The 69883-nt window shown below is 49.5% G+C and overlaps 2 protein-coding genes across 7 annotated transcripts; one reads left to right on the forward strand and one right to left on the reverse strand.

Annotated features, from left to right (window-relative positions):
- Window positions 1-14550: 14550 nt before the first annotated feature.
- Window positions 14551-36940, reverse strand: AP4M1 (adaptor related protein complex 4 subunit mu 1). Of its 5 annotated transcripts, none has more exons than XM_061583816.1 (15): window positions 36628-36940; window positions 36176-36261; window positions 35959-36068; window positions 35752-35863; window positions 28338-28448; window positions 25199-25279; window positions 24157-24219; window positions 23993-24059; window positions 20792-20845; window positions 20594-20700; window positions 20402-20493; window positions 20254-20298; window positions 20104-20154; window positions 19877-19994; window positions 14551-17838 (listed from the first exon to the last, which is right to left on the reverse strand). In XM_061583816.1, exons 1-15 carry the CDS (start codon window positions 36683-36685, stop codon window positions 17710-17712), a joined length of 1284 nt encoding a protein of 427 aa, XP_061439800.1. In that variant the 5' UTR covers window positions 36686-36940; the 3' UTR covers window positions 14551-17709. The 5 variants fall into 5 exon arrangements, with proteins under 5 accessions (XP_061439800.1, XP_061439797.1, XP_061439799.1 ...); XM_061583813.1 differs by having other exon boundaries at window positions 17743-19613; window positions 35959-36065; XM_061583815.1 differs by having other exon boundaries at window positions 17743-19613; window positions 35767-35863; window positions 35959-36065; window positions 36628-36939.
- A 41-nt stretch (window positions 36941-36981) lies between these two features.
- Window positions 36982-50656, forward strand: MCM7 (minichromosome maintenance complex component 7). 2 transcript variants are annotated; one of them, XM_061583810.1, is made up of 15 exons: window positions 36983-37172; window positions 37262-37353; window positions 37658-37822; window positions 37944-38068; window positions 38792-38972; window positions 39076-39213; window positions 40501-40650; window positions 40729-40843; window positions 42144-42275; window positions 42530-42613; window positions 43201-43594; window positions 43696-43779; window positions 43977-44145; window positions 47967-48076; window positions 50322-50656. In XM_061583810.1, the coding sequence occupies exons 1-15, from the start codon at window positions 37127-37129 to the stop codon at window positions 50527-50529; spliced, it is 2193 nt and encodes a 730-aa protein (XP_061439794.1). In that variant the 5' UTR covers window positions 36983-37126; the 3' UTR covers window positions 50530-50656. The 2 variants fall into 2 exon arrangements, with proteins under 2 accessions (XP_061439795.1, XP_061439794.1); XM_061583811.1 differs by lacking the exon at window positions 42144-42275 and having other exon boundaries at window positions 36982-37172.
- Window positions 50657-69883: the final 19227 nt, after the last annotated feature.

Genomic DNA, 69883 nt, shown 5'->3' on the forward strand with positions numbered 1-69883 from the left:
TAAATCCAGTAATTTCTAGAAGATATATACTCACTGGCTGAGAAAACAGAGGAGTCTTTGCAGACACACCGGAGGGGAAGCCTCATGGCTGCTTTAGTATGTATGACTTTACCTGTTTGTAGTAATAAACCTTACATTTCTTTATTCTTTCAAGTATCAGTCTTAACAGACCAGTCATTTCTGCACTCGGCTGCAGTATGTATATACCAAAAGTTCTAACAAAAATAGGATTCAGTAGTCATTATGATAGACTCATACTACCCCTAGTCAGGGCCGGTTCCAAAGGGCGGCCAGGTTGGGCACTGGCCAGAGGGCCCCGCAGCTCTAGGAGCCCCTGGGGGGGGCCCTGAGAGGCCCTCCGCTCCCCTTCCACGATCCCGTGGATCGCAAGACGAGCTTCCAAGCCGCCCGCCATCCCCCGCGCTTCACCTACCTTTCTCTGCTGTTCACGCAGGGTTGCCATCAACCAAGATGGCGGCAAAGGCTTCAGTCCCTTACGGAAACCTCATCCGCCATCTTTATTGATGGCAACCCTGTGTGAACAGCAGAGGAAGGTAGGTGAAGCGCTGGGGATGGGGGGGGGATGGCAGGCGGTTCGGAAGCTTGTCTTGCAATCCGCGGAATTGCGGAAGGGAAGCAGAGGGGCCCGGGGCAGGCTAATGCCCAAGGGCCCTCGCATTCCTGGAGCCGGCCCTGCCTATGCCGAAAGCGTCGCACTAGGCACGTGCTCAACATTCTCATAATGCATTTCCGCAAACTGCACCAGGTACTACAAGTCGGGCTGATGGAACCTCCCTGCGCAGCTTGCGTCTGCCTCTCTTCCCCCATCCCCACGAACGACTGATTGACTGACCGGCCAACGAAGTTCTCGAGGATGGAGCTCTTGCCTGCGCTCTGCCCGCCCACCACTGCGATTTGCGGCAGGCTGAGGTGGCAACTCTGTCCCATAGAGCTGAATGCATCCCATAGCAACGACCTAAGGGGGGCAGACCCCTCCGCTTCCTCTCACAGCCTGGGGCAACAAACTTCCCCCTCGGATTGTCCTCATCAGGCGTCAGCAACGCCCTGCCCCGCTTTTCGCCCTGCCCTTACGGGTCAATCGCTATCATTATTGCTCGACACAACTGCCATTTGCTGGTCAAGAGCAATAGAAAAAAAGAATCTGACGGACAATCGAACTTGTAGGACAGTATTTGCCTACTACACCCATTTCCGGTCGGCATTTTAATTGGATGACCTGCTCTGTCATTCGACAGCCCGTCTGCTCTGAATCACTTCAGTAAAGTTAAAATTTTTAAAGGGACGTTCTCGCATGGTCAAACTCCTGCGGCACACCTGCGAACCATTCACGGCACACCAATGTGCCGCGGCACAGCGGTTGAAAATCGCTGCCCTGGTATAACTAATAACCGGTTATATGCCATCTATTTTAAGACGTATAAAAAGTGTAGGATCATAGATTTGGAGGCGGAGTTGGAAGCCATCTAATCGTACCATCTTTTTGATGCAGGAAATCCGGAGCTAGGGTATCTCCAACAGGTGGGGGATTGTAGACCTATTACTTTTTGGTGGGCGGGGTCCCAGCCAGGTCCCTATGTATAAGTCAATCCTCATGAAAGCCTGAAGTGTGTTAGCCACTGAGAAGAGTCCTTGTCCTTTTGTGCTGACTGGAGCCAATCAGAGTGAAAGGAAGTGAGTCAGCCTCTGAGAAGACTCTTCTCAGTAGCTAACACAGACTCACCTTTCGTGGAAAAAAGGTTTGAAATTTACATTATGCTATAATCTTAAAGAAATTTTTTATAAAATGATGTATCGTTGGTATATGACTCCAGAAAAGTTGTCAAAAATGTATAGTAATGTTTCTAATGTATGTTGGAAATGTAAACAACAAGAAGGATCTTTTTATCATATGTGGTGGTTGTGTAAACAGGCAAAATTATTTTGGGCACAGATAGGTAGGATGATGCAAAAAATCTTAAAGATAAATATTCAGTCAAAACCAGAATTTTTTTTATTGGGTTTTATGGATAAACAAAAGGAAAAGAAATATGGAAGAATAATATTATATATGATCACGGCAGCAAGATTACTATATGCACAAAAGTGGAAAATGGAATCGATACCAACAATGGAAGAATGGCTATTGAAATTAATGGATTTAGTTGAGATGGACAAATTGACATGTCTTATTAGAGAAAAATGGACAGACACATTTCTTAAGGAATGGAAGCCTCTTTTGGACTTTTTGTTGAAAGAAAAAAATGAAATGATGATAATGGGATTTGACGATTAATTAAGATAGACTTTGGAAAAAAGTGAATTTCGTATGTTCTAGGAGACAGGTTTGATATATATTATATACTTATAGCTGATCTGTAACAAATCGGAAGTCAAGTTTTTCTTTTTCTTTTATTTTTTTTCTGTTGTATTGTTTTTGTTGCATTTGTATTTGTTTTTATAAAAATTTGAATAATATAAAAAATTATTATAAAAAAACACAGACTCACCTTTCATGCTGATTGGCTCTTAGGGACATGTGTTGTAGTAGAGTGTGGACTCACGAGACGACAGGGGAGAGAAAGGGAGACAAGGAAAAGTGGAAAAGGCGGCTTGGCTATGTGGTAGTGTGGTGTGACTATCATAAAGGGACCCTGCACTTCTGAATTTGTCGCTACACTACTGCCAGCCTCTGAAGACCTTCAGTGAGGGAAGAGCCCATTGCCCTTCTATGCCACTGATTCCACTATCAAACTCCTCTTACAAGGAAGCCAGATTTCAGCTGAACATCAGGAAAAACTTCCTAACTGTTAGAGTGGTACTACGAGGGAGCCAATGACCTATAGAGGTGATGAGCTCTCCAACATGGGAGGCATTCAAGAGGTAGCTGGACAGCCACCTGTCGGGGATGCTTTAACTTGGATTCCTGCACTGAGCAGGGGGTTGGACTAAATGGCCTTAGAAGCCCCTTCCAACTCTACTATTCTATGATTCCATATTCTAAGAAATAAGAAACGCAGACTCAGAACTGTTTATAAATTTTATTAGATAAAATGTGGTATACATGATAAAGTGACAACAAACAACAAAACTTCAATAAAACCTACACACACATAAAACCCACACTATGGTCCCTCCATTATTGCTGCCCACAAAATCTGGGTCCGAGAAGAGGAACTCATCTCTGGGAACTCGTCTCTGGGTATGGACATGATCGTATTCCAATTCTTCTATCTGGAGTTCCTCTGGATGGGCACATTTATCAGGGCGGCCCTCTGGTGCTCCTCAAATGAGGGGTTCATGAAGCTGAGAGGATGGAGGGGAAAGTATGAGAGGGGTTTTCCCAAAGTCCTGTAGACAGTTGCAAGGGATGGTGGGAGCCCCAACCTCCTCTCAGGCCCCTCTTAGCCCCCCATCCCTCATCCCCAGCCAGGGACCCATTAAGCTGTAGCTTCCATGCCAGAGTCCTGCCCGTTTAAGGGCTTCCCCTCCACAAGGAAGGGGCAGAGACCGGGAGGAGTCAGCTGGGGATTGAGCCAGGACCTTTTGCAGGCACAGCAGATGCTCTGCCCCCCTGAGCCTCCTGCTGGTGGGGGGAGTGGACCAGAATCCCTGGGGCATGAAGATTCGGGGTAAGGCCCGTGGCTAGCTGGGCGCAGCTGCTCTCCCCACAGCCTGCGTCGCTGCTCCTAGGGGCATCTTCTCCTCCCCCCTCCCTTAGCTTCAGTCTCTGCTCTGATGTCTTTTCCGCCAAACTCTGCATGATCTCAGAGATGAGTCAGCCCTGCTATGCCTCCAAACTGTGGGGCGATGAGTTTCCCACTGGGTATCAAAGGAGGCTGGGGGGACCATCTCCCTTCAGAAAAGCTGTTTAATGGAGAACAACCCGATTCATTAGAGAAACAGACACATTTAGATGAAGAGGGATGCTGAGGCAAGCTGGCCGGCGGGACAGCAGGGCCTCCAAGTTCTGAAGACGCCTCCAAAAGACTCAGGAGGGGCCATTGCGCGGGGTCCAGGGAGGAGGGTTGCCAAGGCAACAGGCACCCACCCTCCTTTGTGACATCTCCGACTGCCGGCTTAAAAGCCACCAACTAGGGATGTCCCTTGTGGGTCAGTCAGGAGGAGCGGGAGGGGGTGGAGGAGAGAGAGAGAAGGAGTGCTTGGGGAGAGAGGAGTGGTTGGAGTGCAAGCAGAGGAGGTTTTGGTTTATTTATCTTTTGATTTATTTATCTTTTGGTTTATTTTTGTTTGTTGTTGTTACGTGCCTTCAAGTCGATTACGACTTATGGCGACCCTATGAATCAGCGACCTCCAAGAGCATCTGTCATGAACCACCCTGTTCAGATCTTGTAAGGTCAGGTCTGTGGCTTCCTTGATGGAATCAATCCATCTCTTGTTTGGCCTTCCTCTTTTTCTACTCCCTTCTGTTTTCCCCAGCATTATTGTCTTTTCTAGTGAATCATGTCTTCTCATGATGTGTCCAAAGTATGATAACTTCAGTTTCATCATTTTAGCTTCTATTTATCTTCTGTTGTCGTTACTTTAGTCTTTTTGACATTCAGCTGTAGTCCTGCTTTTGAGCTTTCCTCTTTAACTTTCATCAGCATTCGTTTCAAATCATTACTGGTTTCTGCTAAGAGTATGGTATCGTCTGCATATCTTAAATTATTGATGTTTCTCCCTCCAATTTTAAGAGCAGCTTTCACCTCACATTCTAAAATTTCTGGTTCTTCATCATACGGTTCCTCTGTGAATGAATCTGTCATCCTGGCATCTCTTTTATAGAGTTCTTCAGTGTATTGCTTCCATCTTCCTTTTAGAATCATAGAATCATAGAGTTGGAAGGGGCCTTGTAGGCCATCGAGTCCAACCCCCTGCTCACAGCAGGAAATCCACAGCTAGAGCATCTCCTGCAGATAGCTGTCCAGCCTCTGCTTGAAGACATCCAGCGAAAGGGATCCCACCACCTCCCTAGGCAGTCGGTTCCATTGCCGAACTGCCCTTACTGTCAAGAAGTTCCTTCTAATGTCCAATCTGACTCCATGCTCCTGCAACTTAAAACCATTAGACCTAGTCCTACCCTCTGGGGCAGCAGTGAACAAATCTGTACCCTCCTCTATGTGACAGCCCTTCAGGTACTTAAAGAGTGCAATCATGTCACCCTTCAGCCTTCTCTTCACCAGACTGAACATGCCAAGCTCCTTCAACCTTTCCTCATAAGACTTGTTCTCCATACCGGCTATCATCCTCGTCGCCCTCTTCTGAACCTGCTCTAACTTGTCTATATCTTTCTTAAAATGAGGCGCCCAGAACTGAACGCAGTATTCCAGATGAGGCCTGACTAATGCAGAATATAGTGGGACTATTACTTCCCTCGACCTGGAAACTATAGCTCTGTTTATGCAGCTCAAAACCGCGTTTGCCTTTTTTGCTGCAGCATCACACTGCTGGGTCATGTTCAACTTGCGATCCACTACAATTCCAAGGTCCTTCTCACACGCACTACTGCTAAGCCGGGTATTTCCCATCCTGTACCCATGCGTTTTGTTTTTGTGGCCTAAATGCAGAATCCTGCATTTGTCTTTATTGCAGAGCTTGGAAAAGTTACTTTTTTGAACTACAACTCCCATCAGCCCCAGCCAGTATGGCCACTGGATTGGGCTGATGGGAATTGTAGTTCAAAAAAGTAACTTTTCCAAGCTCTGCTTTATTGAATGTCATTTTATTCATTTCAGTCCAATTTTCTAGTCTATCCTTTGGATTTTATTCCTGTCTTCCATTGTGTTAGCTATCCCTCCCAGTTTCGTATCATCTGCAAACTTCATAAGGCTTCCCTCCACTCCATCATCTAAGTCATTGATAAAAATGTTGAAGAGTATCGGCCCCAGGACAGAACCCTGTGGCACTCCACTCGAGACCTCCTTCCAGTCCAAAGCAGAGCCACCGACAACCACTCTTTGAGTACGGTTTTCCAACCAGTTGTGAATCCACCTGACAGTATTTCCATGTAGTCCCCATTTGACTAGTTTGCTAATCAAAAGGTCGTGGGGGACTTTGTCAAACGCCTTGCTGAAATCTAGATAGATGACATCTACAGCATTTCCACCATCTACTAAGCTAGTGACCCGATCAAAAAAAGAGATGAGATTAGTTTGACAGGATTTTTTCTTGACAAACCCATGCTGGCTCCTTCTAATCACAGCATTGTCATCTAGATAGTTGCCAATGGACTCTTTTATTATCCGTTCTAATATCTTTCCCGGTATTGAAGTCAGACTGACCGGCTTGTAATTCCCCGGATCTTCTTTTTTACCCTTTTTAAAGAGCGGGATGACGTTTGCCCGTCTCCAATCCTCCGGCACCTCTCCCGTTCTCCATGATTTCTCAAAGATGATGGCGAGAGGTTCTGAGAGTACATCCGCAAGTTCCTTCAATACTCTGGGATGCAGTTCATCAGGCCCTGGAGATTTGAACTCATTTAGGTTAACTAGGTATTTCCTGACTATCTCCTTATCCTTATTTCATCTCGGTCAGTCAGTGTGTTCCCCTGTTGATTATTCAACATCCCTACTCGTGGTTTAAATTTCCCTTTAATTTCTCTAATCTTATTTTTGTTTACATTTCATTTTTGTTTACATTTCATTTTATCTTATTTTTGTTTATATTTTTGTTGATTTTTATTTTTATTTTGCTGCTTCTATTTTGTTTACCTTTCTGTTTATTTTTTTCTTTGCCATTTGAATATATTTGTGTATACTGCTTTTGTATATAGGGGTTGGGGCCGGGTTAGGGTTGGGGGCTGGGGGAGGGGCTTAGGGTAGAATTACGGCTTGGGTTGGTTTAGGTAGGTCTTTTAGAGTAGGTTTAGGTAGGTGCTTTACAAAGAGGCCTCAACATGTTCAAAATGTAAGTAAGATTTCTTCACGCTATTTCTGTTTTCGTGTTGATATCCTGGAGGGTCCCCTACGTGGCCTTGGTCCCTGGAGGGCACTTAGGCAAGTTGCCCCAGTTCCCTGCTGCTGAGCCCAGGGACTTCCCCCCGCAATCCACAGAGGCACCTGCCTCCACCCCCTCCTGAGACCAGCAGGATTCTCCCTCCACAAGACACTGGAACACCCAGAGAAGGGCGCAGCTAGATTAAAATAGAAAATGTGTGTTTATTTAAAGAAAATAATATTTGGAACTAGTTGTCCTCTTGCACGGAATGCTAAAACAAACATTTTGACACCCTGGCCAAATCACCCCTCCTCAGGAGCCCCCCTCCTCCCCCAAACTCTTCCCCCTCCTCCCCACTCTCCTTCCTTCTCCTTCCTCCATCTTCCATCTCTCCAACAGTCCCAGCAGACACCCTCTCCGCCTCCCTGTCAATCACTCTCCATCGCACTCCATCTGCTCCCAAAGTTCTCCCTCTGGCTCTTCTTGCACACCTGGAGGCTTGCAGGGCGCTCCTGAAGGCCTCCTTATCCTCACCACGGATCAAAGATTGCTGCCTCCGTGCTGCGGTTTGCAACATGGGGAGAGGAATCTTGGCTTCGCTGGGATCGTTGGGGAGCAGAAGGTTTAGCACACAGACATATGCACACACATGGAGTGATATTGATGGACCTGAAATGAGAAAGGCGATACCTGCCCTGAAGGAGGTTGAAACTTGGATGGGCGCCCCTATTTCTGTTTTGCCTGCTCTGATCCCTGGCCTCCCTCCCCTCCCCTCCCGTCCCCATAACCTTTCCAGCCATGGGCCTCATTCTGACCTCTTCCTCTTCTGTTCTAGGTTGAGGCTCCTGCGGAGGCTTCTGTGGCACAGTCCTGGCAGGCCAATAAAAAGCCCCCCTGGAGGTGCACCTGTTTCGGGAGAAAAAAGCCAGAAGCCAAGCCAGGTGAGGTTGCCAGGGAGGAGGTGGTGTCCAGTTTTGGGGGAAGGGAGATGGTTAGGATGGGAGCCCAGGAAGATGGCGGCTGGTGCTCATGAATCCCTCACAGGGGTGTACTTGTCAGGAGTCCCAAGAGGTTGTAGGCCACTAATTTGGGGGGAGCCAGATCCAAATCAGAGTCCCTATATCTCCTACGAGCCAATCAGTATGGAAGGGAAGCGTGTTAGCCAATGAAAAGAGTCCTAGTGAGTGTTAATTGCAAGCAAGCCACTATGAGTTCCTACTTCAAAAAGCCAAGACAAGGAGAGTGAGAATTCTGTCATGGCAGAAGAAGGGCGAGGGAATCCTGAGGATAGCATCCCATCTACATCCTCAAACAGCCTGGTAGCAGCAGGAGATAAATGTGTAGACACTGAACTCAGTAATTCCTTCAATATCTCTTGACAGTGAGAAAGGACAGTCAAATGGTGGCATTGCTAGAGAAGCACAAAGCAGCATTCAAGCCTGGCCAGATTATTCTATTATTTTAGAAGGTGGTATAATCTTAGTAAGGGGGCCTGAATCATGAAGGGACCCTGTGCTTCTGAATCTGCCACCACGCTACTGTGTTGTGGTGTAGAAGATATTGTGTATCTTCTCCCTCAAATGAAGAGCCCCGCTGGATCAGACCACAGGCCCATCTGGCCTTTTCCCAGAGTGGCCACCGGATGCTTCAGGGGGAAAGTCCACCAAAGGACACCTTGACGGTAGTCCTCTGCCACTCATGATCCCCAACAATATTTGGCGCTCCAGATGTTGCTGAAGTACAACTCCCATCAACCTAGGGTTGCCAGGTTCAATCGCTGAGACTGATCCTGTATCTTTAGGAGAAGAAAAAGTCAGCCAAGTGCAGGTGTTCTTGCAACACTGTAATGAGAAAAACCACAAGGTGGAATTCTCTCTTCCCCCTGCACAACTTTTAAAGATACAGAAGACCTCTTGGAGGCCGGGCCTGGGAATCTGAGGAATGGCCAGGAGATGGGGAGCAGGAAGGTCTGCAAGAGGATGGCTAAAGGGATCAGGGCAGGAAATACTAAGAGGTGCATGAACGTTCCTTCAAGGCCTTTCCTCCTGTTTCCGTTGCAGAACTGCAGGTGCCGCAGGGGAAGGAGTTCATCCCCTCGCCCGAGGTCAGTATCTGGGGAACGGAAGCGAAGAACGGATGCAAAGCCCCTCAACACAGGAGGTTCCCTTGCCTGAGCATGCACACAAAGACACAGAGACTCACATGCACACTCACCCCAAACCAAGAAAATGCCCATTCTAGGTGTTTGCACTTTGGGGTCTGAGAGCACCCAACGGGGTCAAGAAGGTGGGGCAGGGAAGTGCGTACCCCCCCCAGAAGTCTGAATGTAATGGTGGGTGGTTTGCCAATTCATGACCTGTAGTGTAATTCACAGACTTTACACCCCCTGAAATCTTTCTGCAGACACTCTTGGGACCACCCCTTTCTCCCCATTATTTTCATAGCTCTGCATTTTTGAAAACTAAAACGTCGTCCCCTGGTTAAACGTTTTACTGTTTCCCTTTTCAGCAACTCGTGAGGGATGAATTCTTCCTGTTCTCCCTGCGAGAAAACCTGTGGGAGGGACCAGGACACCCTCCCCTTTTATGCTGTGGCCCATGTGATTGGGGTGAGTGAGTTGCAGAAGGAGAAGCCCTGTGGGGAGGTGGGGGGGAGGAGGGAGCCCTGGGGATGGGGTTTGGGGGGGAGATCTGTGGGTCTGGAAGGGAGGAGGACTTTGCAGGTATCTGGAAAGACCAATGGCCAGGGAAGTCAAGCCCTGCATTTGGGGCTTGAGCAGCCGCCCTGATGTCCCTGCAGAAATGACTTTGTCTCTTCTGCTCTCTTCTCAGGACATCCTTAACAGATTCCAAAAATTCCCGGACCCCCCAAAATTTGTCAAAATGGCCCTAGAGGCAGTTTATGAAGTCAGGTATATTGCTGGGGGGTTGTTTGTTTTGGAATAGTAATTGGGGTTTTCTGCTATTGTGGGGAGGGGGGAGCTTTTGGGGGCCAGGGAAGGTCCAAGTCAGCAACTTGCTCTGGCCAAGTCTCCCAGGGGTCAGAGACTTTAATGCTCCCAGCGCCAGCTGACTCCTCCCAGTCTCCGCCCCTTCCTTGAGGAGGGGGAGCCCTTAAACGGGCAGGACTCTGGCTTGGAAGCTGCAGCTTAATGGGTCCCTGGCTGGATGGCTGGCATGGAGGGTGGCTGGATCCTCAGGGGGAAATGGAGGCTTTCAGGGTTCAGACTCTGGAAGTCCCAACTTGAGAGGTCTTTGCCTCAAGAGCCGCTGATATGTTGGCTTCAGGCTGTGGGTCAGGCGTGGTCCTGATTCTGGGGACTGGGCTGGTGTCTGCTAGCTCTGCCTCCAGTGCTAGAGTTCTGAGGGTCCCACTAGCTCCTCCCCAGCTCTGAGACTCTGCATGGGGATGGGGGGCTAAGAGGGGGCTAAGAGGGGCCTGAGAGGAGGTTGGGGCTCCCACCATCCCTCGCAACTGTCTACAGGACTTTGGGAAAAACCCTCTCATCCAAGTTAAAGCATCCCCGACAGGTGGCTGTCCAGCTACCTCTTGAATGCCTCCCATGTTGGAGAGCTCATCACCTCTATAGGTCATTGGCTCCCTCGTAGTACCACTTTAACAGTTAGGAAGTTTTTCCTGATGTTCAGCTGAAATCTGGCTTCCTTGTAAGAGGAGTTTGATAGTGGAATCAGTGGCATAGAAGGGCAATGGGCTCTTCCCTCACTGAAGGTCTTCGGAGGCTGGCAGTAGCGTAGTGACAAATTCAGAAGTGCAGGGTCCCTTTATGATAGTCACGCCACACTACCACATAGCCAAGCCGCCTTTTCCACTTTTCCTTGTCTCCCTTTCTCTCCCGTCGTCTCGCGAGTCCACACTCTACTACATGTCCCTAAGAGCCAATCAGCATGAAAGGTGAGTCTGTGTTAGCTACTGAGAAGAGTCTTCTCAGAGGCTGACTCATTTCCTTTCACTCTGATTGGCTCCAGTCAGCACAAAAGGACAAAGACTCTACTCAGTGGCTAACACACTTCAGGCTTTCATGAGGATAGACTTATACATAGGGACCTGGCTGGGACCCTGCCCACCAAAAAGTAATAGGTCTACAACCCCCCACCTGTTGGAGATACCCTAGCTCCGGATTTCCTGCATCAAAGAGATGGTACGATTAGATGGCTTCCAAGGCTGCCTCCAAATCTATGATCCTACACTTTTTATACCTCTAAAAATAGATGGCATATACTAGGGGTTAATATGAGTCTGTCATAATGACTATTGAATCCTATTTTTGTTAGAGCTTTTGGTATATACATACTGCAGCCGAGTGCAGAAGTGACTGGTCTGTTAAGACTGATACTTGAAAGAATAAAGAAATGTAAGGTTTATTACTACAAAGAGGTAAAATCATACATACAAAAGCAGCCATGAGGCTTCCCCTCTGGGAGCCATTACTAACTGAGAACAAAGTCAGGAAGAGAAGGGAGGAAGGGGAGGAGCAAAGCTTGCAAAAGCAACAAACACTTTAGACGAGGAATCAGCAGAGAGAACACTAGATTGCTTTTATGTCTACCTCACCCAGTTCAGGTCACTTGTAACATGTGTTTGTGCTTGTTAGGCACAAACCCAACACGCAAGCCGTCACTGTCTCCTCAGCTCATGTACACCCGGGAAGGTGCGGAGTTGAGTGCAATTATCCACTACCAGAGGCTAAGAACAACACAACACAAGATTTACCTTTGCAAAGGGGACCCAATACCTTCAAGCAAGATGCCTTTCAGAAGTGGGAACCCCGTTTATTGAAAAAACAAAGATTATATAGTTTCTTTAAGATAACAAGTAAGGGGGGTTACACGTCATAGAATTGCATAAAATATTGCCAGTCATAGTAACATCTAAGGAACAGAATTGGGGTGCTTTGAGATAAGAATGAGCCGGTACATTCAGCTTCTTGCTAGACAAAGTAACATAATAGATATGGAAAGAGGGGTACTTTAGTATAACAAAGTAAGGCACATCTTGGTTCCTGAGAAAGGGGCTCACACAGATATGCGACCTTGAGATAAGCGCTTCAGACTTTAGCAAAACAAAGGCAGAAAGTGTGGGAGAAAGAACAGACTCATGCAAGATCATTAAACTAGGAAGACATCCATTTTACATTTTACAAGGAGATACGTGTCAAGGCCTGCAAGCACATAATTCAAAGAAGGAATGTCTTTGTAATACAGGATGGCAACAGTATATGGGCCATTACAGCAACTATGCATAAAATATATGATCAGGAAGGCATAGTCCAGCTTGAATAGGCTTTTATTATCAGAGCCACTGGAAGGTGAGAAGTAGGTCATGAGGAAATAAACCGATATTACACTTATATCAAAACACCTTTTATTTCCAAATCTAACATGCTTTACTCCCAACAATTTTAGTATAACTTTAACCTTGAACTCCCTGGAACATAGGAAGCTGCCTTATACCAAAATCATACTGCTGGTCCTCCTAGCTCAGTATTGTCTGCACTGACCGGCAGCAGTTCTCCAGGGTTTCAGGCAGGAGTCTCTCCCAGCCCTACACTGAGATGACATTGGGGATTGAATCTGGGACCTTCTGCACTCAAAGCAGATGCTGTATCACTGAGCTATGGCCCCTCCTGAATCATTTTCTCCAGTTCATGAAATAATTTGCGTCCTTGTTTCCATCCACCCATGCATCTCTGCCTCTATCCACAGTTTCTTAATGCGATATATTTCTCGTGTTTTGATACTCTGTGGCCACCAGATGTCTCTTATGTTAATAAACAGCCCATCTGGTAACCAACCCCTAGGGCAGGGCAGGGCAGCACTGTGCTTCTGTTGCTTGAGGTGTTCCTGGTGGGTCACTAACTGCTCTCCAGCAGCCTGATCTCCCTGTGAAAAGCAAAATTTGGAATGCACAAATGATGACTGTTTGGTACAATGCTACATTTAGAATTCCACTTTCAACTGATAATGCCCTTCTTTACACGTGCATTCAGTTACATCACCAATCTATGTTACGTTTCACAACTACACACCTCTGGCCTTTGATACCCTGGCCTTTGATACCTGTGTCGCATATTTTTAGGACCCATCCTATTTTGCGATTTTAGATTGTTTTAATGCTCTACTTTAAAATTGTAACCCGCCCTGGGACCTTTGAGTGAAGGGCAGGTAATGTTAATAATAACAATGATCCTGATGATACAAAATTGGGGGGCACAGCTAATAACATGGAAGACAGAAAGAAAATTCAAAGGGATCTTGATAGGCTGGAGCATTGGGCTGAAAACAACAGAATGAAATTCAACAGGGATAAATGCAAAGTTCTACACTTAGGAAAAAGAAACCAAATGCACAGTTATAAGATGGGGGATACTTGGCTCAGCAATACGACATGTGAGAAGGATCTTGGAATTGTCGTTGATCACAAGCTGAATATGAGCCAACAGTGTGATGTGGCTGCAAAAAAGGCAAATGCTATATTAGGCTGCATTAACAGAAGTATAGTTTCTAAATCGCGTGAAGTACTAGTTCCCCTCTATTCAGCACTGGGTTAGGGTTAGGCCTCATCTTGAATACTGCATCCAGTTCTGGTCTCCGCACTTCAAGAAGGATGCAGACAAACTGGAACAGGTTCAGAGGAGGGCAACAAGGATGATTAGGGGAGTGGAAACAAAGCCCTATGAGGAGAGACTGAAAGAACTGGGCATGTTTAGTCTTGAGAAGAGAAGACTGAGGGGAGATAGGATAGCACTCTTCAAGTACATGAAAGGTTGCCACACAGAGGAGGGCTGGGATCTCTTCTCAATCATCCCAGAGTGCAGGACATGGAATAATGGGCTCAAGTTGCAGGAAGCCAGATTTCAACTGGACATCAGGAAAAACTTCGTAACTGTTAGAGCCATACGACAATAACCAATTATCTAGGGAGGTGGTGGGCTCTCTGACACTGGAGGCCTTCAAGAGGCAGCTGGACAGCCACCTGTCGGGAATGCTTCGATTTGGATTCCTGCATTGAGCAGGGGGTTGGACTTGATGGCCTTATAGGCCCCTTCCAACTCATTCTATGATTCTATGCTTGTCTCTGCCTTGAGCTGGGCCTGAAGCACTCCCCTTGCCACACACCCCTTCTTTTCTCTATCCCTGGGATGGAATAAAGTTTGCCTTCCAGGAGTCAGCATCCCCCGGCTCCAAATTGGGCCTTGTCAACTTGGTTTCCTCCATCTACCCTGGTCCTGGTTTTGCTGCTGTCGCATCTTCATCATTTCTCTCCCTCTTTCTCTCAATCCATCCTCCCTCCCTTCTGGCTGCTTTCATCAGTTGTACAATGACTATGGGGACATAATCAAGGAGATGCTGAATCGGGTCCGCCAGATTGACCGGACAGAATGGGCTCACACGTTGCTCAGTCTGCAGCAGGAATTGGGAGGTGGGGGAGGGATAGGGTGGGATGCAGGGAGGGAGATGCCCTTTGCACAGCTGGTGCTTGACGAAAGAACCATCCTTTTCCTTCCAGTTGCTTACTCAGCTGCTTCTGGAGCTGGGGCCAGCAGGTGTGGCCTCTGCTGCCTTCCTGGAGATCCGGGATTTGGCACGACGGTTCTCTCTGCTGTTTGGGCTGCACCAGCTGCAGAACCGCCCAGCCCTCATTGCCCTGCACAAGTGAGGGCACTGCTTCTCCTGTAATGTATGTGGGTGGAAGGCAGTGGGAGAAGGGCAGGACCTGGGGAGGAAATGCCTCTTGGGAGGAGGCCAGTTAACCCAATGAAATGGTGAGGAATGTAGGAAGCTGCCTGAAACCAGGATGGGCCATATGTCCATGTAGCTCAGCACTGACTGGCAGCATCTCTGCAGGGTTTCAGGCAGAGGGAGTCTTTCCCAGCCTTTCCAAGAGAGGCCTGGGACCTGTGTGCAAAGCGGATGTTCTCCCACTGAACTACAGTCCTTGCCCAGTTCCAGATGAGATGGACGGGCAGTTCATAGGCCACTAGGGAACACTCCCCTTGCCACACACCCCTTCTTTTCTCTATCCCTGGGATGGAATAAAGTTTGCCTTCCAGGAGTCAGCATCCCCCGGCTCCAAATTGGGCCTTGTCAACTTGCCCTTCTGGGAGCTGGTGAGTGAATTTTCCCCACGGCTGCTGCGTCCTGACAAAGCCTTGTTGTGAGTGACTCAGTAGGAAGGAGCGGGTGTGTGTGTGGTGGTTGGGAGGCCCTTTTGCCCCCCCTTTCTCGGCTTTTTGATGTAATGCATTCCCTCCCTCGCAGCTTGTCCTATCTGAAGACGACTTGCCAGGCTCACCTTTCCTCCAGGCACAGAGAGGAGCCGTGTTGGGCCTCATTGCTGGTGTATCAGTGCTCCCTGAGCCCCCAGCAGGATGCAGCTCCCCAGCTGGATTCATCTGCCAAGCGAAGACCTGGATCAGCTGCCAAGAGGAGGTGGCACGTGGATGGTGGGAGGAGCAGCACCAGCAGAACTGAGGGTGGCAGGGCAATGGGGTGGTGAATGGGGCTTGCTGCTAGCAGGAAATACTGGGCCCCCGCATGCGAAGTGGTGGTGGTGCTATTACAGGTGGCGGTGGAAACCACAATGTTTGGTCTGCCTTCTCAGAGTCCTCTGAGGAGGGCAGCAATGCCAGCCTCACTCCCAGCAGCCATTTACAGACCCCCCTGCTGAGGGGGAAGCCCCATTTGACTGCACTCCTGCTGGATTCAGGCTCTGAATCGGAGTTCATGGAGAGGTGAGATGCGATTAGTGTGAGTGGGCAGGAGACTCATTGCCTTGTCCCACTGCGGGGCTTTATGCACTGTTCTTTCCTGCTCTTGGTAGTCAACCACAGCTGGCAGCTCAGCAGCCTCGTGAAGCCCTTCATAGCCGCCAGGAGCAGCAACAGGAGGACAGTGGCGGCCCGAGCAGGCGGCTGGATCGGTAAGGATGGCTAGGCCAGGCCAGTAACGTTTGGTGGATGCTGCACAATGGACAGCTGAAGGGCATCCTACGCTGTGAGGAACAAGTCAGAATTCTGAACCAAGAAAAGCTGGATTTTGTGCTCTTCTGTTAGGCAAACGACACCCTTTGCATACTTGCAGGGAAGGCCATGAAGTTTTGCCTGGTGACCTAGTTAGGTTGTTGCAATGCTCTCTGCACTCCCCTTGCTCTCAGTCTGGAAACTGCAGTTAGTGCAGCGGAATGGTGAAGCACACCTCTGCTCAATGTTCAGAGATCTGCAGTGACTTCCTAACTGCTAGAGCAGTATGACAACGGAACTAATGATCTAGGGAGGTGGTGGGCTCTCAACACTGAAGGCATTCAAGAGGCAACTGGACAGCCACCCGTCAGGGATGCTTTGAGTGGGATTCCCGCATTGAGCAGGGGGTTGGACTCTATGGCCTTAGAGGCCCCTTCCAACTCTCTGATTCTATGACTGCCAATTTGTTACTGGGCCAAGCTCAGTGTAGTGTTGGTATATAAAACTCTCAATAGCTTGAGGCCAGTTTAGCTGAAGGATCGCCTTACCCCATTTGTGCAGAACTGGAAACTTCCAGGTGCCACATGTTCATTCTACACTTGCAAGGAAAGGACCCTTCAGCGTGGCAGCATGGGCACTTTGGAATTCCCTGCCCATTGATATTAGGCAGGCACCTTCACTGTACTATTTTAGGCAAGCCTACCCAGACTTGTAACTGTATTATGTATATTTGTTTTAAAACTGATTATATTTTGACAATTTGTGTTCTATCTATATTTTTAATATACTGTTTTGTGTAAGCCACTTAAAGAGGTTTTGTTGACAGTTATGAATCTTGCCAGATCAATCAATCAATGGTTCTCCCATTACATTTTATCCTTACAAAGACCCTGTGAGGTAGCTATAACGCCATCCAACCAGTTTCATGGCTGGTGGGGGATATGAACTCTGTCCTCCCCCTCTCAGTCTGAACACACTAACCTCCCCTTCCCCCATGAAGATCCAACCTTGCAATTGTGCTGGGCTCATCAAGTGTTCTCTATGCAACATCCTAGGATCGCATCCTGTCCAACATTTCATTTTAGCACACCAGACTATCTGTGTATTGGCACAGAGGCAGGAGTCTTTCCAGCGTGGTGTTCATTGGGCCAGACCTGATGCTGGGGTTGGGTTGCCTAATCTGTGGCCCTCTAGATGTTTTTGGGCTCTACCTCCCACCAGCCTTAGCCAGCATGGCCAGTCTTGAAGGGCCACAGATTAGCTTCCCATTGCCTAGGAGGGCATGTCCATTAGAAAAGCCTGCTGGATCAGGCCAAAGAGGGCCCATCTAGCCAGTTGCGTGTCTTTGGGAAACCCACAAGCAGAACCTGAGTGCAACAGCACTTGCCCCACTTGTGATTTCGCAGCATCTGGCATCCAAAGAGGCTCCAGCTGCCCCAGACAATGGTGGTTATGGTCTGAAAGAGAATCGGATACAGCACAGGCATGCTTCTTCTCTATGCTGTCAAGTCCCACCCACAGCCCTGACCAGTATTAGCTGTTCCACCAGCGTGTCTCTGCTGCTGGAGTGTTTCTGCAGCATCGCTGGCTAATTCTGGCAACAGAGATTTAATAATAATAATTAACTATATACTGTTTACATCTTCTGATACTTTACCAGTATTAAAAAAAACAACTTGCCATAACACATGAAGAATGGTTCTGGCTCTTTAACACGGTACCATCGGGGCTAATAAATGTCAGCCTTAAAGATTTTTTTTCAAAACTGTGTATTAGCAGTGGCACCTTGCTCTTTATAAATTAAGAAAATACAAAGTTATAATAAATGGAATTAAAGCTGACTTTATGCATATCTTCTGCTTGTGCACTGCGCAGCATTGGACGCCATTAAGGAAATCATAGGTACAACATAACAGGAAACCCTAAAACGGGAACACTTGTGTATAATGAAAATGGAAGTAAGGAAAGTAGACATTTAGCTGGTCACGATAACCCTACTTGTGGGTGCAAAATCGTGCATTGCACAATACTAGGAAAGTAAAAACCTTCCTCCAGTAACCGAAGGGTTGAAAAAAATTTGGGAAGACAAATGTATAGAAAGACTGGCGTTATTCCTAAACACGTGGAATGAGAAAATTGATATCACACTGCATCCCTTTTCATCAAATAACTGGGACCAACTTTTCGGAGAGTAAGATAAATTTTTGTATGTGTAGTTTTGTTTTTTTCTTTGTAAATCGTAATAAAAAAGCCCAGTTGCCTGGCTTCTGTGCTATCGGATAAGAAGAGATCCAAGTGGTAAGGACGTATTTGTGGGGTAGCCACGGAAAAGCTCATGAGGTGGTGGCTGCATGGAAGGAGGAGTCCCAAATGGTGACACTCAACCCAAACCATATATACACACACAGCGTAAGCTTTCAGCCCCGTAGCATGGGGCAGAGGAGCAAGTGTTCCATAATTGTGTCAAGGCATTCTTCTGTTCGTGCCCCATGATGAAAGCTGGAGGTGGTGATGGAGGAGCCAGAGACCAACGAGGAGAAGGAAGAGATAGTCTTTGGCCATGGGGAAGGTAAAAAGAACCCTCCGGCATGTGGACAGAGGGCACGGCCTGGGTGTGCATTGGAGAGCCCCAACTGCACACTAGGCCACGGCCTGTCCCCCCCACCTGCCCTTCCTCCTGCAGCTGCAAGGCATGCAAGACACCCTGTCCTTTCACTCTCCTCTGCTGCTTTCTTGTTCTCCTAGGGGGCTGATGGAGGGGCTGGGCTTTGCTCTTCCCTTTGGTAGCCCTTCATTCCAATACGAGAAATTGGGCCCAGCCTCATTGCTGTCTCATTTCCAGCTTGGTCACACAAGAGCTGCTCTGCTAGATTGAGCCAAAGGCCCCTTAGTGTAGCAGCTGCTGCATTCTGCAGTTTCCAACGGCAGGTGGCCTCTCCTCGCCTCCAGGCTCTTAGCCTAATGGGCTGCGGAGGGGTGAGGAGCATAGGCAGTGCTCAGGGGACCAGTGGCACTTGCCACGAGCAGCAAAACAAAGTGGTTCTCTCTCTCTCTCTGCAGGATTCCTGAAGTAGTGCCCCTTCTTCCTGCCTTCCCCACACTTTCCCAAGACAACGCTCCCCACGTGCGTCAGGGAAGATTGTCTCTCCCTCCCTTAGAGTCATCAGCTGCACCAGTGGGGCCATTAGTCTTGCTGTTACTGTTGGTGGCTCAGTGGATGAGGATATGGTTTTGGTGCCTTGGGGGGCTCTGTTCATCCTTATTTCTCAGGGACAGTTTGTGTTGTATGGAGTTTGGTATTTTGCCTTGTCTCCTCTCTAAGGGGGGCTCCGGGACATTTTCTGTTGCGTTGTTCATTCTTTATTGGGTTCTGTGCAACTGTTAGCTAAGAAATAAAGCTGTTTGTTTGAAAGCCTCTAGTATTGGAAAGAAAACTGCTTTAAAGGTTGTTCCATGGGAGGAGGCAAATGCTAAATAGCCTGGCCCTGGAGTGCATCTACCCTGCATTGAGGCGTATGACATAGGACTCGCTGTGGGTCACGTATCGCACCCAGCGGTGAGGAAGACTTGGTTGTGGCCCCATAAAACGCAGGAAGCGAACCTGCAGCCCAGAACACGTGTAAGCTGGCACCTCAAAGGAGAGGTTGACGGGGCACACCTCCAAGAGCCCTGCCCGGCTCAGCCCCGGCACCTCCAGCTGCAAAGCAGATGAGAGTGTGTGTCAGGCAATTGAGGACGGCAGCCTCCCCCTGCCAGTTTCATGGGCTAAAGTAACAAAGGAACAGTTGGTGCAGCTCCTTCCTTTGCCATTCTGGCCCTCCAGGTGCTCAGATGATGCCTCCCACCAGCACGGCCAATGGCCAGGAATGATGGCAGGAGTTGGATAGGGTCTGGGCCACCAGTTACATCTCCCCATGGCTTCCCTCTACTGGTAAGCCAACCTCCCTTGATGCCCCTTACCTTAAAGAGGGCAGAGAGCTGGGAGCCACCTTGGATTCGCGGAATGACCCACACAATGGACTTGGTGGTGGGCTGCAAGGTGGCTGCCTGTTCAGGACTGCTCAGCTCCTGGGAGAAGCTGGAGATGGAGGGAAGCAGAAGTGAAAGGGAGATGCCACTGCAAACAGGCCGGAGGAGAAGGCCCTGCCTTGGGAAGCCACCTTGTGGCAGGGGCTCAGCCGGCTCACCTGAGAGTAGCCTTGGGCACAGGGAGGTGGAGGTGGACGTTCACTGCGTGGCTGCAAGAGACAGGAACCATTAAAGGGTGGGGGGAGGCCTGAATCATGTCACTGCCTGTTTGCTCTTTGCTGCTTTAAAGCCAATGAAGGACTCTTTACCTTTTTGGTGACAAGTCACAGCGAAGCTTCAGGTAAACTTGCATCCTGCAAGGGAGGAAGATGCACATAATGAGGGAGGAGGGGGAGCTCCTCTCTCTGCTTGCTGTCTGCAGTTTTGGGAGATTTTTGAGGAGGCGGCAGCACTCACCGGCCACAGGGGTCGTGACTGATAGTGGGGAAGAGGTGGAAGGGCAGGGCCGCAGGGATGTCGTCAGCCAGCTGGTACTGCATCAGGGTCAGCTGCTCAAAGGAAGGAAGTGACGCTCAGCAACAGCTGATTCTCTACCCCCCCCACACACACACATTCATGGCCGGCCTCTTCCACCCCTCCTGCCTTTACCTCCCCTTGGCTGGGGTTCACCCGGAGGATGCGACTGCGCTCAAATTCATCCAACTTGACGGAGCTGTGGAAGGAACATTCGTCCACTCGCACTGCAGTGCCATAGCCTGGGGGCAACAGCAAGAGGGGCCTTGAGGAGGAGGAAAGGATTTCTTAAGGTGAGCTTTTGGTGGGGGGGCGAAAGGGCTACACACTCACCTCGTAGCTCTGTCTTGCCCACACAGAACTCCTCAGTGAGGCCAATCCGCATCTCTGCAATGGAAGAGGAGGCACCACCACAGTAAACAATGCCTTCTTTCTGCAAGGGACATTCCTTCCCCTTCTCCCTGCAGCAAGCACCCCTCCCCCCAAATGTAACATAGACTCCTTAATCTCACTGTCATCCTGCACAAGCCAGGGCAAGAATGGCCAAAGGTATTTTTAATGCCTGCCTGTTGGCCCACACAGCCAACCCTTACTGTGTCTGACAGCCTTCAGCAGGACTCCTGTTGCTTCCAGAATGGTGCTGGCCATTCTTTGATGCATAAACAAGGGCTTGGGGGGGGGGGGGAGAGACACCGCTCCAGAACCTTTCTGCCACTCCATGGCTTCTCTCACACAAGGGTGCCGGCTCTTTGGAGGTGCCCAGTGAAGACCCCTGTAACAATTAGAGCCTCTAAATGAGCAACCACCATGGGAGACGCCCCTCTGGCCACTGCTTTAGTGGAAGGAATCGCCCAGCTCCAGCAGCAGGTCTTGACTCCTCTGTCATTACGTAAGAAGAGCCTGCTGGATCAGGCCAATGGCCCATGTAGTACAGGAAGCATAGGGCCTCCAACCATGGAAGAAGAGCATAGCCATTGTGGCTAGTGGCCACTGATAGTCTTTTCCTCCATTAATTCCAGTGTAATGGTAGAGGGAGAACAGCTTTCCTCTGCCCACTTTCTTCACGCCATACACAATTTTATGTACTTCTATCATGTAGCCGCTTGTCTTCCCTAAATAAAAAAAACCAAACCTGTCCTCATAGGGGAGTCAATCATTTTGGTTGCCCTTTTCTGAACCTTTTCCAACCCTACGATACCCTTTTTGAGGTGAAGCGACCAGAACTGGACACAGTATTCCAAATGCAACCACACCATAGATTTCTATAACAGCATGATGATATTGGCAGTTTTATTTTCAGTACTTTTCCTGATGATCTGTAGCATGGAATTTCCCTTTCTCACAGCTGCCACACATGGGTAAACATCTTCATTGAGCTATCCACTATGGACCCAAAATTTCATTCTGGTCAGTCACCACCAGTTGAGTCCTCATGAGTGTATATGTGAAATTCAGAATTTTTTTGCTCCAATATTTATAACTTCATGCTTGCATCGGATTGCATTTGCCACTTTACCGCCCATTCACTTAGTTTGGAGAGGTCCTTTTGGAGCCCTTTGCAATCCCTTTTTGTTTTAACAACCTTTCACAATTTGTTGTCATCTGTAAACTTTGCCACTGCACTGCTCACCCCTAACTCCAGATCATTTATGAACAAGTTAAAAAGCACAGGTCCCTCTCAGTATCAATCCTTGGGGGACTCCACTTTCTACAGCCCTCCACTGGGAGAACTGTCCATTTATTCCTACTCTCTGCTTCCTGCTACTTAACCAGTTCCTGATCCACACGAGGACCTCTCCTCTTATTCCATGACTGCTAAGTTTACTCAGGAGTCTTTGGTGAGGTACCTTGTCAAAAGGTTCTTCAAAGTCCAAGTACACTATGACAACCGGATCACCTCAATCTATATGCTTGTTGACACTCCTGGGAGTGAGGCACACCTGTAACGTCCCCCAAAGGCCTCATTCACAAACCTCTCTCTCAGCTTCTCCAGGTCAGCCACCTTGGCCTCAAGTAAGCCAACCTGTTCCTGAAGAGCCAGGTCACTTTGTCAGCTGTGGGCTCCCTCACTAGGCTGTTTCAAATTTATCTGGTGGTTGATTTCTCCGGGCTGCTGCCGCCAGTGAATGAGTTCAGGGAGTGTGGCTTAAATTCCTGCTCTCAGTCCATTTAGCCCCCTGGGGATGGGGAGTGAACAATGGAAGTAAACAAAGGTAGTTGACTGAGTGAGGCTGGTGGCTCAACTGTTAACTGTGCCTTCCTTCCTGAGAGAGAGGCCTTTTTAAAAACTTGTAATGATACTAAAAACAGCTAAGTAGCTTTATTTTTATTTTATTTGCTATCAACACAGTTTTAACAATGCAAGGTCCCTTGTAGTTTGAAGTGGTGCCTTGCATTCTAGCCTGGACAAATCAGATTAGCTTTTAATCTAAACAGAAGGCTGGACCTTCCAGGTGAGTCTTTTTTCCTCACCTACAATAGTCAAGAAGACTAAAGTAATGTCAACGAGATTTATGTAACTTTAAAGTTGACAATGAGGACATTGAACTTGTCAAGGATTATCAATACCTTGGTGCAGTCATTAAACAAAATGGAGACAATAAATAAATTAGAAGGCTAGGACTGGGAGGGCAGCTATGAGAGAACTAGAAAAGGTCCTCAAATGCAAAGATGTACCACTGGACACTAAAGTCAGGATCATTCAGACCATGGTATTCCCAGTCTCTATGTATGGATGTGAAAGTTGGACGGTGAAATAAGAGGATAGGAGAAAAATCAGCTCATTTGAAATGTGGTGTTGGAGGAGAGCTTTGCGGATACCACGGACCACGAAAAATACAAATAATTGGGTGACAGAGCAAATTAAACTAGAACTATCACTAGAAGCTAAAATGATAAAACTGAGATTATCATACTTTGGACACATAACGAGAAGACATGATTCACTAGAAAAGACAATAATGGTGGGAAAAACAGAAGGGAGTAGAAAAAGAGGAAGGCCAAACAAGAGATGGATTGATTCCATAAAGAAAATCACAGACCTGAGCTTACAAGTTCACAACAGATGCTACTGGAGATCACTGATTCATAGGGTGGCCATAAGTTGAAATCAACTTGAAGGCACATAACACACACACATAATAGCCTAACCTTTTTTAACCTAGGAAAAGATAGTTTATTTGGTATGCGTGTGTTTAAAGGCTAAGCCTATGACTAACGTGACTCCCCCTAGTGTTGAACTGTTGGTGGAGTTTCCTTTTTACCCCTCCTCCAAAATTGGAGTTTAGTCTGGTTCTTAAGGGGTCAGGTGCTTTCATTTCTGGTAGGCGGAGTTTGTCCCTGTGAATAGCTGGAAGAGAGGTTAGCATGGGGTGATGGGAAATACCCTGAGCTGTTGGCACATGATCTCGGGATTGAATGCTAAGGCAGCAACCTCTCTGTATTGCACTGCAAATAGTGCCCACAACATGCATGATTTCACTCATCTGCTGGGCTCCCTGACACCAGCACACACCTGTTAGGGCATTGACTCACCAGAGCAGCCAGGAAAGAAACTCTTGAGGCGAATTTCCCCTTGGATGTCAGTTTTCATTGGGGTTCCCTGGGGAGGAAAAAGGTACAAGAATCAAAATCCTCTGAATTCAAGAAAGGAGACCTTTGCCAGAGGGATTATCTTCCTTAAATAGCCATCAACTCACATTAGCTGCAATGATGACTGTGAGACGCTCTACCACATCCAGGAAAACCTCAGGCCGTGAGCTCTAGAAAAAGAAAACAAGAGCAGTCCTGCAACAGAAGACAATAAAGGCCTCTTCAGGCCAGTATTCTCCTCACAGAAGCCCACCAGCCGGACATGAGGGCAAGAGTTCTGCTATCCTTCCCAGTGACGGATGATACTCCAGAGGCGTGCTAACTCGGATACTGGAGATTATATAGGTGTATAATGACCCACTAATAGCCTCATCCTCTTTGAATTTGTCTAACTCCCTTTTTAAGCTGCCACATTGGTGGCCATCACTACTTCTTGTAGAGAATTCCAGTTTAACTGCACTTTTGAAGAAATCTTTCTTCTTGTCCACCCAGAATCTCCCACCAGATTCATTGGATCCCATTTGGGTTCTAATATTATGAGAGGGGGAGAAAATTCCTCAACACCTGCTTACCCTGAACCTCTGTCGTGTTCCCCCCCCCTCCATTATTCACCTTTTTTTGAAACTAAAATGCTGCAACCTTTCCTCACAGGGGAGTTGCTCCAATCGCTTGATCATTTTGGTTGCCCTTTTCTGAACCTTTCGGTACTCTGCATTCAAAGTGTGTTCATACCATATATTTGTGTAACGCCTGTTTTATGTGCAGTCCCTTTCATAATGATTCCGAGGATGGAATTTGCCTTCACATCTGTCACAGCATTTTCATTGAGCCACAACCCCAAAATCTCTTTCCACCCCATGTTTGTATCTATGAAGTTGGGTTGGGGTTTGTTTTTTTTACCCCAACATGCAACATTTTAGTACCAAGGGAATTGGTGCTAGAAGGTATTAGCTCCATTTCACCTGTTGTCACATGGTCTGGATTAAGGATAGGCGGGCATACATGCACACCCCTTCTGAGGAGTTAGTTTATGCCATAAATGTTCACCTGATGCTGTTTGTCGAAAGGCCAAGGCTCCTCCGTTCCTGCCTGTTAACATCTTTGGAAAGCTTGTTCAGAGTGAGGCAAAGGCATGGTGTACCTTCTTACCTGTTCCCCCCGCAAGGACAGGACAGGACGGGCAGCTGCACAACTGGGGACCACTTTGCTCTGCTGTGTATCTGCTCCAAACTGAATCCACATGAAAGAATAATTAAGGAAAGTGATGTAAAGCTGGGCCCTGTTAAGCCTAAGGAGCCATCAACTCAGTAAACAGTACAGCAGCCATGACGGATCAAAGGGACAGCAAGGTTGGGCAAGGATGACTGTTCTGCGTGCCAGGTGCTTGGAACTGAGTGCCGACTCTCAGAGGCAGTCATGTGAGACCTTGGGAAAGCATCACAACATCAGCATAGTAAGATGCGAAAGAACAGAATGTAGAAAACAACAAGGGTGCCTTGGCAAGGGTGGAATCAACATTATTTAAAATAAAAGGTGCAGGAATGTGTCAGTGACTGTGGCTTTAATAAAGAAATGCGGGGAAAGCAAAGGCCATGGATATACTCTACCTAGGTAGCTTATGGGCACCAGTAGGCTACATGGGGTTGGGGGAGTCATTTTTCAGCCAGTGGGCTGGATTGTTAGCTCTCCCAACCCCAGTGGGCCATTTTGACAGGGGAGTGGGCTGCCACAATGTCAGGGGAAGCATTTTCCTTTGCTTATCTTGATCACACCATGCAGGCAAAGGCTCAGGATTTTACAGGTGCTGCTGGTCAGGAAATTGGTGCCTGCAAACCCCACTTTCTTTTGAAAGCAAGCCATGTGGGCAAACGCAGTGGGGAATTTGCAGGTGCCAAGGATCAGCCGGCCTTCAACCACTGCTTTCGGCACGGAGGCAAGTCTTTACCTACTAGGCATCTGACATCAGGTACAGGGCAGGTGGGCGTGACTGGGAGGAAATAGCCTCATGGGTCAAATTAGGACCCCTGCCAAGCACCTAGGCCCATGGACCAGAGGGTCCGGTCTGCCGGTCTACATCTTGCATGTGCTCACCTATGTAAGTACTGAAATTGACATAAAAAGGCAGAAACTTCCATCTTCCTGGTCCAGATCCCGATTCCTACAAAATGTGTTCAGAGCATCGTCTCTCTCTTCCTTGCTGCTGCCACTGCCTATCCAACTCTGAAGTTTATGCTAAAATGCCAGGAAACTGAGAACTTAGGATACATCGTAGAACTTGGAAAAACTCCCTTTGGTTAAGTAGATGGGCTGGAGGAACTTAGGTGGCCAAATCCTCAATTAGCTTGATAGAATTGTAAGTGCATGACAAACCAGTTTGTTACAATGCATGTATGAATATAAGAAGAGCCTGCTCGATCTGACCAAAGGGGGCCCATATAGTCCAGCATCCTGTTCTCACAAGGGCCAACCAGATGCCCATGGGAAGCCCACAAGCAGGACTGCGGTTTCCAGCACTTGGTATTCAGAAGCATACCGCCTCTGACAGTAGAGATAGAATATAGTCATCATGCTTAGTAGCCACTGAATGTAGAATATACCCTGAATGAAAGAATATACATAAAATGTTTGATCCAAAGTTTATAATATTCTCCAAGTGAAGATAACATGCTTTGACTGAAGCATTGTAAACCAGCTGATTCTTTTCAGTTAAGTCTTGAGGTTGGTCTGGCCATGCTTCACTCCCTGACTTCCTGGGTTGCAAATGTGCAAATTCAAACCCTGATTAGACAACCAAGTTAAAGGGAAAGGGGAGAGGAGGGCATCAGGAACGGCTGTGAGATGGGGAAAAGCTCCTTCCTAAGTTATACCCAATGCTGGGGCAGGAATGGCGTTCAGTCACAGGGCTACGGTCGGCAGGTGCAAGGGGATGCCTGCTAAAACTTATGAGGAAGATTTAAGCAAGGATAAAAATCAATTTAAAAAACCCATGTTAGATGGCAACTGAGTGCACAAATCACAGGAGAGGGTTCAATTGATAGATAAAGAACCATTTAAATCATTATGGTTCTTCATTTATTGTAAGCCGAGATAAGACTCTCTAAAAGAAGCAGACTTTTTTTTCTAAACTTGAGTTTAATTTAAATCAGTAATCTTAATTTCACCAACAGTAAACTGCTTTTTTCACAATAGCCTGGGTTAGGATTAAACGTGAAGGGCTGTGGCTTGAGGGTAGGGTCATGGCTCCGTAGCAAAGCCCACACGTGGCACGCAGGAGGTCCCAGGGCCAATTCTCACCCTCCCTAAAACCGTGAAGAGTCACTGCCAGTCAGCGTAGACAATGCTGAGCTTGGGACCAACAATCTGACTGGCAGCTCCCTATGAATTTTATACAAGCATGTTGAAACAAAGGCTACACATGACAATCTCTCAACACTGAATTCATAGCCTTTTCTTCTTTCATGCTTGGGAGATCCATGTGCAGCTTCCACCGGCTCACACAGGTGGATGATGCACTCATCTGCTGAACGAGCAGGAGGTGACTTGCTGCAGGAACAGAAATGCACCTCCACCCAGAATGCCAATAGAGCTAGATCAGAATCACTTTTGGATGTGCAAAGGAAGAGGGTGGTATCCAATGCAGTTGTTCTGCTAGTGCAAGGATTTACATTTGCACAACGGAACGTGCACCCCATCTCCTCCCCAAATCTGTTTCAGAGGGATGGAGGAACTCCCAGAACATACTTAGGGGGTGCATGGGGGAATAATTCCTTGCACTAATGGAGTTACTCAGCACTACACTGGATGCAGCCCATCCGCTTGATCATCCGAGAGAGCAGGAAAAGGAATAATGGGCTCAAGTTGCAGGAAGCCAGATTTCAACTGAACATCAGGAAAAACTTCCTGTTAGAGTGGTACTAGAATGGAGCCAATGACCTTGGGAGGTGGTGGGCTCTCCAACACTGGAGGCCTTAAAGAGGACGCTGGGCAGCAACTTGTTGGGTATCATTTAATTTGGATTCCTGCATTGAGCAGGGGGTCGGACTGGATGGCCTTATAGGCCCCTTCCAACTCTATGATTCTATGATCAGTACTTGCACTTTCAGGTCAAGCATTACAAATCCAGCACCAAGGATTATCATGCATACCCAAGAAGGGTCTACATGGCATGAAATTACGCTACACAGTAATGGGGGAATGAGGAACAGATCCTGCGTGTGAAATTCTCCCCAGTCTAACAGCTGACAACAGCTACCAGGTTGTGATCCACTCGAAGCCCATTCCCACTCACCAGACCCACAGTACTGAGGTCAAGAAGGCTGAAGTGTTGGCTGAGCACAGGCTCCATCTGGATAAAATTCTTCAGCATGTCAGCTGCTGTCGTCTGGATGTAGCCGTAATCCTGATGAAGGAGGAAGCAGAAAGCAGTTGTAAGGCCTTTGTTAAAAAAGCCCTCCCTGGACCCCTCCATAATGGATAATTATCGGTCAGTGTCCAATATTCCATTTTTGGGTAAGGTAACAGAGCGTGTGGTGGCCTCCCAGCTCCAGGGATTCTTGGATGAAACAGATTATCTGGATCCATTTCAGTCTGGTTTCAGGCCTGGTTATGGGACGGAGACAGCTTTGGTCGCCTTGGTGGACGACCTACGCAGAGAACTGGACAGGGGGAGTGTGTCCCTGTTGGTTCTGCTGGACCTCTCAGTGGCTTTTGATACCATCGACCATGGTATTCTTCTGGGCTGCCTTGCTGGGATGGGACTTGGGGGCACTGTTTTGCAGTGGCTCCGTTTCTTCCTGGAGGGACGAACCCAGAAAGTGGTGCTGGGGGATTCCTGTTTGACCCCTTGCCCATTGGCCTGTGGGGTCCCTCAGGGCTCAGTTTTGTCCCCTATGCTATTTAACATCTCCATGAAACTGCTGGGTGAGATTGTCCGGGGGTTTGGGGTTCGGTGCCATCAGTACGCTGATGACACCCAACTCTATTTCTCCTTTCCACCTAATTCCAAGGAAGCTGTCTCGGTTTTAAACCAATGTCTGGCGTCAGTGGTGGACTGGATGAGGGTGAACAAATTGAAGCTTAATCAAGACAAGACAGAGGTGCTCCTGGTCAGTCGTAAGGCGAATCAGGGAATGGGGATTCAGCCTGTGCTGGATGGGGTTACACTCCCCCTGAAGACACAGGTTTGCAGTTTGGGTGTGCTCCTGGACTCCGGTTTAAATTTTGGGTCCCAGGTTTCTGCGGTGGCCAGGAGTGCTTTTGCACAGTTAAGATTAGTGCACCAACTGCGCCCATTCCTTGAGCCGTCTGATCTGGCCACAGTGACACATGCCTTAGTTACATCCTGTTTAGATTACTGTAACGCACTCTACATGGGGCTGCCTCTGAAGACTGTTCTAAACTTCAGTTGGTACAATGTGCTGCAGCCAGAATGTTAACTGGGGCTGGTTACAGGGACCATACTACCCCCGTTAAAAAAGGTCCACTGGTTGCCAGTCTGTTTCCGGACACAATTCAAAGTGCTGGTGATGACCTATAAAGCCCTATACGGCTTAGGTCAAGGCTATTTATCAGACCGTATCTCCCTGTATGAGCCTGCCCGGGCCCTGAGATCCTCAGGAGAGGCCCTTCTCTCAATACCCACATCATCTCAAGTACGACTAGTGGGGACGCGTGAGAGGGCCTTCTCGGTGGCTGCCCCTAAGTTTTGGAATTCCTAGGGAGGTAAGCATGACCCCCTCCTTGGAGTCCTTCCGCCGACAAGCAAAGACCTTCTTATTCCAACAAGCCTTTGGAATTGAAGGCTGTTAAGGCTAGGGCGTGAAGGGCGCTGCATTGCTAATGTTTATTATATTATTTTTAAACTAGTTTGAACTCTTTTAGCTATATGTGTGTATGGTTTTAATATTGGAAATAGTTTAATCTTATTTTAATGTAGACTTTGTATGTTTTTAACCTCTCGCCTAGACTACTGTAATGCGCTCTACGTGGGGTTACCCCTGAAAACGGTCCGGAAGCTGCAACTGGTACAGAATGAGGCGGCTCGTCTGATTAAAGGCAGCCGCTGGCAAGATCACATCACTCCAGTGCTGAAGGAGTTGCACTGGCTACCGGTTGTTTACTGGGCCCAATTCAAGGTGTTGGTTTTGACCTTTAAAACCCTACACGGTTTTAGCCCAGTCTATCTGAAGGAGCGCCTCCAGCATCGTCAGGGATGCCGCTCACCAAGATCAGCCTCAGAAGACCTTCTCTCGATCCCACCGGTTAAAACAGCTAGACAGGTGAGGACTAGAGAGAGGGCTTTTTCAATAGTGACCCCCACCCTGTGGAACTCTCTGTGATGATCCTGTATTAGTGTAAATAGGGCAAGTGCTGTTTGTTTAGAAGATACATGGTAAGTAGAATGAAAGAGGAAGGGGGAGTGAATGGGCAGTAGAATGCTGGATGATTGGCTGAATGTTTAAAATGGCTGACAGTATAAAAGGAAGAATGTCAGGTAAATCTGGGTGGATGTGGTGTGGACGTGGGTGGACGTTGGTGGACTTGAGAGGGTTGTTTTGGTGGGTTTTGAGAGGAGATTGTGTGGAGAGTTGGTGGATGTGAGGAGAGGGTGGAGTTCGGATTAATACTAAGACCAGTACCTCAGGAATAGATGTAACCATATGCTTAAGTGCCTTTATAAAGAAATCTTGTTATCTCTGTTATATAATAAAATACTTATTTGGTTTACCAAAGGCCTGATCCTTGGCTGGGGTTTCACAGACCAGAAGGAAGGGTGAGGTAAATAACCAAGGCTGAAGAGTGACAAATGGTGGCAGCGGGTGAAGGGAAGAATATAACACCACAAGTATTCAGAGCAAACCAGAATTATAAGCAGTCTGAGTAAATCAAAGGGATTGGGACAGCTTAAGCACGCAGTCACAGAGGTAACCTAATTGAGGGAGACTCAGGCAGAGTCTCTGGGACTACTGGTTATAGGACGTGACTGGTGGTGCTGCCTAGCAGGGGGATCTGCTGAGATCTGTGCTAGAGCGGGGAGAGAAACCATATAAAGGACAGTCCGGACTGGTGGAGTCCCTGGTGGTGCCTAGAGACAGGCAGTAACCACGAGCAGGTAGGAACCTGACACGGAGAGCCAGGGAAGGGTGTCACACTCTCTCCCAAATGATCTCCGCCATGCCCCTTCTATGATGAGCTTCCGCCGGGCCTTGAAGACCTGGCTCTTCAGGCAGGCCTTTGGGGTGGGTTAGGTTTTTACTGTTATGGTTTTAAATTTTAACGTTTTAATGTATTGTTTTTTATCTTGTACGTCGCCCAGAGTGGCTGGACAACCAGCCAGATGGGTGACTAATAAATTAAATAAATAAATAAATGTATTTTTATCTGGAAGCTGCCGTGAGTTCCAGTTTTGGAAAATGGCGGGGTATAAATAAAGACAATAATAATAAAGTCACAGGTGGAGCCAGTATCCCCCTCCCCCCCAAGGCCTCAGTCGGTGCTGCCACGTGAGAGACCATCTAGTGGCCAACATGCCCCAACTAGAGGAGGAACTAGAGAAAATTATTGGAAGCATCTATGAATCAAGATTACTATCAATGCACAAATTTGATCAAAGAAAACCACAAGATGGGTGGTAGCTGCTTAAAAAGGCTTGGAACTCTCTAACACTTATCTGGCAGGGTCACTGTGCCCCCTAAAACACTTCAGCTGTTGGCTGGTGGGGGTAGGGGACAAGACAGGGTTCTGGGGGCACTATAAGCTGTTCAATGGCTGTGAGGCTGAGTGGTAGCTTTCCTTCACAACCTTCAGGCAGAACCAGTGCAAGTGTTACCTACAAGCATAAAATTGTTTGCATAAATTGACCCATCCTCTGTGATGGTCTTTTTCTGACTTGGAACCAAGGTCACCCTCCCTCGCCTGGCAACTTTTGTGATGTGTGTCCTATACAACGCACTTACGAACAGCAGAAGAGCCTGCTGGATCAGGCCAGCGGCCTATCTATTTATTTATTGCACTTGTATACTGCCCCATAGCCAAAGCTCTCTGGGCAGTTTACAGCAATCAAAAACATTAAAACAAATATACAATTTAGAACACATATTTTAAAAACAATTTAAAACACAATTTTAAAATTTAAAACAATATAAAAAGAATTTCAAACACATGCTAAAATGCCTGGGAGAAGAGGAAAGTCTTGACCTGGCGCCAAAAAGATAACAGTGTTGGCGCCAGGCGCACCTTGTCAAAAAGATCATTCCATAATCTGGGGGCCACCAGAGAAGGCCCTCTCCCTTGTTGCCACCCTCCGAGCTTCCCTTGGAGTAGGCACCCAGAGGAGGGCCTTTGATCTTGAACGTAGTGTACGGGTGGGTTCGTATCAGGAGAGGCGTTCCATCAGGTATTGTGGTCCCAAGCCGTGTAAAGCTTTATAGGTCAAAAGCAGCACCTTGAATTGAGTCTAGTCCAGCATCCTGTTCTCAGTGGCCAGCCAGATGCCCATTATGGGAAGCCCACAAGCAGGACCTGAGTGCAAGAGCACTGCACCCTCCTTGTTTTTCCTCAAAGGATGTTCAGAAGTCTACTGCCTCTGTCTGTGGGGGCGGAGCACAGTAATCAGTTATAGCCTTATCCCCCAGGAATCTTTTAAAGCCATCCACCTTGGTGGCTGTCAGTGCCTCGTCTGGGAGCAAATTCTACAGTTTAACTATGCACTGCATGAAGAAGTCCTTTTGTTTGACTGTCCTGAATCTGCCGACATTCAGCTTCATTGAATGTCTGAGTTCTAGTTATGAGGAAGAGAAACTTTTCTCTATCCACTTTCTCCATGCCGTGCATCATTTTACATACTTCTATCATGTCTCCTCTGACCCGCCTTTTCTCTAAACAGCCCCAAATGCAGCACCCTTTCTTCATAGGGGAGTCGCTCCATCCCCTTGATCATTTTGGTTGCCCTTTTCTGAACCTTTTCCAACTCTACAATATCCTTTTTGAGGTGAGGCGACCAGAACTGGACACAGTATTCCAATTGTGGCCAAACCATAGATTTATACAATGGCATTATGATATCAGCAGTTTTATTTTCAATACCTTGCCTAATGACTCCTAGTATGGAATTTGCTTTTTTCACAGCTGCCGCACACTGGGTCAACATCTTCATTGAGCTATCTGCTATGACCTCAAGGTCTCGTTCCTGGTCAGTCACCAGCAATTCAGACCTCATGAGTGTAAATGTGAAATTAAGATTTCTTGCTCCAATATACATAACTTTACACTTGTTTACATTGAGTGGATTTGCCATTTTACAGCCCATTCACTCAGTTTGGAGAGGTCCTTTTGGAGCCCTTTGCAATCCCTTTTTGTTTTAACAACCATTCAGAATTTGTTGTCATCTGTAAACTTTGCCACTGCACTGCTCACTCCTAACTCTAGATCATTTATGAACAAGTTAAAAAGCACAGGTCCCTCTCAGTATCAATCCTTGGGGGACTCCACTTTCTACACCCCTCTATTGGGAGAACTGTCCATTTATTCCTACTCTCTGCTTCCTGCTACTTAATCAATTCCTGATCCACAAGAGGACCTCTCCTCTTATTCCATGACTGCTAAGCTTATGCAGGAGTCTTTGGTAAGGTACCTTGTCAAAAGGTTCTTCAAAGTCTAAGTATACTGTGTCGCCTCTATCTATATGCTTGTTGACACCCTCAAAGAACTCTAATAGGTTAGTGAGACAGGACTTACCCTTGGAGAAGTCATGTTGGTTGTGCTTCAGCAAAGCTCGCTCTTCTATATGCTTGGTTATTTTATTTTTAACAATACTTTCTAACAGTTTTCCTGGGACAGCCGTTGAGCTAACCGGCCTGTAATTTCCAGGATCCCCTGGATCCCTTTTTAAAGATTGGTGTTTTATTGGCCCCTTTCTAGTCCTCAGGCAAGGAGGGGTATCTGAAGGATAAGTTAAATATTCTTGTTAGAAAATCTCACATTTGAGTTCTTTGAGAACTCTGAGATGCCATCCGGACCAGTTATTTGTCAGTTTTTATTTTGTCTATTAAGCCTAGGACTTCATCTAGGAGTTTAGTTTGTGTCTAGTGTGGGTCTGGTTAGAGAACGTGCATTGCCTGGACACAGTAAAGAAAACATATCTCCACAGAATACAATCTAGAATACACACACAAGGCCAAGTACATTTCCATTACAGCAGATGAAATCTTCCCACCTGATAATTCCAACTATTACTTTTGTCAGCTAAAAGGAAAAAGCTATTTCTGACAAATACCACAGGAACTATCTATTTCTTCACTGATCAGAAGCCCTCATCAATCAAATGCTACTTTGCTAACACTTTGAGCTCTGAAAGATGAGACTTCAGGTTAATTGTGGCCCCTGGTCAATTCAATCCTGTACTATGGTTTCCATGGGGTGTTGAGAATGTGAAAACAGGTGTTTATAAGGTAGAAATGAAAAAAACATCAAAGGGATGGAAAGGCTTCTTTATTGAGGCTGTCTTCCCAGGACCTGGGAACAATAAATATGTCTTCACTTCGGAGATCCACATCATCCAAGACACTTTTCCATGTGCGGACTACCAGGGAGAGGAATGCTACGGGAAGCTGGTGTGACACTCACCCAGGATGCTGTGGCTCCTCCAGCTCTTCCAGCTGGAATTGTCCCTGAGTCAATGGCATGGCGGGCACTCAGGAAAGCATGTGATGGCTTTTAAATGTGTTCTTAAATTGGTGTATTTTTTTTTAATGTTTAAATTGTTGTAAACCACCCAGAGAGCTTCGGCTATGAGGCGGTATACAAATGCAATAAATAAATAAATAATCTCTTGTCACCACTTTTTGCCTCAGTTCCTCAGACTGCCTTCCATGACCAACCCTTCTGGGGTATAACCATTTATTTAGGGTCTCTAGAAATGTTGCCTCTTTATCATGACTAGAACACATATGTAGCCAGTTTGTCAGGGTAGTTGAAGTTACCCGTTACTACAACAATTCCTGGTTTGGATGCTTGCTTGATTTCATTTCTTATCTCAAGATCTCCCTCAGCGTTTTGATCAGGGGGATGATAGAACATCCCTAGTACTAACTAACTCTTGAAGCGCAGTACCACCACCAACAATGGTTCTTTGGAGGAGTCTGCCTCTTGGGGTTTCTAGCTTGCTGGACTCAACGCCCTCTTGTGTGAACAAAGCAACACCACCTCCAATATGTTCTTCCGTTATAGTTTTATATCCCAGGATAACCGTGTCTCTCCAGTTTTCTCCGTTCCACCAGGTTTCCGTTATGCTCGCTGTATCAATGCTGTTCCCAAAGACCAAGCACTCCAGTTCTCCCTTCTTGGCTTGGAAACGTCAAGCATTAGCGTATACACACTTGCGTACAGTCTCTCTCTTCAAGTGTCTTGGGCACTTTTGTTTGGCATGTGGTGCTTTGGCCTCTCTGGATTGCTATCTTGTGCCCCTGCCCTCACAATGCCTAATTCTAGGTCTGCCCCATTTTTTTCATCTTTATTCCAGGGGGAAGATTTATTCCAAACTGGATCCTCCTTAGCTCGTTAAGGACTTCAGTCCTTGAGCAATCAAAGGGACTTGTGCAGCCTCTGGCCAGCCTTGCAAACAATATTTCTTTTCAGGGGGCAGTGCTGCTAAACCAGGCAACAGTGTGGGTCTCCCAGTCCCTGCTTGCCTCAGCCATTCTCACCCCGCTGCAGCCTACCAGTAGCTCTTCCAGCATTTCATAGATGAGAGCAAAGTTCAGGCTGACCGTCTTCTCGTTCAGGGAGCCGCAGTAATCTCGCAACAGAGTCACCAGCCTGCAAAAAAAAGGAGGGGGGGGGTCAAAAAGGTGACCGGCCACAGCCTCCCGCCCTCATCACCGTGGCTTTGCTCTCAGTTCACCTCTCCTCACCTGTTGAGGAACTCGATGGCTGTGAAGGGAGAAGTGCTTGGTAAAACTGTTGCCACAAAGTAGAGACCGGCGTGTCGCACGTGGACAAAGTGCAGCCCTTTGTGTGCCTGCTAGAGGAGACACAGGGGGGAGAGGAGAGCGTGTTACCGGGGTGTTTCTCTGGCCATTCCCCCCCTCCCAGTCTCGTCCACTCCCTCTTGTTTGCCCCTTCCTTTACCATGAAAACGGGCGCCTGGCCCCCAGGCAGTGCAGCGATCTTCTGGCTGAAGGTGTCCACCAGTTCGCAGCCCCCATCGCCACGGACTGAGCAGGGGGGAGTTAAGGAAGAAGTGGGGATGGAGGTGGGGGGGCTTTCCTAGTCTGAGCTGCATCTCGATGGCCAGGGACGACCGGGATGGGAAGCTTACTCAGTCAGCAGACCCATTAAGACGGGGGGGGGCACCTATGCCTGCCAGCCGTTCTGGGAATGGGCTCCTGAACGCTTTTCAAGTGTGATCCTGTGCCGAGCTTCCAAGACCTCACCTCTTGTTCAAAAGGCACGAGGCACACTTTAGGTCTTGGCCGCTGGGAGCCTCAGGCCGGGCGCTGCTTCTGTACCTGTCCTACCTGGTAAGGTTGTTGTGAGGATCAAATGGGAGTGGATAAACTCCCAAGCGTGGAGGAGGATACAATCCTTATAGAGGAGGCGGTCACCCTTGGAGGAGAGTACGAACACTTGCGACAGCATCGCGGGGGCGACGGGCGGCCTCCTCAGGAGCTCTTGCTGCTGGTCCGGAGGGGGGCCTCCGCGGGGGCTGAGGTAAAAGGGACGCCGAGGCGAGGTAGACTAGGGCAGCGGGACTCTGCACATGCCCCGAGCAGCTCGGGGAGAGGAACTGTCGTTCACTCGTGGGCCCAACTTCCGGGCCTCCCCTTCCGGATACGGGCAGCGGTCACTAAACGGCTGAACGGCAAGATGTAGGGGAAGCAGGTGGGGCTTCTGCTCGACGCGGGCACTGGTTGGATAGAAGGAGGGGGAGGCGGGCGCTCATTCGGTCCCGCGCGGGGATTGGCCGCGTTGTCCGAAAGGTTGTCACGAGGGCGGCTGGAGGCGGGGCGAGAGCCGAATTGGCGGCACTTTCCGAGTCACTCGGCGCCGCGGCAGGAGAGACGGGAAAAGGAGGCAGAAATGGCGGGAAAAGGCCCCGGCGGCGGCGACTACGCGGAGGAGCGCGGTGAGTGGTAGGGCCGTGGGCGCAGGGCGAGCGCGGGGAGCGCGGCCCCTTGGCCCGGCCTGATCTCTCTTTCTCTGGCGGCGGCGCAGCGAAGGCGAAGGCGTTTCTGGAGGGCTTCTACCGGCAGAGCGACGGGAGGGAGGTCGGCCAGCGGAAAGAGCGCCCTTACCGCGACCAGCTGGTGAGTGAGTCAGGCCAGAGGGCGCCAGAGCATGTGCAGAGCGTTTCTGTTACTCCCCGGCCCAGGGAGGTCTGGGTGCCGCCGTAGACACCCCTCCCCCCCCCCGTTGTGGCCCTTGCTTCTCGACTGCCAGAAAATGAGGGAGGGAGGCGCGCTTCGGCCTGGCCGACCTTGGCTGGTGCTCCTCCCTCCTCCTCCTCCTGACCCTCAAGATCGCCTTCAGCCTAATCCTCACCAGTTCCTCCTCCTCCTCCTCCCGCCCTGGCTTATCTCTCTTCCTCCCCATCCCTCCCTCCGCCGATAGACCTCCTTGGCCCACCGGGAGCAAGTGGCCCTGTACGTGGACCTGGACGACGTGGCTGAAGAGGACCCGGAGCTGGTGGACTCTGTCTGCGAGAACACGAAGCGCTACGAGCGGATCTTCGCCGAGGCCATCTCGGAACTGCTGCCCCAGTTCCGGCAGCGGGAGGTGAGCAAGTGCCAGAGGCTCCGGCCTGTCCTTTACCTGTACCCCCCCATACCATACACGCCTCGCCCACCCCCCTTGTTGCCTTCTTCTCCTTTTCTCTTTCTTCTGCCCTGGCAAGCAGGTCACCCACAAGGACGCCTTGGATATCTACATTGAGCATCGGTTGCTGATGGAGGGGCACGGACGGGAGCCTGGCCAGCCCCATGACCCCCAGAACCAGTTCCCGCCAGAGCTCATGCGCCGCTTGTGAGTGTTGTCTCCTTCTGCTGCTGCCGCCCTTTGTGCTCCAGCACCTCTGAGGTCTCCCAACTGTTGCTGCAGGGAAAGTGCATTTGTTGGGACTTTCTAAAGCTCTGTGTGGTGTGCAAACGTCGACGTTGTACAGAACTCTTTCTCAGGCTGGAGGGAGTAAAAAATTATAACAGGATGCCAGGGATGTTTGTGGGGTGTTAAGACTGAGGCACAGTGCAAATGGGGCTTAAGTTGAGAGGCGTTCTTCTCAGATTTGGGTACAGCTGGTGCTTTGTGTCAAATGTCTCCCAGTTAGCCTGGTGTTATTAGTATTTATATGCTTTCTAACGCTAATGGTACTGTAAATCTTAAAGAGGTTGCAACCGTTGGATTAATCAGCCAGGGCTAGTGAAAGAACAGTCTTCCAACAATTATTTTACAGACTGGGCCATCAGTTCAGATGGGATGATGGGAACTGAGTTTTTCCCTACAATGTTATTGCAGAGGTAGAAGAGAGAGAGAGAGAAGGGTCCACCTGAGTTGCTGCTGCTTGTCTTGGAAGTGGGAAAGAATGCTAAATAGGCATGACACTGAATCTCTCCCCACCCCCTAAGTGGTGCCTGCATCCTAACCCCAGTTTGCATGACTCCATGTCACGGAGGCAGGTCACTTCCAGGGCACTTGGTGCCACTCCTCAGTCTTCTCTCTTTCTTTTTCTCTTCTCCCCTGGCTTGGCAGTGAGCTGTACTTCAAGGCACCATCAAGTGCCAAGGCCCGGGTGATCCGGGAAGTGAAGGCTGATGCCATTGGGAAGCTAGTGACCATCCGGGGCATTGTCACTCGGGTCTCTGAGGTGAAGCCACGGATGGTGGTGGCCACCTACAGCTGTGACCAATGTGGTGCAGAGACCTACCAGCCGGTGAGCAGCCAACCCATCTTCGGGGGAGGAGAAACACATAAGGGGGATTCCCCTCCCCCCATATATCTAACTCTCCCCACTTTCTCCTGTTGCCTGTTCCTAGATACAGTCGCCCAGCTTCACTCCTCTGTTAACGTGTCCGAGCAGGGAGTGTCAGACCAACCGAGCTGGTGGCCGCCTCTATCTACAGAGTCGAGGCTCCAAGTTCATCAAGTATCAGGAACTGAAGATACAGGAGCACGTGAGTTCAGGGTGGGGGAGTTAGGTTGGTGGAGGCTCTTTGCTTCTAAGTCACAAGGGTGGACCCTCCCACTGACTTGCCCATTTCCCCCCTTCCCATCTTCAGTGATGGCTTGGAGGCAGTAGCGTTGGGGGGCCAAACCAATATTCAGTTGCCCACCCTAGTGGAGGCAGAGTGGCTCAGTGGGTGTCCAGAGCATGTTTTGCAACCAGAAAGGCCATTGCTCAGTCCCTAACATCTCCAAGTAGAAAGTGCTAGTGGAGTAGGAGTGGGAAATGTCTTTTTAATTAAAGCATTTTCATTGTGATCTTCATTTACCAGGAGGAAGGACGAGATATACATTTAATCAGTAATAACAGTAATGATAATAAGTTTCAGAATTTGTAGAGTACAGTACAAAGTATGTGCATGGGGGGTTATGTCAGTTGAGCGGTTGATGTGCATAACAACCGGCCACTGTGCACATTGACCAGGCCCCATGAGAATGTGCACGTATGTATCCGCAAAGGGGGGATTTGGCACATTTCCTGGTCAGCGTGCATAATCCCAAACGGGCCTTGAGGGACTTGTATCAACTGGCCAACTGTAGCTCTGGTCTTTGTGGCCCAAGGGGGGCCAGTGGGGGAGCAGCCTCATGACCAGCTGTCTCCTTCAAGGGAGATGGGGCTCTCCCTTCCCACGAGGAGGCCTTGATGACCCCCTGGCCACAGATGGGCAGCCGCCTCCTGCTAGACGTTATAAGCCAAAAGGGGGCAAAGTCAGGGAAGCACACGGATGTTCTGCTTCTCCTTGGCCACATCCCCAGGCTGCAATAATTGAAGTTCACTCATTGCCCAGGACTAGGCGCTGGCGACATCCATGGATTGAGCTGCTTGGCTGTTGGGCTCCAGCTCAAGGCAGATGTGGGCGTTTTCAGCCTCAGAGTACTTAAGTCATGTTGCTGTGGGCCTCTAAGGGTTCACCCTTCTGGCCCTAAACTGCTCCAGCAGGCACTTCTGGACTGCCCCCTAAGGAGTGCTCGATGGTGGGAGAGGTCCTGCTGCTTTGGTGCTCTCTCTGCAAGGAAACCAACATTTGCATTGAGTGGCAACCTGCAGAGCACTTGGTTTGAGGCTTCTCCAGTCAAAGTGGAACTGAGATGACTGGTGCTGTAGTAACGGGGGGTACCAAAAGGGTGGTTTGGGGGTAAGGGCTTTGTGTTGCATAAAAGCAAGGGTCAGGCCACCAGAAGGGTGAGGGGACCCTGCTTTCACCTCTGACACGGGCGCCTCCCTTCATTGCTGGCAGAGCGACCAGGTGCCAGTGGGAAACTTGCCCCGCTCCATCAGCGTCAGCGTGCAAGGAGAGAACACGCGCCTTGTGCAGCCAGGCGATCACGTCAGCGTCACTGGAGTCTTCCTTCCTGTGCGGCAGACCGGCTTCCGGCAGCTCCTGCAGGTGGGAGAGCTGTGGGTTTGAGGGGCCTGGGGGTGGTTCTGGGGCTCTAAGCTGAGCTTGTGCCTTGCTGTGGCATAGGGTCTTCTCTCGGACACATACCTGGAGGCTCACCACATCGTCTGCGTTAGCAAGAGTGAGCAGGAGGAGCTGGGAGAAGGAGCGCTTACTGAAGAGGAGCTGCATCAGGTTACAGGTGAGTTCCCTTGTCTCTGCCCCACCCCACCCCACACTGCAAAAGGACTTCAAGGGAACCTTGGAAGCACCCCTATCCCGAATGAGACCGTTGGTCCATTGAGCTCAGTGTTGTCTGCGCTGACCGGCAGCGGCTCTCCAGGAGTCAAGCTGGGGGTTGAACCTGGGGCCTTCTGGTTGCAAAGCAGGTGCTCTGGCACTGCAGTGGCCCTTCCAGTTAGGAGCGCCAACACTGGCGCAGGAGAGGCCGGCTAGCCAGCCCCCCCCACCCCTGTACTTGGATTTCAAGGTGCTTTTGACAGAGTCACTGTTGAGAGACTTCACAGAAAGGATAAAAGGCCATGCAAATTGCATGCCTGGGTTTGCAAATTGGTTTTAAAAGCAGCTTGCATAGAGTAGGAGTAAACTGGAAGTTCCCCAGAGAGAGGGTCTGTCCAAAGTAGGTGGGTAACAATATGTCAGGCCTGGTTCAGGTGTAAGTAAGTGCAATGTGATTACAGACCCTGACTTTGCTTATGACCGGGCAGCAGCACCTAAGAGGCTGCCTTACAATGAGTCCATCTAGCCTGGTATCATCTACACTGATTGGCAGCAGCTCTGCAGGGTTTCAGGCAGGGAGTCTTGTCCCAGTTCAACCTAGAGAGGCTGCCAGGGATTGAACGTGGGCCTTCTGCATGCAGAGCAGCTGCACTACGGCCCTTGATATGGACTGCCCAAGAAAGCCATCTTGGGGTCACAGTGGAGATCTCAACGGAAGTGGCAACCCAGAGTGCAAAGGTAGTGAAAAAGGGCATCTTCAGTGCTGAGAATGAAAATTAAATTGGCAAGTAAGGTTCAGACAGCAAGAGTGTTTCAAGCACCACGTAATTCAGGGAATTCACTGCCACAAGATGGAGGCTTTGGTTTCAGTCCTGTGTTATTTCCTTGTTCTCACCTGAGGCGCGTTGTCCCCTCCCCCCTGTTGTCTCACTGGCCTCGCCCCCTCTCACCCCATTTGAAATGTGGGTTTCACTCCCTCTGTGTGTGCACTGTGCTTGCGAGATGCTTGCTGAGATGACTGGCCGGCTGCAGTGGGAGACGGTGCAGATTTGCTTGTCCTTTACGGTTGGGGGAGGTCACCATCCCACGCTGGGCTTCTCCAGCCCCTTTCTCACAACAAGGATTCTGCATTGCCTGAGCAACTATTGAGATGTAGTGGAGCTTCCAGAAGGGCAGCCTTCTTCTGTCATGTGGGAGGGGCACCTGGCCACCCTCCTGGCTCCTGCCCCACCCATCCCTGCTTCCTCCTGACTCTCTTACAGAGGAGAACTTCTATGACAAGCTGGCGGCCTCTATTGCTCCCGAGATCTATGGCCATGAGGACGTCAAGAAAGCTCTCCTCCTCCTGCTGGTGGGGGGAGTGGACCAGAACCCCCGGGGCATGAAGATCCGGGGTAAGGCCCGTGGCTAGCTGGGCGCAGCCGCTCTCCCCACAGCCTGTGTCGCTGCTCCTAAGGGCATCTTCTCCTCCCCCCTCCTTTAGCTTCAGTCTCTGCTCTGATGTCTTTTCCTCCAAGCGCTGCATGATCTCGGAGATGAGCCAGCCCTGCTATGCCTCTCGGGGTTTGCTCCGCAGGCCAGCGGGAACATTGCTTTCAGACTTGGGTCTGCATAACATGGCCCCTTCTTCTCCACTCGTCCTGCTTAGGGAACATCAATATTTGCCTCATGGGGGACCCTGGTGTGGCCAAGTCCCAGCTGCTCTCGTACATCACCCGCCTGGCGCCACGCAGTGAGTACCCTCTGAGGGCAAAGAGTAGTACTCTGGGTGGGGAGTGGGCACTGCTGGGTTGCCATCCTCTGAGTGGGTCCCAAGAACCACCTGGCTTCTTCCAAGGAGACTGACAGGCTGCCCTTTGGAGCAAGAGAGACCTCTGCTTCCAACGAACCTACAAGAAGAGAGAGAGAGAGAGAGACCTGCTGCATCAGACAGGGCATCCCTGTGCAGCCAGCTAGATGCCTTTGGGAAGCTACTGCCTCTTAGGGCAGGAAGGCAAACACCAGTGCCTGTTGTTCAGAAGTAGATCCCTATCCTCCTTTTTCTGAAGTGTGTGTTGCCATAATACTGATGTCATTTCATCAGCAAGCAAAGACACCTCTTTGCCCAGGTGGTGGAGGTGGAGGGGTTGAGGTGGGGGGGGGGGCTATTGCTGGACTTATTTGTTACTGAAGTATTTTCTTTTATACTGTATTTCAGTTTTTTAAACTTACTGTTTTTGTCAGTTTTGGCTCTACGTATTTGCATCCCATGGCCTTTGGGTGAAAAGCAGCTGAGAGTTCTTTTAATTAATAAATCTAGATTTTGCCCCACTTCCGCAGGTCAGTACACAACAGGACGTGGTTCCTCTGGTGTGGGGCTGACGGCTGCTGTGTTGCGTGACCCACTGACGGGGGAGCTGACCTTGGAGGGAGGGGCGCTGGTGCTGGCTGACCAAGGCGTCTGCTGTATCGACGAGTTTGATAAGATGCTGGAGTCAGACCGCACAGCCATCCATGAAGTGATGGAGCAGCAAACGCTTTCCATTGCCAAGGCTGGCATCCTGACCACGCTGAATGCCCGTTGTGCCATCCTGGCAGCTGCCAATCCCACCTATGGCCGCTACAACCCCAAGCGCAGCCTGGAGCAGAATATCCACCTTCCTGCTGCTCTCCTCTCCCGCTTTGACTTGCTGTGGCTGATTCAAGACAGGCCTGACCGCGACAGTGACCTCCGGTGAGGCGGGGAAGAACTTCCCCGGCACTGCAGACAAGCTCATCTCCCTCCCCACTGTAGTTTTGGCTGCTTTTCCTGAACAGTTGTCTTTTTTTCCACAGTCTTGCCCAGCACATCACCTATGTGCACCAGCACAGCCGGCAGCCACCCTGCCAGTTCCAGGAGCTTGACATGCGTCTCATGAGGTGAGTGGGAAAGGACTTGCCAAGGGGGCACAAAGGCTGTTGGCAGCAGCTGATGGGGAGGTGGTTTGGAACTGCACATGTGCTGAGGGAGGCTGTGCTTTGAAGAAGAGGCGCTGGGAGTGAGCATGTGGCAGAGAGGCTGGGTTTCGTGCACAGGAGCCCTTCATTCTCAGCGCCTGTCTTTTTGTCCCTGCCAGGCGATACATTGCCATGTGCAAGCAGAAGCAGCCGGCTGTGCCTGAATCGCTGGCAGATTATATCACAGCAGCCTACGTGGAGATGCGGAAGGAGGCCTTGTCCAACAAGGACACCACCTACACCTCGGCCCGCACCTTGTTGGGGATCCTCCGTCTAGCCACAGCCCTGGTGAGCCCTGCAGCGGCAGCCGGGTCAGGCTGAAGGGGGCCTATCTAGCCCAGTGTCCTGTTCTCACAGAGGCTAGCCAGAAACCCACAAGCAGGGCCCGAGTTCAACAGCAACGCTCCCCACTTGTGATTCCCAGCAACTGCTATTCAGAGGCAGAGCGTAGCCAATGTGGCTAGTAAGCATTGATAGCTTTATTGCTCCATGGATTTGTCTACTCTTACTAAAGCCATCCTGTCTCGAGGTCCCTGTAACTATATCTAGGAGTGAAGTCCACAGTTCAACTATGTGCTGTGTGAAGAAGCATCCAAGTTGCAGCATCATTGGATGGCCCTGAGTTCTAGCGTTATGCGAGAGGGGGAAAAACATTTCATCCTCGATGACATCCATAATCTCATATACCTGTTTTCATGTCCCCTTCCTTGCTAGCCTTTTTTGAAAGTCCAAAAAGCCTCTGATGTCACCTTACCTGAGATCATAGAACCATAGAGTTGAAAGGGGCCTGTAAGGCCATCGAGTCCAACCCCTGCTCAGTGCAGGAATCCAAGTGGAGGAGATGAGGCTTAGTGGGAGGGAGGGAGCTGTGCAGAGGGAGGGGGGGTCTCTCTTAAAGTCCAGCTTCTAAGAAGGACTGCTTTTGTGTGGATTTTGGCTGCAAGAAATGAACCCTTGGAGTGCCGTGTGTGGCATGTGTGTGTTGCAGCCGTCTCTCAGTCCCAAGGATGCACAACCATCAAATGCAAGGTGGCCCCTTAATGCTGCAAGTTGCTTAACTGGGCTTCAAGCTCTGAACTCTTTTTGTCACCCTAATGGAGTAAAGACCTTCCTTTGCCCACGGTGTGTGTGTTTATGGTCAGTCACTGCAATTATTGGGTTTCATTTCATTAAGTCTTTGTGTGTGCAAGATGACTTCTGGTCATGCAACAGAACTTCCCCTCCTCACCTTGCACTGCCCACAAATCTGCCCCGAAAGAATGAGGAAGCCCCAGAGCAGATTTGGGGAGGATGCCAGGGGTTAGGAGGGAGGGGAATTTCCATTGCGCAACCAGAGGTTGTTTTGCTCACACAGTGACTTGATTGGATGTAGTCTGGAGTCTTGGTAGGAAACGCATCCAGTCCACGGCCATTATTAGAGCTACAGGTGGCATTGCTGGGGTGAAATCTCAGTGCCATAAATGGCATGTTGAACTCTCTAGCTTGCCCAGGTGCTCTTCAGGTTAGGGGTGAGCTTATGGGCCTCCAGATGTTGGACTGCAACTCCATCATCCCTGACCAATAGCCAAGTTGGCTGGGAGTCCAGCAACATCTGGCGGGCAAACATTGCCTTCCCCCAATTAGTTTGGGCATTTCTGTATCTTTCTAAATTTGTCTGCTGCTCGGTCACCCTGCAATTCAAGGCATCAATTCTGTTTCTAGCAATTATTCAGTCTGGCATGTATTTAAGCTTAGAGCTACTATCAAGTAATTTGTTTCAGTATTTAGGTGCCTTTTTGAGACACTGAAAGGAGAGAGCTGGAGCGGCTTGCTGAGAGGGGAGCCCCGTCTCTCCTTGGTCCTATTAGAATAACCCCCCGCCACACACACACAAACCAAAATAGTCGGGGGGGGTTAATCTGGTTAGTCTTTACTTGCATCCAGGGTGAATTGTTTGAAATCAAAGCGATTTTGACAAGGAAAAAAGGCCAATTTTAAATCGGTGAAGTTTGCTGTATGTACTTCAGTTTCCTAAATAATGTTGCAAATCTGACCAGTAAACCGTGTTAATTTACAACTCTAAATACAATATTATTTGCATCTGGAAAGGGAGCTTTTTGTTTATCTTAAGAGCCATTTTCCGTAATGTGCTCGGGGAGATCTTGAGGGGTGGATGTGGAGCTGGCACTGGCATGGGCTCCACTCGCTTTATTTCTGCTCCCCCCCCCATTCTTGTCCTGCTGGCAAGGGAGAGAGTATCGGGTCACAAACTAGTTTTGCCCTCATGGGGGTGGGAAGGGTTAGCCCTCCCATGCTGGAATTAGGCTTAGGAAAAAACCTAATGTCCGTGTTGTCCAAGAAAGGAGGGCCGTGGCCCTAATCCAAAGATAAATCTATTTGACCCCCAATGTGCATTTTTTTGTTCTTGACATCCAGCAAAAAAGGGATGAGCTGTACCCAGTGCCATTGCTTAGCCTGCTGGCTGAGGTTTCCATCAGTAGGATTTGAAGCGAAGCAAATTTTGGCAATTTCCCCTCCCCTTTGCAGTTCCCCATGCACACACGCCTGGCACAGTTTTGGATGAGTGGGGACTGCAGCAGGGAGAGGGAATACCAAAAAATCCTCCCTATCCTTTTGATGGGAGCCTGATTAGCCAAGCAGCACTGTAGGATACTATCCAAAGTGTTCAGAATAGTCCCGTGTAGGGCCACGTCAGAGGTCCACTGTGGAGAGGAGCACCCACAGCCATTTGTAAGGTTAACCGCATAGTCCTACACCTGCCTCCTCAGCAGTGAGCTGAATGGGGCTTACTCCCAGGCAAGTGACTACAGGATTGCATGCAGCCTAAGTAGGGGGATAGAGGAACTTGCACCATGGACACTGTTGCCCCCTTTTCTTCATCTTTCCAGGGTTGCTCCTGCCTTGGCCCAGCCCACCCTCACAAAAACAAAATGCCCCTCGCTCATACGCTGAGCCACAGTCTGATAGTTATTGGGCAGACTAGCGCAGTTTGTTTTCATCAGTTGAAAATGAAATACTTATGTTTGGTATATAGCATGGAAATATATTAGAGAAATTATCAAATTGGTTCTTCATTTACGTAGAAAAGTCCCACTTAATGTCTGGCAGAAGCATTAATCCGTTTAGAGCTAACGTAGTCCAGAGTAAGTGTTTACAGTGATTATTTTAAGAGAATATTTAGTACTTTCTACTTAAAAAATCTGATTGCTTAAAAAACTATTTTTGTTCACCCTCTTTGTAGCCTCACAAATGAGAACTTGCCAACACTGAACAAACAGCTGGATTTGATTTAATTTAATTTGGAACTTGGTTTGTAGTCCTGAGAAAATCCCATACTCTTCCCCCCCAGGAGAATAATTAGCTATATTTCTGCAGTATCAGAGTTTCTTCCAGGGATTGTTCCTGTTAGTGTAATTAGAGTGTCTCTGTGCTACCCACTGTCTAGTAATTCAAACATCTCCACAGTTTAGAGCAGATAGATTAATCCACTTCAGTCCAGCTAAAGATCACCCCACAGCGAGTGGCTTGGGTTATGTGCCCTGGCACCTGTGCAGCCGTGGGCAAGCTGCATAATCCGAAGGAGCCCAGTTGCCCCTCAGCTGGCAGTTGCGGACAAGGAAGGGGCTGGCTTGTGCAGCTGTGGCAAGCTGAGCAGGCCCTAGCCAGCTGGGGAGGACTAGCCCCAGAGGGAGGCAATGGTAAGCCCCCTCTGAATACTGCTTACCATGAAATCCCTATTCATAGGGTAGCCATAAATCAGGATCAACTTGAAGGCAGTCCATTTCCATTTTTCCTTGGAGAGGAGAAGGATGGGGGTCATTTGTTCCATTGTCTTGCTTCCACAACTTGCATGTACGGTAGAAATTAGAGTAGGTCAGGCATCTCTTAGAATATTATCAGCTTCCCTATCAATTTATTTATACCATATCTCTTTGAAATCAGAACATACTATTAACTCACAGGCTTAGGAAGAACTGACCTCTGTAATTCTGGTAGTTGGACTGAAATAGCTTTAATCCAGTGGCAAGATCACAGAGGGCATCTATTTTGTAGATGAAGAACCATGGTGTGAATCAGCTGATGTTGTTGTGGCTCCTTGTTCTCTTCAGGCACGTCTGAGGCGTGTGAACTTGGTTGAGAAGGAGGATGTGAATGAGGCAATGCGCCTCATGGAGATGTCCAAAGACTCCCTTCTGGCAGACAAGGGCATGCCAAGCAGGTATGATATTGGGGGTGGGGTGGGGGGAGGAAGTACTTGGGTCCACTCCCTCTCCCCTCTCGAGCGTCCTGGGCCACTCAGATTCCCAAATCCAAGGAAGCCAAACACCCAGTGAAACACCCTTGCCAGGGCTGAGAAAGAGTCATGCGCCAGTTCTGCAAGAACGGTGGGCTGCCAACACCCCTTGGCTCCTTCTCATGCCTTGACCAAGAGGAAGTCCAAAGTGCCTGGAAACAGACTTAAGAACATAAGAAGAGCCTGCTGGATCAGGCCAGTGGCCCATCTAGTTCAGCATTCTGTTCTCACAGTGGTCAACCAGTGCCAGGGGGAAGCCAGCAAGCAGGACCCGAGTGCAAGTACACTCTCCCCTCCTGAGGCTTCCGGCAACTGGTTTTCAGAAGCATGCTGCCTCTGACTAGGGTGGCAGAGCACAGCCATCATGGCTAGTAGCCATTGATAATCCTGTCCTCCATGACTTTGTCTAATATTCTTTTAAAGCCATCCAAGCTGGTGGCCATTACTGTGTCTCGTGGGAGCAATTTCCATAGTTTGACTATGCGCTGAGTAAAGAAGGACTTCCTTTTGTCTGTCCTGAATCTTCCAACATTCAGCTTCTTTGAATGTCCACGAGTTCTAGTATTATGAGAGAGGGAGAAAAACTTTTCTCTATCCACTTTCTCAATGCCATGCATAATTTTATACACTTCTATCATGTCTCCTCTGACTCTCCTTTTCTGTCTTCTTATTCCATGACTGCTAAGCTTTCTCAGATGTCCTTGGTGAGGTACCTTGTCAAAAGCTTTTTGAAAGTCTAAGTACACTATGTCCACTGGATCACCTCTATCTATATGCCTGTTGACACACTCAAAGAATTCTAATAGGTTACTGAAACAGGACTTTCCCTTGCAGAAGCCATGCTGGCTCTGCTTCAGCAAGGCTTGTTCTTCTACGTGCTTAGTTAATCTAGCTTTAATAATACTTTCTACCAGTTTTCCAGGGACAGAAGTTAAGCTAACTGGCCTGTAATTTTCGGGATCCCCCCTGGATCCCTTTTTGAAGATTGGTGTTACATTTGCCACTTTCCAGTCCTCAGGCATGGAGGAGAACCCGAGGGAGAAGTTACATATTTTAGTTAGCAGATCAGCAATTTCACATTTGAGTTCTTTGAGAACTCTCGGGTGGATGCCATCTGGGCCTGGTGATTTGTCAGTTTTTATATTGTCCATTAAGCCTAGAACTTCCTCTCTCGTTACCACTATTTGTCTCAGTTCCTCAGAATCCCTTCCTGCAAATGTTAGTTCAGGTTCAGGGATCTGCCCTATATCTTCCACTGTGAAGACAGATGCAAAAAATTCATTTAGCTTCTCTGCAATCTCCTTATCGTTCTTTAGTACACCTTTGACTCCCTTATCATCCAAGGGTCCAGTCGCCTCCCTAGATGGTCTCCTGCTTTGAATGTATTTATAGAATACATTATATTCTATAGAATATTATAGAATACATCCCTTGCCAGGGATCCCAAGAAGCAAGAGTCAAGAGTTGCACTCAATGCTTCTGGTGGCTCAGGCCAAAACTAACTCAGTAGCTTGTAGTGTCACAGTGTAGGTGCTGGCCCCAGTGAACCACACTGAGTAAATATGAGGTAGCTCTATTAAGGTAAGTGCATATGAAAGGGTAGCATAACAGTTCTTTTAACCCCCAAGGTTAGGCATAATCCACCAACCATAAAAATAGTGAGATTTTCAGTCGCAGGTCTTAAAATAACAAACCTGGATACCCTACTGCTAACATAGAAAGCACTGGAAAGCAGGGAGACCTGACCTCATAGGATTCACATCCCAGCAGGGGTAACATCAGGGCAGATCAGAGCAGGTGAGGCAACTAACTGGGTGAAGAATCTACTTTTATCAGAAAAAGCACAGCAACAGCCAAAAGGCTAGATGGCCAATCAGAGGGCTTCCTGGGGACGGAATGTTCCAGGCTCTTCCTGCTTTGCCCCACGCAAAGTTCCACAGCTCTCCCAGGCCAGTGACCTTGAGGTGCCAGCCTGATAACGCAGGTGTCCTCACTCGGGCGTTAATGGGCTCAGCCTCCGCTAAGAGAACAGCCTGGTGTTCTCAGCCTGGTGTTGCCCAGAATTCTGTATGGCACAGCCATTTTACTTAGGCCACATCCAGGTTTTCTTTACAGGGAGGATCAGACTTCATGGGGAAGATGCACTGATCTTTTCCTCTTGCCCTCACAGGACGCAGCGTCCCTCCGAGCTGATCTTTGCAGCTATCAGAGAGCTGGTCCCAGCCGGGGGCGCTCGCTCTGTCAACCTGGCTGAAGCTGAGCAGCGGTGTGTCTCAAAGGGCTTTACTCCCACCCAGTTCCAGGCCACTCTCAGTGAGTATGAGGAACTCAACGTCTGGCAGGTGAACCAGAAGAAGACCCGCCTCACTTTTGTCTGATCCAGGCTGGCCTGCAGGAGTGGCCTATGTGGTACCCACTGCTTGCCTCAGAGGCTGGCATAGGTTGCCTCCTACTATCGCCTCTTTCAAGACTGGTATTTTCTCCTAATAAAGTAATTAATTTGTATCTCTTGGCATTTGAACCATACCTGGTAGAAGTGATGCCAAATGGCTGCACCCTGTCTGAGGTTGCATTGTCTAATGAGGACCTTCCCCCCCCCAGTGTGAGTCATGCAGTAGATCTCTCTGCATCCTGTTACCCTTGCAGGTGGGGGAGGGGACAGCAGCCCTTTCTCACATCCCATGTCCAATATAACAGGCCTCTGAGAGAGCAGAATGTGGGGATACGAGTAGCCATCTCTTCTTTCCTCATATTCGTGTCGGCAGGGGCTTCTCTCTAAGGGAAAGGAGGGGGGGCCTTGGCTGAGGACCTCAGACGGAGGGAGCTGAAGAGTGGTGCATGCAGCAGCTGTTCCTGGGGGGGGAGAGTGTTGCTGAGCCCAGCCCCTCAAGGAAACCAGGAGGGCAGAGGCAGAAGTTTGCTGCTAACAACCAGCCAGTTTTTGTTGGTACCTGTGAATAGGACTATGGAGCAGTGCATTCGTGTTAGGCAAGACTCTAAGCCTAATCCAGAACAGCATGCTGGTGATATGCAAGAGGCATACCGCCTCTAATGAGTTAGGAAGGAGGTGAAAAAATGGACATGGTTTACAGCACTGTGGGCTCCGTTCTCATTGGCAGCAAAGGCATAAGTGTGGGGAGAGACATCTTCCTGCTCTGCTGGAACAGTGATCTCTTGGAGAGGGCAGGCACATTGCCCAGAAATACTTTGTTTCTGGCTACCTGGTCCATAGTGCAGGTGCAATCCGAGTGTATTGGAGGGGGGCTGCAAATCAGTTGGCAAATCTATTCCTGTACACCCCCAATGGAGCAGGTCCCTCTACGTGTGGTCAGTGGAACTGTGTGTGTTATGTGCCTTCAAGTCGATTACGTCTTATGTCGACCCTATGAATCGGCGACCTCCAATAGCATCTGTTGTAAACCACCCTGTTCAGATCTTGTCAGTTCAGGTCTGTGGATTCCTTTAATGGAATCAATCCATCTCTCATTTGGTTTTCCTCTTTTTCTACTCCCTTCTGTTTTTTCCAGCATTGTTGTATTTTCTAGTGAATCAGGTCTTCTCATTATGTGTCCAAAGTATGATAATCTCAGTTTCATCATTTTAGCTTCTAGTGACAGTTCTGGTTTAATTTGTTCTAACACCCAATTATTTGTCTTTTTCGTAGTCCATGGTATGTGCAAAGCTCTCCTCCCACACCACATTTCAAATGAGTTGATTTTTTTCTTATCCACTTTTTTCACTGACCAACTTTCACATCCATACATAGAGATCTAAAATACCATGGTCTGAATGATCCTGACTGTAGTGTTCAGTGATACATCTTTGCATTTGAGGACCTTTTCTAGTTCCCTCACAGCTGCCCTCCCCAGTCCTAGCCTTCTTCTGATTTCTTGACAATTGTCTCCATTTTGGTTAACGACTGTGCCAAGGTATTGCTAATCCTTGACAAGTTCAATGTCCTCATCAACTGTAAAGGTACATAAATCTTCTGTTGTCATCACTTTAGTCTTCTTGACGGTGAGCTGTAGTCCTGCTTTTGTGCTTTCCTCTTTAACTTTCAGCAGCATTGGTTTCATATCATTTCTGGTTTCTGCTAGCATTATGGTATCATCTGCATATCTTAATGATATTTCTCCCTCCAGTTTTCACACCGCCTTCATCTTGGTCCAATCCCGCTTTCTGTATGATAAGTTCTGCATATAGATTAAATAAATAGGGTGATAAAATACACCGCTGTCTCACACCCTTTCCGATGGGGAACCAATCGGTTTCTCCATATTCTGTCCTTACAGTAGCCTCTTGTGCAGAGTATAGGTTGCGCATCAGGACAATCAGATGCAGTGGCACCCCCATTTCTTTAAAAGCATTCCATAGTTTTTCATGATCTACACAGTCAAAGGCTTTGCTGTAATCTATAAAGCACAGGGTGATTTTCTTCTGAAATTCCTTGCTCCATTCCGTTATCCAACATATGTTTGCAATATGATCTCTGGTGCCTCTTCCTTTTCTAAATCCAGCTTGGACGTCTGGCATTTCTCGCTCCATATATGGTAATAGCCTTTGTTGTAGAATCTTAAGCATTACTTTACTTGCATGGGATATTAAGGCAATAGTTTGATAATTACTGCATTCCCTGGGATCCCGTTTCTTTGGATTTGGGATGTACAGTAGGCCCCCTCTTTACAGTGCTTCGCTAATGCAGCCGTCTCAATTAGAAGCAATTAGACTAAAGCCCCACTCATACGGCGCTTGTTCCGCTTTTAAGGCGGTTTTTTGGCGTCACACGCCATTCTATTCAATGAGTTTTGCTTTTCAGCGGGGGTTCAGAACATAACCCGCCGTATGAGTGGGGCCCTACTGTATATTGAACGCTTCCAGTCGATGGGCCATTGTTTTCTTTTCCATATTTGTTGACAAATTTTTGTCAAAATTTGGACAGATTCTGTCTCAGTAGCTTGTAGCAACTCTATTGGTTCCTGGTGATTTGTTTCTTCCAAGTATTTTAAGAGCAGCTTTCACCTCACATTCTAAAATTTCTGATTCTTCATCATACAGTTCCTCCCTGAATGAATCTGTCATCCTGTCATCTCTTTTATACAATTGTTCTTTGTATCGCTCCCATCTTCCTTTTATTTTATCTCAGTCAGTGTGTTCCCCTGTTGATTATTCAACATCCCTACTTTTGGTTTGAATTTCCCTTTCATTTCTCTAATCTTTTGGAATAGGGCTCTTGTTCTAGCTTTTTTTATTATCCTCTTCTATTTCTGTACTATAATAATTGTAGTAGTTGTTTTTGTCCCTAAGTACTAGTCACTGTATTATTGCAGTTAGGGTTCTAGCCGTGTTTCTCACCTTTTGCTTTCCTTCTATCTTTAACCATTTTAAGAGTTCCATCAGTCATCCGTTGAGGTCTTTCTCTCTTCTTAATTAGGTATTGTGTTTTTGCATTCTTCCCTGATGTCTCTGGCTTCACTCCATAGTTCTGGTTCTCTATCAGCTAGGTTTAAAGCCTTAAATCTGTTCCTTATTTGACCTTTAAATTCTGCTGGGATGTTTTAGATTGTATTTTGGCATTATGATTGCTTTGTTTTTGTTTAGGTTTACTCTGATTTTCGATATTACCCGTTTATCATCTGTACTGGTCTGCTCCTGGTCTTGTTTTCACAGACAGTATAGAACTTCTCCATCTTCTGCTTCCAATTATATAATCGATTTGATTCCTATATTGACCATTTGGTGATGTCCACATGTACAGTTGTCTTTTTGGTTGCTCAAAAAATGTGTTTTTAAGAAACAAATTATTTCTCCTGCTTCATTTCCATCACTCACGCCAAGTATCGTAATGTTAATAATACATTCCATTTCTTGCTTGACAGTTTCTAACTTTCCCTGGTTCATGCTTCTCACATTCCATGTGCCTATTGTGTACGTTGTACAACTCTGGACTCTCCTTTCGCATCTGTGCGCATCATCCTCCGGGCTTCCTTTCGGCTTTGACCCAGTTGTGTCATTGGTCACAGTGCTACTCATACTTCCATTCTTCCTCAGTAGCTTGATGAGTGCCATCTGACCTGGGACTTAGGAGCAAATTTGTTCGGCCTTATCTTTAGGGTAAGAGCTCCATCAAGGATGGAATATTTGTCAGGTGTTTCATTCCAAACCTTTACACAAACTGGATGGACTGTCACAGAAGATGGATGTGAAACAGGCATAGATTCTTAACATAAACAACTACATGTGTCTAAAGTTAGCTGAGAGCTTGTGCTATGGCTGTAAGCTGCCCCCCAAATGCTTGTGCAAACAGTGTTCTCAGTCCATGATGGGATCTGTCTCTCCCGTGCCACAAAGATCCTTTGGCAAGAGAAGACTAAGCAATGCAGGCAGGAGAGTCACTTCTGCTTTGCAAATTTTCCACCTACAAGATGCAACCGCTAGCTGGCACTGGAATACTTTTGCCCTGCCAGCCGCTGAGCTCCTCCTCCTCCTCAGAAAACTAACTGGCAGCAGAGGACAGAAACTATTCCAAGAAAGAGCATCCTCCAACTAACTACAAGAGCAGACCAGCTCATTCAGCCCACAGAAGGTCCACTGCATCCAAGATCCTGCTCACCTGAGATGGGATGGGGGTGGCCCACATCCCCCCCCCGAGCATGCATTGGTATATGGTTGCTAAAAGGTTCCATTTAGCCATGATGGCCAGTACCGTTTGACAGACAATCCTGTCATGATTTGCCTACTTCCCCCCTTTACAAGAATAGACCCGCTTCCCCGCTCCAGCTAATCAAATGACATTGTTCATTCCAGGTTGCTAGTCAGCAACTACATATAAGTAACATTTCAGTTTTAGAGTGGGGTATATCCCCCCTGCCTATGGTAGTGAATTCCCAAAGTTAATAATGTGTAATTATACAGCCACAAGAGTGGCTGTATACTACAGCCAGCATGGATGTTTCGCATTCTGCAATGTTAAATTGAAAATAACCCCCCAAGCCATTCTGCTGCTTCCCATAAGCTCATTTCAAAACAAAACCTCACAAAACTTAGTCTTGAACTCAGGGACACTTGCTTAACAACCCTCTACGTATTCATAGCAATATACAAAACACTCAGAGAGAATCAAGAGTTCAAACTATAAAACAAGAATAAAAGAATAGAAAGGTGGAGGAAATCCCGAAAAACTGATATTGTTCACAGTGTTTTCCTTTTGAAAAGGAAAGGGGCATTCTCTCTGCCCAGCGCCCACCCACCCATTCTCTTCCCCTCTCCCAGGTCAGTTTCACCTATCTTAAGCATGATTGTGCAGGAGTAAATCCCACTGAACTCAAAAAGCATGCAAATGATCAAACCTGCCCTCCCCTGCATCTTGCCCCTTCCTGCCCCATTCCTTCACCCCTCCCACTCCTCCTGCTCCAATCCCTCCCCCCTTCCTCTTCTCCTCCCCCAAGGTAAGTTTTTACCTATCCTAAGCATGATTTCACAGGAGTGAATCCCATTTAACTCAATAAGCATGCAAATAATTATACCTGCCTTTCCCTACCCCTTCCCTTCTCCCCTGTGGTCAGTTTCACCTAGGCTAACCATAATTGCATAGGAATAAATCCTATTGAGTTCAATAAGCACGCAAATGATCTATCCATTCTCAGCAAATTTGCTCAGGATCCCATTTCTTACTTCCTGGATTAAAAAGCAGAGAAATTCGCTAATGGGCAACAAAACCTTGCAGTCTAAGAACATACCTATAGCCAACAGATATTTCTTTCAAATTTTAAAAAGCAGGGGAAGTTGGGCAGCTATAGTGAATGCACCAGGGGAGCAGGAGACCTGACTGCCTCTCTGAGATACTGTACTGCCGTACAACTTTATAAATATGCTAACAATTTGGCTATTTGCACCCCCACAACAAAGAAGACAAAAATGTGCACACACAAAGTATCTGGCATCACAATCACTTTATTAGAGATTGTCAACATCTCAAAAGAAGAGCCCCCGCATTTGGCGGCCAATGCCCTGGCGGTCATATAGAATGTTAAACTTGTTCACAAATTGGTTCATGGTGTTGCATGTCTTGGTGATGATGCCCAGGTAAGTCGTAAGGCCCACATCATTGCATTGCTAGGAGGAAGACAAAAGGAAGAAGGCAGGCGGTCACTGAGGATACACAACAGCAAAGGCAGGCTCCTGATGGCAGGTATAGTACACAGCTCTGGGAGCAACTCTTCCATATCCCTTCCCATTTGCTATAGATAAGAAGAGCCTCCCTTGGTGGTGATCAGTTTAATAAACTGCTGCCAAAATAACTATAGCTAAAAATTTGAAAGAGGAATGCACCATGCTTACTAGTTTAGACTGAGAAAAGATGGGCTGTTCTAATGATAAAACTAACACTTTAAAATAACATGTATAAATTAGCCAAATAAATGGGCAATGTTCCCTTTTTTAATGATAAGCAACAAGATTATATGATGTGTTTAATTTACTGTAATCTTTGCCATGGCTATCAGACGGTTGCTGGGCGCCGGCCCAGGCTAGAGTTATTTCCGGCTTTGGCAACAGGCCGCGTGACATCCCATTGGCCGAGAAGGAGCACGGGGTGTGCGAGCGAGGCTCGCCAATTGTGCTGGGTATTGTGGGAGCTGTAGTCTCTCAGACTGACAAAGGGGTGTCACAAGCATCCCAGAGGGAGAGCCAGTTCAGGGGCTAATTAGGCGCTGCCGGTGCCCAGGCCAGCAGGGTCGTGCACCTCCGGACCCTTTGGGCACCGGCGGAAAAGTGGAATGGGGCAGTTTAGAACCCGGGTGGAGAAATAAATAACAAAAACAAGTCATGACACAACACAGGAAATGGATTGTGATGTACTGTTCAAGTTGCATGGATGGTACTGTAAGGTTAGCTTACCCCAAGCACCGTCACCAAACCACCCACCCCTTAACCACCCCCTCCAAAAAAACATAAACAACATGTGTGAAGTGCAAAGATAAAAAAACACAACATTTAATATTTAAACAAGTAGTTATGGTTAAAAAAATGACACTTGCACAAACGCAATAAAGATGCACGCGCGCACACACATTCAAAAATTTTCAATAACATGACAAAACTGGAAACAACGGGATATTAACTTGGGGGGGAAGAGAGTGGGGAGGGGGAAAGGGTGGGCTGAATTAAGAATCTAACTCTCAAGATGAGCCGCCTCTGGCCCACAAAGTTCTCATCCTGCCCCAGAGGAACTGAAAAAAAATCAAGCTGGAACAATGTCAGCTGTGATATAAAGAGGGCGGCCATGAGAGCTTCTTTGCCCATCCACTCACTGGCCTTTTGAGGGATCGCAACACCACTGTTTTCAAAGTTGAGAGTCCTCATTCGCACCTGGAGGGACTCTGGGATATGACACCAGTTGGATGTGACAATTGACGGAGGGAAGATGACATCAACCTTATCTTGGAACTTGCATTCCAGGCCGATGGGAACAGCTCCATTGAGGCAGTCATGCAGGGAATCTAGGTTTCTGAAACCCATGCCTCCCCGCATGCCCCCTGCGTGGCATCCCTCTCCCAACACATCGTCAAAAATGATTAGCTGGGTGTTGAGGGCCCTCCCGAGCTCAAAGCCCAGCCGCTCCTTGGGTTGGTTCACATTGAGGGACATGTAGGGAGAGAGCCAGAGGCCCAGGAGGTGGGCCATTGTCATCTTCCCTGTGTCGTAGGGTCCAGCAAAGAGGAGGTACCGGTTTGTGGGCTTTGACAGCACCAGTGCTCTGAACACTTTGGTGAAGAACACCAAAGTTTCTCAAGGTAGCCACGACATCACCACTAGTACAGCTGCTTTTACCCCTCGGAGCTGCTCCCCAGACAGTTCGTAGAGTTGGCGGAAGATATGTTTGAAGTTCCTCAGAGCCATGTCCACCCTGCTTTCCGCTGCCATGGCAATATGCTGCTGTCGCAAGAAGGTCGTCACAGCTGTCTTGGCGTATTTGACCTTGTCCCGGCTACAGAAGAAGAGCCTCGTGTTGTCAGTGTGGAGCAGGTGCTCCACCCTGTGCAGGTTGTCTTCCTGGCACCAGGGACAGTGTGTGACCGGCAGCCTCAGGCTGTTGTAGAGGGCCAGAGCAGTGAGGAAGTCCTTCACCTGGTTCTTAATGACCCACTCAAAAAAGGCAGCTGTGTTGAACCTCGACACCTGACCTCTAGCTAACCCTAACCCTCTGGAATCACAATCTGCTGGCCACACTCCTGCTCGTAGGCTGCCTTGAGCTTGAAGAGCAGCTGGTGAAATTTGTTCCCGAGGAGGGGCTTGGCAAGGTAGGGCGAGCAGGTGAATACCTTCCTGAGGGAGGCAAGCAACGCTCTCAGGCAGTCGCTCTTCCCCATCTCCAAAATGGCATACAATATGCTGCCACCGGAGAACAAGTCTAAAAAGCATCTAAAAAGCAAGCTTTTGGTACATTTCGTAACATTCAGTAATTTTTCCATACGTATATACTCACTTGCTAAAACAGAAGAGGAGTCTTTGGAGATACAACAGCTTTCAAAGATGAAATCTACACAGAACTGTGAAATGAAAACAGAGGGTGAGGGTGAGGGTGAGGGTTAGGGTTAGGGTTAGGGGTAGGGTTAGGGGTAGGGTTAGGGGTAGGGTTAGGGTTAGGGGTAGGGGTAGGGTTAGGGGTAGGGTTAGGGGTAGGGTTAGGGGTAGGGTTAGGGTTAGGGTTAGGGTTAGGGCTAGGGCTAGGGCTAGGGCTAGGGCTAGGGCTAGGGCTAGGGTTAGGGTTAGGGTTAGGGTTAGGTATCAAATTTTTAGGTATCAAATTTTTTTATTAGATATAAGCCATACTACAAAAAAGGTACTCAGCCATTACATATACGGCTGAAGACCAACAAACCCGAAACCAAAGGCAACAACAACATCATTAACTCCCCAAGGTACCCCCAAAAGTACTCAGCACAGGAACAGCATCCAAGTCCAAGTCCAAGTCCAGAAACCAGGATGTAAATTCCAAGAGCCAAAGTCCAGTCCAGAAGCCAAGATCCAGAGGCAGCAGTCCAAAGTCCAGAATCCGGAAGTTGATATTGAATATCCAAATCCAATAACAGTAAGAAATTCAAGAACAATAATAATAATAAAACCAACAACAAGTAATACAGAAATATATACAGAAATATATACAGGAAACAGGAAATCCAGGAAATACAGGAAATCATATAATGTCCATACAATGTCCAGGACCCGAAGGTCAGAGTCCACAAACCAAAACCTAAAGTCCAAAAGAATGGGGCCAGAAGGCTTATAGGCCATAGTTCAAGTAATAGGTGGGGGGGTGTCCGTCATCCAGGGCCAAAGGCGGGCCCAACGCCCCGATGGCATCCGCCCCCGTTCATAGCCTGCTAATCGCCGTAGGGATGCCACGATGTAGCGTACCGTGCCCTCTGACCTGCTTTCTTTCTGCGTAATCCGTTCCCAATGGCGCGCCCCCCATAGGCCCTTCAGAACAGTGAGATTGACAAGGCGGAGGGTGGAGGGTGGAACCGGCCAACACTCTTGACCCCGGGCCCCCCTTGGCCGCTCGGGACCCCGGAGCCCCGGTTGCTCTTCCCCAGAGATCACCGCTTCCCAGTGCTGATGGGCCAGGCTCGGCCAGCGCAGCGCCTGAGCCAGCCCTTCCCATACACATCGGGAGGCAGGGCAGGTGGACACTACATGTTGCACGGTCTCTCGAGGTTCCCCGCCCACCAACACCATCCCCGCCCCTCGGCGTTCAGTGACACATCGGAGCCGTCTGCATAATTGGGCTTCCTCTGATAGCCACGGACGGGCCGTCGCTATATCCGCTACCTGGTGATACCACCGCCAACGAATATCCCACAGGTAGAGTGGGACCCGTCGTTCTCGAAAGAGGGGGATCGGGTACCGGCTCTCCCGTAGATATGGGGACTGGTCAACTCGGGCGGCCCGACGTTCTGCCTCAGGGTGAAACAGGCGTTCCTCCACCATGCGCCAGTACAGATGACGACGCAAGTGGCGGCCGGAGAGCGAATTATTCCTGACCCATGGGGCGTGTGCTACCCATTGTTTTACTGCTGAGAGCACCGGAATAAGATACGCTGGCACGGTCGCCCGCCAAGCAGGCGACACGCGAAAGGCTAGCTGGTCCGTGTCCCACCATTTCTCTGCCCATGCCGTATCTCGCCATCCCGAGGCAAAAGCGGCCACCCAGGCTGGCGGCGGTGGTGACATCACTCCCCTTCCTTGCGCAATTGCTCCCGTGGCTTCTTCCCAATCCCGCCAGGCCCCAAAGTTTTGGGCGAGAAACTCTGCCAAGCAGGCTGGACCTAGCGCTGGGAGCGCCAGGCCGCCTTGTTCGTGCGGGCGGGAGGCTACCGCTCGGCTCTGAGGGAAATGGACTGTCCCCCAGAGAAAGCGAAGCACCAAGCGATCTACTCGCCGGAGCAGAATTTCCGGGATAGGGTAAACTCTAGCTAGGGCCATGGCGATAGGGTACAGGTAGGTCTTTAGGAAGATGACTTTTTGGAAGATGCCTAATCGCCAGTGCCGCCACAGTTCCAATCGAGCATCGACGGCCTGCACCCAGCGCTCCCACTCTCGAAAGCCGTTGCCCCCGTGAGCCAGTGAGTATCTAACTCCCAATATAGAGACATCCTCCACCACCGTCTCCACTCTGGCCGGCAACTCTTTCGGTCCCTCGGTCACCTCTCCCACTTCATCCGCTAGAATGGCCGTCAGAGGCTGCACGGTCAGGTCAGGTGGCTCACCGGCTCCCTCACAGGTCCACCCTACGGCGAAGCTCTTGTGCAGGTTGACCTTAGCACCTGAGCCACACCCATAGGCACGAAGGGCCTCTAGAACACCATTCACTTCAGTGCGGTTCCGAATGAGGACGGTGACATCGTCCGCATGCGCCACCAGTCCCACCCAAGCCGCTGTAGTTTCTGTTGGTCTTTCTTGCAGCGGCTCTTGTGTCGACCCTGACACCGTCCCTGGGCACTCTTCCCTTAACAGTGGGCGGGGTACTGGCGGTTGTGCCGAGAAGCCCACCAACCCTGATGCTTCGACCAGTGCTAAAGCGGGGTCAAGGGCCAGCACATAAAGGAGCGCACTTAGCGGGCACCCTTGTCGCACTCCTGAGCAGACCGGTATTGCCACCCCCCGCCAACCATTCAGTTGCGGGATTACGGTTGCCTCTCGGTAGAGCCACTGCAGATGGGAGACAAAGCGAGTAGGGATCCCTTTTCGGTGGAGCGTCTCCCAAAGGTAGTCGTGGTGGATGTTATCAAAGGCCTTCTCCTGATCCAGTTGGAGCAGGAAAAGGCCCTCTCCGCCACCGCGACTCGTGACACTCTTCGCTCTTTCTTCTGTTTCACCCCCCAGCCCCGGCGCCCTTGCTGTGGTGGCAAACACCTCTCGCAAGAGGCACAACGAGTCTGTCATTCGCCGGCCCGGGACTGCACTGGTCTGACATGGGCGTACCAGACGGTCAGCAACATTCGCCAGACGGGTGTTAAGAACTCTAGCCAGGATGCGATTGTCTACATTAGCAAGGGCAATGGGCCGCCAGTTGACAGGGAGGGAGAGGTCCCCTTTTTTCGGAAAGAAGATTAACAGCGCCTGTGAGAAGTCCCTGAGCCCTTGATCTCGGAGTAGCAGCGAGTTGAAAAGCCGCGCGAGCGGTCCGGCTAGGAGCGCCACATAACATTGATAGAAGCGCCAGGGTAGCCCATCTGGCCCAGGGGCGGAACGCGCCCGCCCCCTGCCAATGGCTATCCGCACCTCCTCTGTCGTGACAGGGGCTTCTAACATCAGTCGTTGTTCTTTCGTTAGCCCCGGTCCCCAGCCAACCTGCGCCTCTACCCTATCAAGGAAGGTTTGAATCTCTTCTTCAGGAATGGGCTTTCGGGTAAATACCTTGTGCCAGTGACGCTCCATCACCGCCAGCATCCCCTCAGGAGTGCTCTGAATCACATCCTCTGGTGCATCACGAAGGCCTGTGCAGGACATCGGTGCAGCAGTGGTCGACGGTGCCAAGCGGGACCGTTCCCACTCTCCAGCCTCGACCATTGGGCCACGGCTGCGACAGACACGGTGCCGCTTAGCCCGTGTCCGTTCTCCCTGGTGAAAGGCTGAAATAGTCTCCTGTGCCTCAAGAAGTTCCTCCGGTTGAAAAGATATCCCCTCGTCACGCCACCGGTGGCAGCGTAGGAGGGTATAGACAGCATTTTGATAGCCACGCACCTCACGACGAGCTCCCCGTCGCGAGTGTTCGCGGCAGCGCTCCGACAATAGTCTTTTCAGACATTGCCAGCTGTCCCAGAGGTCCGGATCCAGGGGATCCCCAGCCTCAACCTGGGCGGCCCAGACAGCCACCATGCCTTCTAGTTGTTGGCGTAGTTCCTCACTGCTATCTAGGGTGGCTGGACGTAGCCGCCAGAGCGGGCGGCCTTGAGTCCCGACCTTTCTCATCGTTGCAGCTGGTTGGTTGCCAGCAAGACTGAATGTCACTACCAGCATAGCATGATCGGACCAGTCAGAGGCAAGGACGCGGCATCGCTCCACTTCCCACCCCGTCGGTGCCCATACGCGATCGACGCGGCTGGCCACCCGCGGATGGTGAAACGTGAAGCGCGCCGACACCCCCACTCCCCGAGCCACTCCGTATCGCTCGCCATCACTAAAGGGCTTGCCACGCCCGGGTGGGCAGAAGGCTAGTTCATTGGGTATCTGGAGCGCTGTATCCTTTAGGCCACGCTCTTTCAGGCCAGCTGCCAGCCTTCTCTCCTCCGCTGTCAGAGACGGCGGTTCTCTGCCCACTGGTACTGTGCGGTCTTCTGGGCGGGCTCGGTTATTAAAGTCTCCCGCTACCAGCAATTGGCGTCGCGTATGGCTCTGAAGGAAGAGGCGGGGCCATAAACGCCGCCGCCCCTCTCTCCCTGTCGGTGCGTAGACTCCGCAGAGACGGTATGCGCCTCTCGGGGCCTCTAGCTCCCTTCCAGCCGTTGGCAGCAGAGCAAAATCCACAACTAGCAGCCATCCAGGAACGGCTTCCAGGACCCTATCTACTCGCCAAGTTGAACCCGGGGGTGGTTCTCCGAAGAGTACTCCGACCCCCGACCGTTCTCCCGGCTCGTAGCTCCAGAAAGACGGGCCCACACTCCAGAGGCGTTGCGCGTGGCTACGCTCACGTTCGGAGGCGAACCATGTTTCCTGCAGAATGATGAGCTGTGACCCAAGCTGTTGAAGGGCTCCCAGAATCTCTGCGCGGCGCTCCCATGAACGGAGTCCACGCACGTTCCAGGTGAGGACTCGGAGTGACTCCATTAGAGTGACTCTGGACCCCCGCTCCTCTGCTCCTTATCAGCAGCCTCAGAGGAGGCCAATCTCTGCTTTCCTGCCCCCTCCTGCGCCCCAAGCGCAGCAGGTGCAGGCCTACTATTTGTTATGGTTGGTGGAATGTCGGTGACACCCACCGTAGCCACCCCCGGCAGCCACCGCGATGAGAGAGCATCTGGTGGCTCCGGGGGAGGCACAGCCGGTGCCCCCGGCAGTTCCACAGCCCTTATGGTCACCTCCTCTCCAGCTGGACTAGCAGTAGTATCCATTTGGATTACTTCAGCTGTAGGTTCTTGTGGGGTGTTCTCATCGATGGCATCCTCCTCTCGCTGAGAGTTGCCCTGCTCCCTGCTCCTCTCCTCTTTCGCTACCCGCTCGAGCTGATCCTCCACCGTCTGAATGCGCCAACTCCGTTCCGCGCAACGAGCGCGAACCGCCGTCAGCTCAGCCAGACGATCTTCAGTTGGTCGCTCGAGGCACCCTTCTCGGCAGTGCTCTTCCCGCTGCATCAGAATCTCCAGCTCGATTCGTTCGTCCGCCAAGGATCTGCGGAGCTCTTCCACAGACACCCCTTGAAGGGAACGCAATAGAACACGTGCCTTCTCCTCTTCTGATAGGCCTTTGCTGCGTTTGCCTGGGATACCTCCGGAGGTTCCACCTGGAGGGCTACGTGGGAGCGCAGCGCCAAATCCGGCCGCCTCCGAGACCTGCCTCTTGGCAGCACGGCGACGATTGTTCGTCATCCCTCCTTGCGCCACTCCTCTGCCTAGTATTCCCGTACCTATTGGTGGCCCGCATCCTTCAGGTTGCAGAGCGTTTGCTGTCCCCACCCTCCCGGCGGAGGCTCCCTGAGCACTCTCAGTAATCTTGTCCTGCTCCTCATTATCTACACTTCCTTCCAAAACTAGGAAGCGATTGCCTAGATGTAGTTGCAGTTGTGGGCGAGCTACCAAAGGCGACCTGCGACGTTGTCGCTGCGTTCCTCTCGCCGTCTGCCAGGGGCCCTCTTTGGCCCCTTCTTCAGGTTGACCATCTCCCCATCTGGCTTCCTGCGGTGGTGGTGGTGGTGCTGCCTGCCCCTCTCTATCTGCCTCATTATTCGCTGCCGGTGCCGATTCTTGGCGCTCTGCCGTTTGGGCCGCCCAGGCACGTCCTACCGCCTGCCGTAGGGAATCTTGGTACCCATCTGGGTCTTGCTGATTTAGCCATGCCTGTGGGCACCATCGGTACGCATGGCCTTCATTCCGACACAGGCTACAGGTGACCGGCCGTTGGCAGGCAGCCGTAGCGTGTCCCCGTACTCCGCATTTCGCACAGAGGGCCGATCGGCAGTCTCGGCGGCGGTGAGCGAAAGAGCCACAGAGAAAGCAGGCCGGGGGTTGACCACTATAGCGGGTCACTCCGTGGTCCGGACCCATAAAAAAGTACTTCGGCAGATGAAGTACCTGTCCTCCTTCTACACTCCTATGGAGGGCAACTACTGCTCGGTATTCACCAGTCCAAATGCCATACTCATCGATACGCCGCTCAGGGTCAAGGAGGACTGTGCAATGCCTCCGCAACCAGATCGCTACATCTTCAGGAGGGACCCCAGTGGTGCGAAACCCAATGTTCACCACCTTATTTTCGCCCCGAAAGAGCGGAACGACATCAAAGTCTTCAAAACAGCGGTTACCAAGCCGGCGGGATGTCCGCCAACGATCCCAGAAGGCTTGGTACGCGCGTTCAGAGGCGAAACAGACATCAACCTCCGTCAGTCCGGGGGGGGTAATGACCGCTAGAAACTGATCCCTTTGCATCCCCAGGCGGCCGAGGAGCACCTGTTCGATCACATATTCCCGTGTCAGACGGGCGGGATCGGGCCCCCGGTAGCGCAGACGGACTACGTAGCGCTCTCTGGGGTCGGGGTGTCGTGTTACCCTGCTATAGAATTCGTCCAAAAAGCGGGCATCTTCAAGGATCTCCGCTTCCAGATCGAATCCAAACCCAAATTTCGAACCTGACGCCGTGCCGCGGGTGGAGCCACCGACCCCCCCCCCCTATAGCTCTCGGCATCGCTCGAGCTCCTCCACCAGCCGCAGCTGCATAGGTGCGACCGGGTTCTGGCGCTCTCTGACCGGTGTTATTGGCTGCTCTATCTGCCGAGGGTGGGCCCACCGATCCACTGGCAGTAGGCCGCCCCTCTTCCTCTCTAGGTAACGAGCTTGGCTCCCCAGCAGTTTGCCTCTGCGGCTGTGATGGGCATTGCCCCTCCCCCCTACTGAGAGTTCGCCGGCGTTGTAAAGGAGTTCCAGGACCCTTCCGAGGCACCTCCTCCCGGACCGCTGTGTTTCCCATTCCAGGCGATGGCCTCCCGCTGCCCTCATGAACTTCCTTCTGGGCATCAGTTGCCACTGAATCACCTCCCACCTCCTGTCTCATTCCCAATCCTTGCATCGTGACTCTTGCCTCCCTTCCTGATGAAGGCCCTCCTATGCCTATTGATGGTTCTCCCTCCCCAATCTCGTGGCAAGGACTGATATTTAAAGCAGTGCTAGGCGATGGTTCGATACAGGTTCCAGATGGATTGGTACCTACGTCTCTATCTGAGGTTATTGATAGAGGGCCAGGGGTTTTAAAGGCACTGTCCGCGGCTCGCAGTACAGTCTGGGGATTCTGATGTCCTTGGGTACCAACCTCTACCAATTGTTGCTGTTGTTGCTGCGATGGCAAAGGGAGGCGAGGATCTGCAGTCGAGAAAGGCTGTTGTGGATGTCCTTGCTTTTGTGGGTATTTTTGACATGGTTTCTTGGGTAAGTGTTCATTGGTTGAGTTCTGAGATGTAATCACAGATGCAAGATCCGCATTCCGAGTATCAGCACACTGTAAGGGGGGAGAGGGCACAGCAGGAGAGGGCAACCGTGGCGAAGTCCGAGGCTCCCCAACCACCCCTTCCCCCAGTCCCCTCATCCCTCCCACTGGCCCTTGTTCCTCCACCCACATCACATCCATTAGCTCCTCCCCAACTCTCCCTCCCCGCTGCCCACCATTCTCCTGAGAAGTAGGAACACGTTGTTTTAAAGGCAAAGAAAGAGAATGAGAAAGAGAAAGAGAATAGCTCCCCGCTTGTTCCTCACCCATTTGCGGGGGCCCCCCTTCCGGGGGAGTCCCCTGGCAAGAATTCCGGGCCATCATTTCCAAGTTTGGGTCCGGGGGTACGGCCGATCGCCGCCCGACCCCGGTTACCACTGTCCGTCGCTCCCGACTGTCCGCTCTGCCACTATGCTCCTCCGCTGTCACTCTGAGTTGTCCAGTTCCAGAAGTGCCAGTCACCAATGACGCAGCTCTGTCAGACGAAGGATTCGCCGGAGGGTTCGCCGGAGGGGCCATCGGTGTCGTCGTCGTCTCTGTGGTCAGCATTCGACTTTGTCCCTGGGTAGTAGCCTTCTGCTGTCGTGCATTCCGCTGCCAAAATTTCAGGTGCCCAACGAGGCGCCATAGCCAGTCCACAAAGTCCTGACGCCGTGGAGTAGAGGTCGGTCTGCCCGTCTCAGTCCAAATGAGGGGGTAGCGGGAGGCATAGGTAGGCGCCTCCCAGATGCGAATTAGTTCTTGGACCATTCGCTCCATTGCAGCAGGTTCCAGCCAGTCCGGTAGGCTTCGTGTGGATGTGCGTGCACGGCGCCCTATAAGCAGCCGCTCCACCACACCCAATGTCACTGATCTATGCATTGCCAGAGTTTGTATCGTGCCTTGGATGTTGCCTTGTAGTGCTGCAAGTACAGCAGGGTGCGCTCGATCCAGCCAATCAAGGATTTTGTCGCGACTGAGTTTGGCTAAGCATGGGCCCGTAGGTGCGGGTAAGACCGCAAGGTGGGCAGCCAGGAAGCCCCACAATTTGAGCATGTCCAAGCGGTTTCCCGGGTCAGCCAGGAGCCAGGTGTCATAGCGCCCCCAGTCACACTGCAGGTTGGTTTGCCAGCGATCTAGGATGCGAGCCTCCCTTCGTCTCCCGATGGCCGGTAGTGGCCCATCTGGGCCATAGTCTTCCATCTCATAGTCTAGACTCCCGGTGTCATCTCCTGCGTTTGCAATGTCTCCAGCCCTATCAGCTGTGTTGTACTCAGCACTGGAGCTCACTGAAGCTTGTGAGCTCTCTAAATTCTCTATTACATCTCTAGGGGCCGGGGGAGGGGCAGGTCGCCCCTCTGCAACCCCATCTTTCTCACTATTCATCACGTGTTCAGATTCAAGTGTTGACTCTGAGGGGGGGGGCTGTACCCACGAGTCAACTATTGTGTCTTTAGCAGTTGATAAGGGTCGTAGGGGCTCCACTGGAAAAAGTTCTTCAGAGTGCCCTCCGGATTGTTCCTCTTCCATTTCCCTTAGCCACACAGGGGAGGGGCTCAACCCCTCATTAGCAGGGTTACTAAGTGGCCCAGGGGGCGTCGGAGAAACTAAGGTTTCGCTCTGGGACTCTATCATCGCCTTCATGACTGCTGGGGCGATCCAATCCGATTGAAGCAATTCTCTTGGAGATGTCTGCGCTCTCCACTCTGAAGTCTGGGTGTGTTTGCCCCCTTTTGGATCATCATCCTTGTGCACCGTGGCACCACCGCTTATCATATTCTTAGAAAGATTTAGGGTGCTTGCACTCCTCTCACTTCCTCCTGGCTCTGACCAGGCAGGATTGGCAAAGACAGCTTCTACAGTCCTCATGGAGGGGGGAAGTAAGGGGGGGTTCATCGGGGAGTGTCCTCGATGATCCCAGGGGGAAGAGGGGTTCTCCCCTTTCCTAGTCTCATTCTCTCCTTCTCCTTGCAGCTGCCCTCTTTGTGATTCAAAAGAGGCAGCAAGAAAGGCTTCTACAATAGCTGTCGAGGGGAGGGACATGGGTGGGACTTGCGAGGCAGGGAGAGGGTTAATGGAGGGGATTGCACCACCATCCCCAAATAGAGCACCCCCACTCCCTGCTGCCGCTCCTGTTTCAGCTGCCTCAGTAGCAGACACCAACTCCTCTCCTATCTCCATACACATTTGCTCAGGAGCATTTTGCTCCAGGCAAGCTTTTGCAAGCTGTTTGCAGCTCAGGTCAGCATTTGCTACATTTGTATCTAGTAGAGGTGCTGCAGGCAGAGCTGCTGCAGGCAAACAGGCCTCTCTAGAGGCCTCAGCCACACCCTGTTGCTGCTGGTGATTTTCAAACTGTTCCAACATAGCTAGGCCTGCTTTTTCCCCCCCCACAAGGGAAAGAAGGTAGTTTTCAGAGGTTCTCAAACATAGGGCACCAGCAGGCTCCCCAAGTCCTACAGAAATTCCTGCCTTCGTTTGTTTGTTCTCCCAGGCCTTTACTTCTTGTCTCAAATCTTCTGGTGACTGTAGGACACCCTCCTGGGCTCGCATAGGCCTTGGAAAGGGGGTTCCCTCCTGTTCCATATAGTCTTCATCCTCTGTGGCTGTTGCAGTAGCAGCCAGCATTTCTGTGTTGTTGGGTCTAATTACAGCTAAAGGCTGCTGGGCTTGATTAGGCCCCGTTGGGGGGGAACCCTATAGCTCCCCCCCCGAGAGTCCCCCAGGTCCTCAAGTGGTCTTAAAAGAATCCCCACAGTCTTAGGAACGTTAAGATACTAAATTTGGAGAAGTCCAGTCCCCCCCAGGGGGGTAAATCGCGCTCACCCAAGAAACTCGCAGGAGCTCTGGAAAAACACGTCCTTCCTCGTTGAAAACAGAGTTAGGGTTAGGTAAGATTTTTTTTTTTTTTAGGTAAGATTTTTTATTTAAATTATTCATACTACTAGGTTACATCCCGCACGCGAAATCACGTAACAATATCGCCACTCACCGAAAAACATATCTAACTAATACATATAATTTACCTCTCTAACCTAACTCTAATACAAAATATACCTCTCAAACCTATATTATAAAAAATCACATCAAAATAATAACTTAAAATACAATACTTTAAAAGAAACACATAAAAAATTTTCCATTAAAATTTACCATTAAACTTAGCATAAAACTTTATTACCTAAATGCAAAATAGTCTCATTCCTTATCTTCTCTTCAAGTTACCTTTTCTTGGACCTCATCCACTCTTTCTACCCCTTCAGAAAAATTCTGAAGTGTAGTCTGACTAAGAGAAAAAGCGTTAAAGGGAATGGGAGTGGGAGGGGGTTCAGCAGGAGGGGGTTTTGTAGGAGGGGGTCTGTTTTTTTGTTTTCTTTGTTCTTTTATTCCTTCTCCATCTTGAATATTTTTTTGTGTCTGTTGTGTCTTTTGTTGTTCCTTCTCATTACTATGACTCATCTCCTCATTTACAATTACACTTTCCCCTTCTATTACCACTTCTTCACTTAAGACCCGGTATCTATTTTTTTTATAAAATAATTTCCCATTATTTACCGTTTCTAA

Source organism: Rhineura floridana, chromosome 9 (assembly GCF_030035675.1).
Source record: "Rhineura floridana isolate rRhiFlo1 chromosome 9, rRhiFlo1.hap2, whole genome shotgun sequence".
NCBI lineage: Eukaryota > Metazoa > Chordata > Lepidosauria > Squamata > Rhineuridae > Rhineura > Rhineura floridana.

Bases quoted from the DNA above. Each gene is read 5' to 3' on its own strand.
- AP4M1 (XM_061583812.1), bottom strand. From the start codon at position 36,685: ATGCTGTCGCAAGTGTTCGTACTCTCCTCCAAGGGTGACCGCCTCCTC. The intron at 25,280-28,337 runs GTGAGTGGGAAT...ATGTGGATTCAG, and splicing joins ACCTCAGTACTGTGGGTCTG to TTTGGAGCAGATACACAGCA. The intron at 19,614-19,876 runs GTAAGGGGCATC...TCTGCTTTGCAG, and splicing joins AGCTCTCTGCCCTCTTTAAG to CTGGAGGTGCCGGGGCTGAG.
- MCM7 (XM_061583810.1), top strand. From the start codon at position 37,127: ATGGCGGGAAAAGGCCCCGGCGGCGGCGACTACGCGGAGGAGCGCG. The intron at 38,973-39,075 runs GTGAGCAGCCAA...GCCTGTTCCTAG, and splicing joins GTGCAGAGACCTACCAGCCG to ATACAGTCGCCCAGCTTCAC. The intron at 48,077-50,321 runs GTATGATATTGG...TTGCCCTCACAG, and splicing joins GACAAGGGCATGCCAAGCAG to GACGCAGCGTCCCTCCGAGC.